At 43.3% G+C, this 69,052-nt stretch overlaps 2 protein-coding genes and 1 non-coding gene across 3 annotated transcripts; 2 read left to right on the plus strand and 1 right to left on the minus strand.

Annotated features, from left to right (window-relative positions):
- The first annotated feature begins 1,442 nt into the window (after positions 1-1,442).
- On the plus strand, positions 1,443-20,632 carry Ces3 (carboxylesterase 3). The gene is given in 14 exon segments (XM_063246676.1): positions 1,443-1,464; positions 1,551-1,646; positions 9,598-9,763; positions 9,765-9,800; positions 9,910-10,048; positions 10,219-10,352; positions 11,117-11,216; positions 11,583-11,723; positions 17,911-17,991; positions 19,206-19,301; positions 19,303-19,354; positions 19,701-19,850; positions 20,012-20,089; positions 20,196-20,632. Coding segments are annotated over 14 exon segments (1,488 nt in total). The 3' UTR covers positions 20,393-20,632.
- A 12,123-nt stretch (positions 20,633-32,755) lies between these two features.
- Positions 32,756-42,686, plus strand: Ces4a (carboxylesterase 4A). Its single transcript, XM_023565994.2, has 12 exons — positions 32,756-33,136; positions 33,207-33,340; positions 33,641-33,794; positions 34,773-34,877; positions 34,955-35,059; positions 35,182-35,220; positions 35,935-36,075; positions 36,551-36,631; positions 36,988-37,141; positions 37,756-37,887; positions 38,067-38,139; positions 40,004-42,686. The coding sequence occupies exons 2-12, from the start codon at positions 33,210-33,212 to the stop codon at positions 40,164-40,166; spliced, it is 1,278 nt and encodes a 425-aa protein (XP_023421762.2). The 5' UTR covers positions 32,756-33,136; positions 33,207-33,209; the 3' UTR covers positions 40,167-42,686.
- Positions 42,687-46,401: 3,715 nt separating this feature from the next.
- LOC111757470 (small nucleolar RNA SNORA12) lies at positions 46,402-46,544 on the minus strand. Its single transcript, XR_002791814.1, has one exon. It is a non-coding gene; the product is annotated as a small nucleolar RNA SNORA12 (small nucleolar RNA).
- Between the last annotated feature and the right edge of the window lie 22,508 nt (positions 46,545-69,052).

The following is a 69,052-nucleotide window of genomic DNA, read 5'->3' on the forward strand; positions in this document are numbered from 1 at the left end:
AACCCCGAGGGAGATTTATTAGCCAATTGTCTCACCTCTGCTATCTTGGGCATATTGGTTAGTTTTCTGGGGTGCCCTAATGACTACCGAGAACAACTGGCAATACCAATCGGGAACCTCCTTACCTCTGGTTGGCCAATTGGGGTGGGACAAAAGGAAAACATGGTTCTGGCATTCCGGTTGCCAGAGGGCAGGCTTTATCTGGATGGCATACTGCTTTTTTGTCCCAGGGTGCCACGTGGCAAGCCATTGTTTTACTGAAATTACATACTTAACAAAAAAGGGCTTTTTTATAGGTAACAAAAGTAATTGTGTCACATAATCTTCCAGATGTTTACAGCATATGCAAGAACTTGTATTTTATCCCTATAATCATCAATCATATTAGGCACAATAGTTATTTTTTTTAATTTAGATCAGCTTTTTCTAGTACAAGACAAATTGTTTCTTTTTTTTGTTTGTTTGTTTTCATCAATCAAAATCTCAACTCTGTGTTTACAATCTATAGCATTTTTGTAAATCTTCCTTCCCTAAACTCACAGTATTGCAAATTATCCTGTTGGGCTCTTTGCTCTTGATAGCCATGCCACAGAAAGCATTTTCTCTTTTACATTTTTACTTTAAGACAAAACCACTTTTTTTTTACTTATTACCAGTCAATTACTTTTTTTTTTTGCTTTTTAGACAACATTAAAACCTTTAACAAAATCCTTGAAGTGACCTTATTTAGTAGTCTAAAACATATTTAATCATTTTATATTTTTTCACCACATTAAAATGCTACATGGGCCAGCAAAGTTGTAAGCCTTGGGAATCCACACCTTGCCTCACTGTCACAGGGATGAACGTGAAGATTTAGAATTTAATGTTTGCCCTGCTGGATTTCAGTCTTGCTTTGGGACAATTACTCCTTTCAACTTACCTATTCCTCTCTTTGGGAATAACAATGTTTACTCTTTCTCTTTTCTACCATTGCATCTTATAAGTGTATACTTAATTTTTATTGTTGTAATTTATTTTTTAACATCTGTCTTTGATAAAATTATTTTATAGAGACTCAAAGCTGAAAGCATTTAGCTTAAGTTTTAGAGAAGACTTTGGACTTGGACTTTTGAAAGACCTGGGAATAAGTTCAGACTTTGGGAATACTGAGGATGAGAATTCACTGTGAGTGCCTGAACCTTGGAACCAGGCATGGAATACTATAGTTTGGATATTGTTTATCTCCACAAAGTTTCATATGTTAAAATCTTGGTCCTTAGAGTGGCATTGGGAGGTGTTGAGCCTTTAAAAGGTGGAGCTTTTAAAAGGAGATCCATAGGTTACTAGGGGTGTGTCCTTTGAAAGAATTGTGAAATACCAATCTCTTTTTTGAAATGTGATCTTTGCCTCCTGTGTGCATTTTCACTACTCACTGTCAGAACTGAGCTGATCCTAGCATCATGCCTTTGGACCTCCAGAATGGTAAGCTAAATAAATCCCTTTTGTTTAAAAAGTTGTCCTGCCTTCAAACACGGCACTCTTTCAACTTTTGCAACTTCTACCCACAGTCGGCTGTGACAAGCAGGGAGCAATGGTGAAATCTGGGTCTGGTGTCCTGGTCTGGGCAGCTTGTCTGCTCTTGGTATTTCCTGCCACAGCTACTGGTAAGACACAGGCACTCTACTTGCAAGGGTGGAAGTTTCTGGGTCAGTTAGAGGATTGTGTGGGCAGAGGTAAGAGAGATAGGGACAGGAAGGGATAAGCAGCTTGCTCATGAAAGAGATCCAGTTAGAAGGAAGGACAAAGATTGCACATCCTCTCTGGACCGTGGCTCTGCCTTTGCTATCTGTATAAGCCCCAGAGCAGCCCTGCTCAGGGACATTATTGCCCTTATTTTTTAGGAAGACCTAGAATTTATATTACTCAGATAGAGTAAAATAAGCAGGTGTGCAAAATACTGCCACAATGAAAGAAGTATACTCACTGTACCCTGGGAACAGGAGGTACCTCATACCCCACAGGGCCACAAAGGGAAAGCCACCAGTGGGAGCAATAGGGAAGTCTGGGCAGGGGTACTTAATATTGTCTCCACAGGTAGGAGTAGGGGAAGCAGGCTAAGCAGGTTTAGGATTGATTGACTTGAATAATAAAAGTGGGCTTTGGACAATGAGGGCTGTACCTAGTTACCTGATTGCTGGCCCTGGGGTGACCAGGACTGCTAGTTAGTGGTTAGGCATGTGAGGTGGGCTGGAATGTGGCCCTCGCTCACCTCACATGTGAGTGCCTTGTTTGACTATTCTTAGGAGGGTCTACCAAGCTCCAGATGTCTAAGAATCAAAACACAGAGGATAAAGATATGGTTAAGACATCTTATATAGCAGAGGAGTCATATGAGGTTCAACTAGGAAGTGCTTGGTCCAAGCCCCCAGGCCCCACAGCAGGCCTAGTTTGGTCGAAGGGGCTGGGGGCTAATGCCAAGGCAGAAGCAAGAAAGTCAGAGGAGTCATGGGGCCCAGCCCACAGGATTTCTGGGGATGTTATCCAGGTGCTGTGTTGAAAGTTTTCAAAAGAGCCTGACAGGGGCTGATCTGGGGTGCCTGCATCGGCCTCTCCGTATGTTTGGAGGACTGTGGATATCTCTGCGAGCAGGGAGGGATCGCAAGTTCCTGAGGCACCGCGGCCTGTGGTGAGTGCTCAGCACACTCTGCCCAAATCTCAGACTGTTCCGGATCCTCCAGGCTTCTTGGTGCAGTGAAGTGGAGTAGTAGGTTTAGGCCTCTACATCTGCCTCTCCATCCTGGCTGCACTTGGAGAACTGCTGAGCTTCCGACGGGTGGGTGGGCCCACACTATCCCCGGAGCCCAGCCTGTTTCAGACTGCCGCACCTAGCCATCGATGTGCAGAGGAGGGGCTGGGCAGATCTGGGGTGCCTGCATCGGCCTCTCCGTATGTTTGGAGGACTGTGGATGTCTCTGCGAGCAGGGAGGGATCGCAAGTTCCTGAGGCACCATGGCCTGTGGTGAGTACTCTAACCTGGCTGCGATTGGAGAGCTGTGGAGCTTCCAAGGGGCAGGTGGGCACACAGTGTCCCTGAGGCCCAGCTTGTCTGGAACTGTGGAGTTCTGAGCAGGCAGAGGAGGGCCATTGGTTCTGCAGGCCCAGTGGCTTGGGGTAGCGTGGTGCCAGAGTCTCAGTAGCTGCAAACATAGAAGGGGATTTTCAACAGATCCTGAGGAAGTTTTCAAATAACACTTGAAACACAGAAATATAGGAAAATGGCAAAATGAAAGACCAAATTACAACCTCAAACCTCCAGCCCATCTCAAGAAACCCTAGGAGCAATGTATATAGAAGAAAATATATGCCATCCGCCTCAAATATCGGACACAATGGCTACTGAAATTGACAAGCAACTTCAGGAAGCTTTAAAGAAATTCAAACTCGAAATAATCTCCCAGATAAAAGAAGAGATGATAAAAGAAATGAAAGAGATTCTGAATATATCTAAAGAAAACACAGATAAAAAATTGGAGGAACTAAACAAAAAGATAGAATCCCTAGACGAGCAATATAGGAAACAAACAGCATACATAATGCAGATGCACAGAGATATACAGGAAATAAAAAACTCCAATGAAAGTTGTAAAAACCGCCTTAATGAAAGTGAAGATAGAATTTCAGACCTTGAAGACAGGATTGCAGCTAGTGAACAGGAAAGGAAAGATCTTTTAAAAATAACAAGGAATCAGGAAACAACAATTCAACAACTGCAAGACGATGCAAAGAAGAATAACATAAGAATGATAGGGATTAATGAAAAAGAAGGAGACAACATAAAGGATGTCAAGAGGATATTTAGAGAAGTAATAGCTGAAAATTTCCCAAGCATGAGATCAGAAACTGATATCAGGATCAGTGAAGCATATAGAACTCCCAATAGTCATAACCAAAAGAAAACTATACCCAGACATATAATAATCACCATCCCAGAAATTCAACACAAGAATAGATTATTAAAAGCTGTCAGAGAGAAAAGACAGATCACTTATAAAGGAAAACCTATCAGAATGACAGCAGACTTCTCAGCACAAACAATAAAGTCAAGAAGAGCATGGAGTGAAGTATTCCAGATCCTAAAGCAAAATGATTTCCAACCTAGACTGATATAACCTGCAAAACTATCATTCAAAATTGATGGTGAAATACAATACTTCCATGACAAAGAACAGCTGAAGAACTTCATGAACACCAAACCAACCCTGCAAAAAAATATTGAAAGACAGTTTAGATACACAAAGGAAAAAACCACTAAGCAAAGCAAATAATTAAACAGAACAGAAAGATAAAGATGTAACAGCAGAGAGATAACATTCCTATAATAAACCAGCATTTAACAGTAATAACCATTAATGTAAATGGTCTCAATGCACCAATCAAAAGAAACAGACTAGCAGAATGGATCAAGAAACAAAATCCAACCATATGCTGTTTACAGGAAACCCATCTAACCCAGAAGGATTCTCACAGACTGAAAGTCAAAGGATGGAAAACAATTCTTCATGCAGCAGGAATCCAAAAAAAGGCAGGAGTAGCCATTCTGTTTGCAGACAACATGAACTTTAAACCAACAATGACCATAAAGGACAAAGAAGGTCACTACATACTCGTAAGGGGAAAACTCCAAGAGGAAGAGATAACTATCTTAAATATATACGCACCAAACTCCAGAGCGCCCAGTTATATAAAACAATTATTAACAGAAATGAAAACTCAAATTATCAGTAACACAATTGTAACAGGAGACCTTAATACGCCATTGACACCAAGGGACAGATCGACCAGACAGAAAATGAGCAAAGAAACAACAGAACTGAATCACACCTGTGAACAAATGGGTTTGATAGACATATACAGAATGTTCCACCCAACAACATCAGAATACACATTCTTCTCAGCAGTACATGGATCATTCTCTAAAATAGACCATATATTAGCTCACAGAACATATTTAAACAAATGCAAAAGAGTTGAAATCATCCCTTGCATGTAATCAGATCATAGCGCTCTGAAATTAGAAATTAATGATAAGGGGCTGGGGATTTAGCTCAGCGGCATAAGCGCCTGCCTTGCAAGCAGCCAGTCGTGAGTTCGATCCCCGGTACCGATAAAAAACGAAAAAGACAAAAAAAAAAAAAAAAAGAAAAAGAAATTAATGATAAAAGATACTGCAAAAATCCCGCAAACACATGGAAACTGAATAACACACTCTTGAGTAATCAGTGGGTCACAGAAGAAATTAAAGAAGAAATTAAACAATACCTAAAAGAAAATGAAAATGCAGATACAACTTACCGGAATCTGTGGGATGCAATGAAAGCCGTCCTGAGAGGAAAATTTATTGCACTGAGTTCCCACATCAGGAAAACAGAACGAATACAAATAAATAACTTGATGCGACACCTCAAACAGCTAGAAAAAGAAGAGCAAGTCAAGCCCAAAGCCAAAAGAAGAGAGGAAATTATAAAAATCAGAGCAGAAATCAATGCAATAGAGACTAAAAAAACAATCCAAAGAATCAACAAATCAAAGAGTTGGTTCTTTGAAAGAATAAATAAAATCAATAAGCCCCTAGCCAACCTTATTTTAAAAAAGGAAGAAAAAGCTCGAATTCATGCAATAAGAAATGAAAAAGGTGAAATCACTGCAGACCCAATAGAAATACAGAAGATCATCAACACCTATTTCGAAAACCTCTACTCTCAAAAGTTTGATAACACAGAAGAAATAGACAGATTCTTAGAAACATATGAAGTATCAAAGCTAGATCAAGAGGATTTAAAACTGTTGAATAACCCAATCTCTGTTAATGCAATTGAAAATGTAATTAAGTCCTTACCCACCTAGAAGAGCCCAGGCCCAGATGGATTCACTGCAGAATTCTACAAGAAATACAAAGAAGACCTAATGCCGACACTCCTCAAACTATTCAATGAAATTGAAAGGGAAGCAATCCTTCCTAAGTCATTCCTGGAAGCAAATATTACTCTAGTACCAAAACCTGAGAAAGACCCAACTAAAAAAGAGAACTATAGACCGATCTCCCTAATGAACACAGATGCAAAAATCCTCAATAAAATATTGGCAAATAGGATCCAGCAAATCATCAAGAAGATTATACACCATGACCAAGTGGGATTCAGCCCAGGAATGTAAGGATGGTTCAACATATGCAAATCAATAAATGTAATCCACCATATCAATAAAGCCAAAAATAAGAATCACATGACCATTTCTATAGATGCAGAAAAAGCCTTCGATAAGGTTCAACATTTATTCATGATAAGAACTTTACAGAAAATTGGAATAGATGGTCTTTACCTCAATATAATAAAGGCCATTTATGACAAACCAACAGCCAGCATCATACTAAATGGCCAAAAATTGAAAGCCTTTACTTTAAAATCAGGCACAAGACAAGGATGTCCTTTATCACCACTCCTATTTAATATAGTACTGGAAGTACTAGCCAGAGCAATTAGGCAAGAAAGAGAAATAAAAGGGGTAAAGATAGGAAAAGAAGAAGTTAAATTATCATTGTTTGCAGATGACATGATACTCTACATAGAAGACCCCCTAAACTCCATTGAAAGACTCTTAGATACAATAAATAAATTCAGTAATGTGGCTGGATACAAAATCAATACTCAGAAATCAATAGCATTCCTATACACGAACAACAAAATCACAGAGAGGGAAATAAGAGAAACTGGACTATTCACATTAGCAAGCAAAAAAATGAAATATTTAGGAATTACTCTTATGAAAGAAGTGAAAGACTTATACAGTAAAAATTATAATACACTGAAAAAGGAAATTGAGGATGATCTCAGAAAATGGAAAGACATCCCTTGCTCATGGATAGGAAGAACAAACATTGTGAAGATGGCCATTCTCCCAAAACTGTTATACAGATTCAATTCAATCCCAATAGAAATACCATCAACACACCTTATAGATCTAGAGAAATCACTCCTAAATTTCATCTGGAACCAGAAGAGACCTAGAATCTCAAAGGCAATTCTAAGCAGCAAAGACAAAGCAGGAGGCATCACAATCCCTGACTTGAAGTTATACTACAAAGCAACAGTAGTAAAATCAACATGGTATTGGAATCAAAACAGAGCCGAAGATCAGTGGAATAGATTAGAAGATACAACCACAACTACAAACACACTCAACCACCTTATCTTTGATAAAGGAGCCAAGCAGGTTCATTGGAAGAACGACAGTCTCTTTAATAAATGGTGCTGGAAAAACTGGCTCTCCATTTGCCGAAAACTAAAGCTAGACCCATGTCTATCACCATGTACTAAATTAAAATCTAAATGGGTCAAAGATCTGAATATTAAAACAGAAACACTAAATCTATTGGAAGACAAATTGGGTAGAAACCTTGGAGACATAGGAGTAGGTAGAGAATTCATGAACAGGACTCAAACCGCACAGGAAATACTTCCCAGAATCAATAACTGGGACCATTTCTTATTAAAAAGTTTCTGCATGTCAAAAGAAATCTCCAGTATAGTGAAAAGAAAACCCACAAACTGGGAAAAGATTTTAGTGAACTCTCTCTCAGACAAGGGACTCTTGTCTAAAACATATAAAGAATTAAAAAAACTCAGACCTCCAAAATTCAAAGATCCAATCCAGAAATGGGCATCTGAGATGAATATGCAATTCTCAGATGAAGAAATGCAAATGGAAAATAAATACATGAAAAAATGTTCATCATCATTGGTCATTAGAGAAATGCAAATTAAAACCACACTGAGATACCGTCTCACTCCTGAAAGAATGGCCAGGATCAAGAAAACCAACAACAACAAATGCTGGAGAGGCTGTGGGGAAAAAGGAACTCTCCTGCACTGTTGGTGGGAGTGTAGGCTGGTACAGCCTTTGTGGAGGTCTGTCTGGAGATTTCTCAAAAAGTTGGGATTGGAAATCCCATTTATTCCAGCTATTCCACTTCTAGGCATATTCCCAGAAGAACTGAAAGCATCATACCACAGTGATATATGTGCACCTATGTTTATAGCAGCACAATTTGTAATCACCAGGTCTTGGAAACAACCCAAGTGTCCATCAACTGAGGAATGGATAAAAAAAGTTGTGGTATTTCTATACAATGGAGTATTATTCAGCTATAAAGAAGGATCACATTGAGATATTTATCAATAAATGGGCACAGCTTGAGACCATATTCATAAGTGAAATAAATCAATCTCACATGTGTGAATACCGAATAGTTTATCTAATGTAAGTAATGATTCAAATATATAAAAATATGTGGTAATCATGATTCCCCATTATGTGGCCTTGAAGCCTTATAAAGTTTTCACTTATTAATTGGAAAGGCTTTATTCTGGGCTTCTTGATATGGAAATATTTGAAGCTATAGTATATGAAGTTTTATCCAAATATTTCAAGGAAAAAGACAGACACTATGGTAACTACTATTAAGTCGGGTTATTTGGTGGTGAAGCACTAGATTGCTGAAACAGTCACGCTTTGACCTGTATTGTTATATTGTTATGTCCTGTTTTATCTCAATCTCTCCCTTATTCTTTAAAAAAATTATTTAGTTATTTCTTATGTTTGTTTTAATTAAGGGGAAAAATTTAAAAAGTTAGCAGGATATATAATAGTAACTCTTTTTGATTTCCTATTAACTTGTTTTGAAGTCCTGTAATACTTCCACGATCTTGTTTTGACTGATTAGACTCTGTTCCATTCTGTATGATAGCATCAAGTTTGAGGGTATAGGCAACTACTTTGAAGGCAATAAGATTCACTAAGATGCCCATTCTGGTTTGACTATTGTCTCCTTTGGAAGTCCTGTAATGTTTACAATGCCTAAGTTTTATTGGTCTTGTTCTCTACTGTTTTGTCCAACTTTATAATATCTAATGAGATAGACAATTCTTTTTAAGGAAACAAGAAACATCATTGATAACCATTGTTGATAACCTTGTACTCTGTTTTACATCATGTGCTATGTCTATCCTTGGTTTTGACTGACAGCTTTGTTTTGCCATATTTGACTTTATTCTCTCCCCCCAAAAAAAGTAATAAGAACTAAGGAGTAATAAAATCCAAAATGTGTAAATTTTGTTGTAAAAAAGAGAGGGGGAAAAAAGAGCTCTAATGGATATAACAGCAAGTGTGTTTAGGGGTGTTAAATAGATGACTATATTAATGTTTTTGGATCATTGAACACAGCTGTTTGCAGTCTCTCTGTTTGAATGTCCACTTTGTATTCTTTGATACTGTGATTTGAGCAACTATTTCTAAGATGATAATATGTAATCTATTAACAGGTGATTTCTTACTGTTTTTTTTTTTTGTAGTTCTGTATTACGTGTACCCTTACACCGCTTTGTTTTGCTTTGTGTTTTTCTCTTTTTCCTTTTAAATAAATTTTTTAAAAAAAAAAAAAGAGCCTGACAGGATAGACACTTGGAAAGCAAATGTTTCCTTCATCTTGAGAGTCTGTCTCCCACCTTTCCCCTCATAGAGGCCAAAAGCTCACCTTATGGTCCTCTGTCCTGCCCTCAGAGCCCCAATCCACTCGGCCTGAAGTGGACACCCTCTTGCGCTTGGTGCAAGGCCGACAGGTGGGCGTGAAGGGTACAGACCGCCTTGTGAATGTCTTCCTGGGTATCTCGTTTGCGCAGCCACCACTGGGGCCTCTCAGGTTCTCTGCCCCACTGCCAGCACAGCCCTGAAAGTGTGCAGGATGCCAGCACTGACCCCCCAATGTGAGTAGCCTGAATGGAGATAGGCAAGCAGCTGGTCTGGGGTCAGGTGGTCTAGCTGCTAGCATAGGTGGGGCTGACCAGCTATCCCTCGGTTCCTTCTTGACTGCAGGTGCATGCAGGACATAGAGAAAATGAACAACAGCAGATTCTCACTTAATGGAAAACAAAAGCTCTTCCCTATTTCTGAGGACTGCCTGATCCTCAACATCTACAGCCCAGCTAAGGCCACTACAAAGGCCAGGAAGCCAGTATGCAGCCCAGAGGGACCTGTTCATCCATTAAGCTCCATCCTGCACTTCTCTCCCTTCCCATTCCTGTCCCCAAACCATTCCAAGGGTCCTGAAAATGCCCTGGGCTGATAGATGAGCAGCTGGGGCCCTGGGGACTGGAAGTCACTGTCCCATGGCTGTCTCTGCAGGTCATGGTGTGGATCCATGGAGGTGTATTGGTAATAGGTTCCGCCACCTCCCAGGATGGATCAGCCCTGGCTGCCTATGATGATGTGGTAGTGGTCACAATTCAGTACCGTCTTGGGATCCTTGGCTTCTTCAGGTGACACAGCTGACCTGGCAGAAGGCTGACTTCCAACTAAAACCTGAGAAGCTAGAGTGAAGGTCCAGAGCCTAAATGGAAGAAAGCCCTGCGCCACTGCTATCTGGAATAGAGGAAGATGCAAGTTGGGCATAATAGCAGGCACCTGTAATCCCAGCACTCTGGGAGGCTGAGACAGAAGGACTATAAATTCAAACTAATTCTGGGCAATTTAATAAATTGGCAACATTGTGCCTCAAACTAAAAAATGAAAGAAAGGGTTCAATGTTTAGCCCAATATGAAGGCCCTGGGTTCAATCCCTAGTACTATAAAATAAAAAGAAAAACATTATTACTCCCCAAAGTTCATCTCAGAGGAGGGCCCCAAATAAAGCCAGAATTATACACTGAAGTTGGCCCTTTGGTCAATGGGTGTTAGCTCTGAAAGGAAGCCAATGTTCTAGCAGGGTATTGAGGCAAAGAGCAACAAACTCTGGAAACCACTTGAGAACCAGCCCAGGTTCACTGCCCTGCTAGGCCTGCCCTTACACAGACTGGAGTAGAAAAAGAAAAAAAAAAGAAAGGAAGGAAGCTTGTTCTCAGAGGGCAGTCACAATTTGGTGTCACTGAGGTACAGAGGATAAGGAAGGTCTCCCATAGGTGGCAGCAGATCCTTGGCTTGCATTTGTGACATCACAGCCCAGTCCTACAGATGCACCCCCTTTCCATGGGAGGGTAGGGTAGGAGGCTGAGAAGCGGTGAGACATTTCTGTCTATCCCCAGAGGCTTGCAGACTCTTTGGGCTGCAGCTCCCACTCGCCAGCTGAGTTGGTACAGTGCTTTCGACAGAAGGAAGCAGAAGAACTGATCCTTACCAAAGAATTGGTATGCCACCTCTTTGGGGATAGTGGCAGGCAGAAACCCAGAGGGCCTTCTGTCCAGCAACCTCAGAGACAGAAATCACCAATCCTAGATGGGTTTGGGGGAATCATCCACAAGAGGAAGGGGCTGAGGGCTGCCCCTGGCCCCTAGGTTTGGCCCTGTCTTCTGGACACTGGATCTGCTTGGAAGCAGCACTTGTTTGGGTCTCCTGTATCCCTCTGGGTCCCTAACTTGTTATCTCCATCCTCTCATTTTCCCTGAAGGCTCAGCCACTCAGCTAGGTGACCCCTATGGCCTCATCCTTTGAGGCATGGTCCTGACAGAGGCACTGAGGTGGGGATGGGTGCCCTGTTTTATTTTCTCCTGCAGAAAATGATAAGCCCTACCTATACCATCGATGGCTCTTTCTTTCCCAAAAGCCCTGAGGAGCTCCTGAAGGAAAGACAGTTCCACCCTGTGCCCTTGCTCATAGGTATCAACAATCACGAGTCTGGATGGCTCATCCCCAAGGTGAGTGTCCTTCAGCATCGCTGCCCTTCAAGGCCCTGACCATCGTTACCACTGCCGTGTGATGAGTGCTCCTGTTTTCTCATTTCGTAGGTGAGAAACATGAAGCCCCTAGAAGTTTGAGAGTCTCCCAGCTAAAGATCATCCAGCTTCATTTTCCCTTTCAGGGATAGCATTTTGCACCAAGAGTTCTTCTGAGAAGCATTAAACCTCAGCAGATTTCTGCTGGTATCTGGTTTACACATCAGACTCTGTGAGACTGGTTAGGGTGATTCTGATCTTGATGCTGACTTGCTGAGACTCAGGGTTCAGATAGCATTAAGTCACTGGGGACCTCACAGGCCAGTCACCTTCCAGTCCATTCCAATGGTACAGAATTCCCCACAACAGTGTCAGTATCATTCTTTCCCTCTAAACATCTTGTATCATTGTCACTTGTCTACTCATGCTCTTAGCAATTACTTTTTAAAATATTTTCAATGCTGGAAATGGAACTCAGGGCCTTGTGCATGCCAGGCAAGTGTTCTACCATTAATCTACTTCCCCATCCAGCAATTGCTTTTAATACCTACAAATCCCACACAAAGGTTTCACTTTGGGTTTTGAACAGGTGCTGATTTTTGCCACTGCAGCTAATAGAACAGGGAATATCTAGTCTTTGTACCCTGACTTATTCCTTTGGAAGCAATTCCCAGAGAGGTATTTGCTTACCATAGGAGAGGCTCATGCAACCTTAACTTTCAAGGATAAAGCTTTGTAATTTCTAGGCTAATGTCACACTTTCTGACAGGCAGCTTTACCCCTGTTCACCTCATCAACTTAGACAGCTGATATAGCTGGTTGCCAAGATCAGCTGCAAAGACCTAGTAGGAAGGATGGTTCTCAGAAATCTGAGACCTGAGGGTTGCTCACCGCATCACTAGGACAAGGGTTTCCTGACTCTTCTTGGTATCCATATGAGCACAAATGAACATTTTTCAGTCAGATCAATGTTAAACCATGAAAAAGAAAGAATGATACCCTTTGTGAAAATATTCCATACACACTTCTCACACATTGCCATAGCACCTTCTAAATTCAACTCAGCCTCCAGGCTGAGTTGCAACCTTAACAGTTTTTACTGACCATCATTCTTTAAATATCTGCTCTAACCAAGTACAGTGTGCACACCTGTAATCCCATCTCCCAGGAAGCTGAGGAAGGAGAATAGCCAAGATTTGAGGCCATCCCGGGCTGCGTAGTGAGTTCAAAGTCAGCCTGGACCACATAACAAGACCGCATCTCAAAAAAAAAAAATACCCTCCCCCAAAATCAGCTTTATTAGAACATAACATATGCACCATAAAACACACCTCTGCAAGCATTGCCTTTAGTGGGTTTGAGTATTCACAAAGTTGTGCAACCTTTGTCAGTATTTTATTCCAGAACATTTGCATCACTCTAGAAAACAGTGCAGATCCCACTAGCAGTCACTCTCTAATCCCCTCCCACTGTCCCTAGCAGCCACTAATCTGTTTGTCTCTAATCTATTTCTGTCAAACCTATTTATGTACCTAAATAGGACATTTCATCAAAAGGGAAATGTAAACTAAATGTCTTCTGGGGTTTGATTTATTTCATGATGTTTTCAAGGTTAACTCCGCTGTACGTGTATCAGGCCTTCATTCCTTTTCATGGCCAGGGCATCAATTGTGCAGATAGATACACCACATTCCATTTGCACAATCATCAGTTGATACACATTGGAATTGTGTCTAAGTTACTTTTTGCTTTGCTGGGACAAAATACGTGACACGAGTTAAAAGAAAAAAAGTTTATTTTAGCTCAGTTTGTAAGAGTTTCGGTTCATAGTCAGGTGACTCCAAGGCAGAGTGGCATGGCAGAGGAGAAATAGTTCATGGTGTGGCAGGCAGAAAGAAGCAGGCAAGCAGCAAGCCTTCCTTCCCTTTTTATTCCATTCAGGATAAAAACATATTGCTTAGTGCCATCCATACCCAGTGTGGGCTTCTGTCTTCAGTAAATTCTTTCAACCACACACAGAATTTTGCTAACCCAGTCAGTAGACTGATCCAGTTATGGCACAACCATAATTCATATTCATATACCTTAGATCAGTATCACATACTGATGATCCAGCCACCTTCCAAAACCTCTATGAGTACATAGACTTTGGAGGGACATCTAGATATAAGCCATAACAGATTGTTTCCACCTTTTTGGCCATTATGGTTACTCTCCTAATAACAGTCCTGTGTACGTTTTTGCGCACATATTAGTTTTCCATTACTATGAAGAAATACATGAGTCAGGGTAATTTGTAAAGAAAAAAGTTTCTTTAGCTCATAATTTTGGAGGCTCTAGTACAAATAACCTTCTAATGATTCTTGTGATGCCCTCCCACTCTGCATTCCCCAGTCTCATTCTATCACTAGATGGAAGGTTGAATCACAATGGCAGAAACATGTTGAGAGAGAGAAACAGACAGACAGAAAGAGACAGAGACAGACAGAGAAAGACATGGAAAGAGAGGTAGAGACAGAGAAAGACATGGAGAGAGAGACAGAGACAGAGAGACAAGAGACAGAAAGAGATCTCCAGGCAGGAAGATTTTATAACAAAATTGGCTCTCAGGAGGACTAAGGAGGAATCCTGGGAGTACTATATTAATCTCCCAATGACTAAACACTTCCCACTAGTCCCCACTCTTAAGAGCAAATCACACCCCATATCCCTATACTGCCACGTAGGTGAACCAATCTCCCTACACATGAACACTTGGAGAACACAGAGTGCTGGGATAACCGGCATGGGCCACCTTGCCCAGCCAAGTTACATATTCTGCATACAAGTTTCTTATCACATATATAGGATTTGAAAATACTTTCTTCCATTTTGCGGGTTGCTTTTTCACTTTCTCAGTATTGTTCATTGCAACAAAAATTTTTCATCCTTATTAAGTGCATTTATTTTTTTCTTCTGTTGCTTTTGCTTTGCCTAATCCAAAATGACAAAGATTTAGTCCTATATTTTCTTCTAAGAATTTTATAATTTTAGCTCTTTACCTTTAGGTCTATGATTCATTGGAAGGTTGGGGTTTTTTTTTCCCAAACACTGAGGATTGAACCCAAGGTCTTTGCACTGAGCTACTTCTCAATCCCATTTTTTATTTCATATTTTGGCACAAGGTCTTGTTAAGTCACCACATTTCCAAGCCTAGGAACTTGCAATCCTTTTATTATAGCTATCTGAAATGATAGTAGTACAGGTATACACTAACATGAGAAGATCTGAAGTTAATTTTTATATATGGTGTTAGAGGTTCTTTTGCATATGATTATCTAGTTGTTTTTAAAAAAACACCACGTTTTTTAAAACATTTCTTTCTTATGAATTGCCTTCATGGTACCTTTATGGAAGATCAGCTGACTGTAAAGGTAAAAGCATAATGTTTGGGCTCTCAATTTTTTTTTTTTGAGACAGGGTCTCACTATGTAGTTCAGGCTGGCCTTGAGCTCACATTGGTAGGCCAGGCTGGTCACAAGCTTGCCAATGTTCTTCATGCCTCAGCCTCCTGAGTTCTGGAATTGTAGGCAAGCACCATCACTCCCAGCTCAAGGCTCTCAAATTTTTCTCAATAATTTCTGTGTCTGTCCTTATGCCACTACCATACTATGTCAATTGCTATGGTTTTGAAGTAAGTTTTCAAATGAGGAAGTGGACATTCTCCATCTTTTTCCTTTTACAGAATTATTATATGAGTTTGATAGGGTTAGCATAACAAAGTACTATCTGGGGTTTCAAACAACAGAAAACTGTCATCTCTGTCAGGTATGGTGGTGCACACCTATAATCTCAGAACTTGGGAGGCTGAGGCAGGAGAATTGCCACAAGTTTGAGGACAGCTTGGGCTACAGTGAATTCAAGGCTAGACTGAACTACATGTTAAGATTCTGTCTCATTTTTAATGAATGAGTGAATGAAAGCTATCATTTCACAGGGTGGCTAGAAATCTGAAACCAGGGGCTGGGGATTTAGCTCAGCGGCATAAGCACCTACCTTGCAAGCAGGCAGTCGTGAGTTCGATCCCCGGTACCAATAAAAAAGAAAAAGACAAAAAAAAAAATCTAAAACCAAACTACTAGCAAGGTTGGATTTTTCTGAGTGCTGTGAGGGACAATCAACCTCTCTCCTGGCTTCTGGTAGCTTCAGGTATTCCTTGGCTTGCAGAATTTCTCCCTTCACAAAATCTTTGCATTGTCTTTCCCCTGTCTCTATTTTGCCCTTATAGGGACACAAATCATACTGGACGAGATCCCACCATTAATGATTACCTTCATAGGCATCTTAATGTAACTGGATTAGCTTCCTAAAGATATGTTCTCAAAATAAGCTCACTTTCTGAGGTACATGTATTGGGTATCCCAGTTACTTTCTCATCACTAAGACACAATATCCAACACCCACAACACAAAGGAGGAAAGTTTTATTTCAGATTACAGTTGGTAAAGGTTTCAACTAGCATAGTGGAGAATAAACAGCTCATGGCATGGCAACAGGAAGAACAGAGAGATCAAGAGAAGAAAGAAGGAGACAGGGGGTGCTAGGCCACGCCCCAGTGACTCACTTCCTCCAACCAGGCTTCACCTCTCAACATCAGCTATGAACTGACCAATAGGCTAATTCACACTGATAAATAACCCACCCCCTGATCTAATCATTTCCTTAAAGCCCTACCTATGAAAGTGTTAGGCTTGGTGGGGAAGTTATGTAGACATAAACCATAACACTGGGAGTTAGGACACTCTTTATTTATCTGTGAATTTTCTGCTCCTGTTCTCACAGATTAATAAAGAGTTAAGGGTGATTGAAATGAACTTTAATAAACAGCTTGGCTGTCCATAATGCTATGGCAAGCCTTTTAATTGCCCATTGCCTTAAGCACCCAGTCACCTCGTAAGGCCTTCCAGGCCTTTTATACACATTAACTCAGTCCTTACAACATTCCTACGAGACAGGTCATTGCCCTTCCTCTTTGACAGGTTAAGAAACTGAGACACAGAGAGTTTACCAGGTCATGTACCTAGTAAGTAGCAGAGCTGGGATTTGAGCTCAGGAAGTCAAGGCTTTTCAAGACCAGGGCTCCTAACACTGTAGCATGTAAAAGCCAACATTTAGCCTTTTTAACTTTTTCTGTGGCTTCTGCAATGACCCTGTAGGGCTATTCTTTTTTTTTTTTTTTTTTTTAATTTTATTTTGAAAGTATACAACAGAACAAGACAAAATAAAGCCAATTAAGATCATACAGTGAAATTGGTACAGAACTTCACAGCAGGTTACCGGGATAACAGTAATAGGTATCACAGTATATTTTGTTATCTTTATAATAGTTGTTCTTTCAATCACGTATATCAGATTGAGATGAAATATAGAACACTATAGAACTTATCAAAACAGAATATTGAATAGAGCAGTACCATTAATCAGAAAAGAGCAAAACAGTAATAAAAATATTTGCCTTCAAAGAGATGGTTGAAGGAAGTCCCCTTTATTTGCTATGGTCAACCTCCCAGGAGACGCTCAGATTTCTGGTTCCCATTTGCTAATGGGCGGTGGAGGGGGGAGGGTAGGGGAAGTGGGATATTTGACTCTAGGCCACGTATCAGTAGGTTCACTATTGCTTACCAGGGAGGCAGGCTGGTTGTTTGGTTTCACAGCGTCCTAAGTTCCAACATGGTGTGGATCTCAGGAGCTGCTGCTGGTTCTCCCCCTGGAGGGCCGCAGTCTGCCACACTGCCACCGATTACCAGGGAGGGGAGGTGCTTGCTCGGCTTCCCAGGGTCCTAAGTTCCAACATGGCACAGATCTCAGGAGCTGCTTCTGGTTTTCCCTCTGGAAAGGCTGCAGTTTCTGTAGGCTATTCTTGATGTTATTCTGCAAAAACGTTGAGTAAATTCTCTCATTTTCCATGGTCCTGCCATCAGCTGTTGCCTGTTATATGCAGTGCTACTGTTCCCAGCCACCACATCCTTTGCCAAATTGAGGTTTCTCTTCTGGGGTCTAAGGACTAATAGGTTTATGTGGCTCCGTAATGAGTTTCCAATCAGAACTCTGAATGTTTTTCCAGCCCGGAACCGGCAGTATATCTGGGGCAACAGTCAGTTGAACTGAACATATGTTGGTGCCCCCAAAGGGCTCTGATCTGCTGGATAAGATGGAGCAGATGAACCGGGAGCACATGCTGGACACCTTGAAGCCTCCTTTGACCAGTATGGTAAGGCAAAAGGCAGAGGGAAGAGGTTGGGGGCATCTAATCCAGGGGTCTCTGCTTCTACCTTCCAGTGCACACAGCTGCCTACTATGACCAAGCACCTTCGTCCAGCTACTGAGTTTTAGCTCCATCCACGAATCTACATGGAGTTAATGTAATTCTCAAAGGAAAAATCACTGCTGCTAGCATCATTGTCACCATGGAAACTGCCCCTTTCTGAGCATGACCTATGTTCCAGGGACTGAGCTGAGCTGAGCAGAACATTACAACAGGCATTCGTCAGCTTCAGTCCTTACTGCGGCTCTGTGAAATAGGATCTTTCATTACCCCCATTCTACAAATGGGGAAACCAAGGCTCAGACCTCCTGATGAATAAGGGGAGTCAGGGGCAGAGTTTGAGCCAGCTCTGCCTGACCCCAGAGCTATTACAATCACACTGTCAGATATGAAACCAGATGGTGCTAGTGTCAAATCCCAGCTTTGGCCACATGGCTGAATCCATTCCTATAAATGAGAATGATACTTTCCACTCACCTGAGTACCTGTAAGAAGGACACTGCATTTGAAAAGTCTACCAGGTGCCAACTATTGTCATGCATGCATGCATGCAATCCCAGCACTCAGAAGGCTGGGGCAGGAGAATCACAAGTTGTAGGCCAGCCTGGAGTACATAAGGATTACCTTCACAATCATCTTAATATAACTGGATTAGCCTCCTAAACACATGTTCTCCAAATGAGCTACTGAATTTTGAGGCTGGTGAGATCCTGCCTCAAAAAGGGAACAGTGCAGTAACCCCAGAGGTAGTCAATCTACGTGTTTCTCTTTCTCGGAAGCCACAGAGCCTCCCCATTCACACAACCTCAGAACTGCTCTTCGGAGCTGTGGGGAGCCCTTGTCATTTATTCTCTCACTTATTTCCAAGTTAACTTCCACTGAGCACCTGTTTCCAGGACAGACTTTGTGCTAGGGACTTCCTATCGGCTGTCAAACAACACTGCCAGGCAGAAACTGACATTCAGAGAGGATGAGCCACCTTTCTGAGGTTAGTGTCAAGGAGTGGCCACCAAACTAGAATTTGACATCACACTTGAGCTTATTCTTCCCAGATACCATCTAGAACTGCCAGGGAAGAAGGCAGGTGGCTGAGCCCCAAGATATAAAGGAAGCTTCTTGGGAGGGCCCTAAACAGACCTAACCATGACTTCTTGTCCTAGAATGTGCCCCCTGAGATGATGTCCTTGGTCTTAGACCAGTATCTAAGCAGTGCCTCGGATGCACAAGCCAGACGTGAAGCCTTCCAGGAACTGGCCTGGTGATATCTTCTTCAACATCCCTATTTTGAATTTCTCAAGAAACCTCCAAGGTAAATCTTTCCCTGGCCACCTGCCCTACCTACCCCCACTTGAGTCCAGGAACTGGGCAACAAGTGTTGACAGGTACAGATTCCACCAGTATCTTCTGACACGTCAGGCAGAAATAATAATAGAATCTAATTCAAAGTTTCTTATGAGGACTGAATAAAGGGCCACACATTTGGCATCCAGAGGTTGCTCAATACTTAGCAAGAGCTCAAAAATGCTTGCTGCTCATAATTGTGCCTTCATTGTTATTGGAATTAAGATTGATGTCATCATGTGCTGGTGTTGCCAAGGCTTCAGGACCGGATCAGGCTGTCAATTCCTGACTCTAATTGTGTCTTCTCTCTGCAGATTCTGAGGTCCCTATTTTTTTCTATGAGTTCCAGCATGTACCCAGTTCTTTTGCAAAGATCAAACCACACTGGGTGAAGGCTGACCATGCAGCTGAGAGAGCATTCGTATTCGGGGGTCCTTTCCTCATGGACAAAAGCACCCTCCTGGGTAAGGACAGGTGGCCAGAAATGCAATCCCAAGGTTTCTGTGCTCCAAAGGGCCATACTGGACTTGTAGGAACAGAAATCTCTATCCAGTCAGCCCCAGAGGACCTAGGATCCCCCTCCAGGCCCCACTTGACTCTAATCTAGATCTGTCACTCCCACCAGCCTTTCCAGAAGCCACAGAGGAGGAGAAGCAGCTGAGCCTCACCATGATGGCCCAGTGGGCCCAGTTTGCCCGAACAGGATGAGTAAGTAAATAAGCATGCTCTGTTTGGGCCTGGTACTACTCACATCTGCCTCCAAGAAGACAGTACAAGAGTCCTTGGTCCTCATTCATTCTTTCTACCCAGGGACCCCAATGGCGAGGGACTTCCTCTTTGGCCCCAATTCAACCAGCTGGAGCAATACTTGGAGATCAGCCTAGTGCCACGCATCAGGCAGAAGCTGAAGGAAGCCCAGATGCAGTTCTGGACAGAAACACTCCCCAGCAAGATCCAACAGTGGCAACAACAGAAGCAAGGCAGGAAGATCCCAGAGGAGCTCTGAGACAAGTCTTGTGTCTCCTTGACTGGGGCCAATCCAAAAGATGGCAGTGTCCCAGCCAGGTGGCCTCCTACTCTTGCTGTAAGGCTTAACCTAAACTAGACTGACATGGGCTTGTGTCCCTTCAAGCATCAGCCACTGCAGAATGGCATGATGCTTTTCTGAAATGTCACCAAGCTTCTTCCCACCTCTGGGCCTTTGTACTTCTCTCTGAAGTGCTCTGCTCCCTTCCTTCTTGTCAAGGCCCGGGTCGCTGATCAAGCCCCCAGGAAGCCTTTTCTGTCTTCTTTGGGTCCCATATCCCTGAGTGTGTCTCCATTACATCACAATTCACCCTAGGCGCACACTGTCTGAATCTTTGTCCCTTACAAAAGAAAGTGTGTGTCAAACTGACTCCACTCTGTCATCTACACCAAGATCAGGATCTGGCAATATCTGGACAGAACAGAATCCCATAGGCCCACACTCACATGGCCTTCACCAGCTAGGGCCCTGGCACTTAGGTCTGGGAGTGCAATCTCCCAGCCCTAGTGGATAGGCTCTTCTGTCCCTTCCTAGCTGCAGAACCTCACCACCCCTGACACAGAGGAAACAGCATGGGCAAAACAGCTGCTCTTCTACCCATTTCCTTTGTTCTGTCACTGGCAAATATGTGACAAAATTCCTATCCATTACCAGGCCAATAACACATTATAAACATGTTATTATACTTTGTAGAATTGCCTTTTAAATCAGTTTTAAGAAAAAAAATTTATATTGTTAATATAGATGGTACAATTGGGACTATGGGGCCACTCCCCTCCTTTTACTTGAAACTGGGTAATGCCAACTTCCAGATCTTTGTCCTAAGCCTTACTACCTAGATAGAGGCAGAGACAAGAAAAGAAAGACCCCTGAGCCTGCCCTGGAAAATTACAAAATTCAAAACCAGGAGGCAAGTACGCCAGCTACTCCAACATGACTGACTATAATCTTTCTTCACAGTTTTTGAAGATTCTTTCAAATGTACTGCATCTCATATCCAGTTATTACAGAGTGACTTATGAGAAAGGATACATGCAACAGACACAGGTAACACTACTTAGCACTGCCGATTGCATTGTCAGCCACATTCTGGAAGCTCCAGGAGAGGCACCATACATCCGGCACAACATTTTTAATCCCTCAACCTTCAGCACTCATGCCATTTTCGTTCTCACTGGCGTGACCCCGTCACTCTAAGCATTAAACTTGCCTAATTAAACTTTGCTGCTTTTCTTTACCATCATGAGGCCCATCCAATTCTTTGTTGATAGCACACAAGAACCTAGGAACCTGTCCAGGACCTCATCACCTGTGGTAATACATACATGACAAGCAACTAAGTCAGTTTAGAGTCCACATCTGTCAGAGCTCAAAATCCATTTCACATTGCTACCTGTGTTCCCTTTGTGCAGCCAAGAAACTTATAGATATTTTCAAGAAAATGCTAGCAAGATACGTAGGGAAAATAAAACATTCTGGCTTCCTAACAGCTGCTTCTGATTCCTAAGATGATAATGCACCAGCACACCTGGCTGACCTGTTGCCTATTCAATGTACCCTGGGCCCGTGTGCACATTGGATGGGGCCACATGTGACCTGGACACCCCATTGAGGTGTCCGCCCAGGCACAATTGCTTAAAATATGGGCCAGATGAAAGGTTTTACTTCTCTAAAGGAGATGGGAGAGGTGGCAAAAGCGGGGGCCACCTGTTGGCAAGACTGACCTATAAGGCCCACACAGAACTGGCCAAGGAATGGCACATCTGGGTAGGGGAGACTTTGTGTAGCTGACACCCAGGACTGGAGGGTGGCTCATGTTATCTGCCTTCTCCACTCCCTTTCCCTACTGGGCCTGCGCTTTTAGATATACTCCAGGGTGTTTGGTGCTAACTTGGTCAGAAGCCTGGGGGCCAGGAGAAAGACACTCTGTCTCCTACAGCCTGAATCCCATACTCCTAGTGATGTGGTCACAACCCACCAGGGAGTTCAGCAGGAGACAGTGAAGATAGAAAAGTGCTCAACACAGGGATATAGATGTGCTGGTAGACCCTGCTCTTTAAATCCCACACTGAGATGGGCATGGTGGCACATGCCTGTAATCCCAGTACTTGGGAGGCTGAAGCAGGAGGATTGCCCTAAGTTCAAGGCTGGCCTGGGCTTTAAGTCCAACCTAGACTACATAGCAAGACCCTGTCTCAAAAAAAATTCCACACTGAAAGCCAAGTGTTGTGGACCATGCTTGTAATCTCAACACTCAGGAGACTGAGACAGAAAGGTCACTGGCAGTTCAGCCTGAACTACACAGCTAGACCCTGTCTCAACTCCATCCCCGAAAAATCCCACACTGACTATAGTCCTCTACCAATGTTCATGAAAGAAAATATGAGCTGGGTGTAGTAGCGCATGCCATGCCTATAAACCCAACATTAAAACTGGGAGATTAAAAGTTCAAACCCAGTCTGAGTACCTTAGGGATTTATCAAGACCCTTGACTGCACAAACAAACCATCTGTGCTACACACATACTTTTTACTTGTTATTCCTGGAACAACACAGCCTAGCCACTATTTACATGTACTAGAAATTATAAGTACTGTAGGGATGAGTTAAAGCATAGTGGAAGATAAATAAATAAAAGTATATTGGAGGATATGTGCAGGTTAGGTGCAGAATTATACCATTTTACGTAAGAGTCTTGAGAATTCTCGATTTTGGTATGGTGGGGTCCTTCTGGAGTGCTTTACTTTCTCTTCCTTTGTTTTTCTTTTTCTTCCTTTTATTTTTCCCCTACCCCATGGTACTTGGAATTGATCCTAGCACTGACCTATATCCCCAACCTCCTTCCCACCCTTTTTATGAGATAGGGCCTTGCTAAATCAGTAAATTGCCTAGGCCAGACTCAACTTTGGCAATCATCCTGCCTCAGCCTCCCAGAGTGCTGAGATTATAGATGTGCCATTATGCCCAGCCTGTTCTACTTTCATTATCTCACTTAACTCTCACCACAATCGTAAGAGATTTGCTCTGTTCTTCTGCTTATTTTGCCAGTGATAAAACAGAGATTGGTAAAATCAATCGATCTGCCCAGGCTCTCACAGCTAGCGCAGAACAGTGCTAGATTCAGATTTAGGGTGCCTGGCTCCAAACCACCACACGAAGCAGCTGCTGCCGCAGAAGCACTACCCACTCCAAATTATTACATCCTGTAGCTCTAACATCTCTTCTTCCTCCATTCCCTCCAGGTGTTTTAGAGTGAAGCAAAACAAAGCATTAGGCACTTATTGCGTAAACAATTTCTTGTTTTGGACAATCGCTCAGACAAATTTCTTGGGCAAAGACTGTAGGCAACGATCTTAGGAGATATCTGCATGACTGCCATCAGATGATGACATCTACCTTGCCAACAGCAAGAGTTTAACAAGGGAGGGAACACAATATGCCATCCTAGGCCCCAGGACACAGTGAACCTGAAATCTCCAACCCAAATCAGCATACAAGGATTTTCTAAAAAAAAAAAATGGCCTGAGAACCATGTCCATAATTCAGATTTTCTTTAATTTGCTTTCCCTGCATCCCCATGCTCCTGAGGCTCCAAATTTCAGGCAGGATCTTTGCCTGGTTGCCTCCTCCTCCTCCTTTAGCTTGAGGATTAGTAAAGAGAAACGTCTCATCACCTGGCCTCGGGCTCACTAGGTGCCGCACCAGACCTGTCACAGTTGCTTCCAGGTGGGCTTCCCAAGTGAGACTGGAAACCCATGAGCCTCACCACTAGTCTGATGTCTTATCCTGAACACTGACCTTCTTCACAGTGATCCTGGTTGAGAGCTGAAATAGAAGAAAAGTCTGTAGAGGGTCTGAGCAAAGCAGAGGGGAGTAAGATGGCCCAAGGCCCCTAGATCCACAGGGAGGAAACCTGGGAGCTAAGGGGCCAAGTGACCCAGAGTGCAGCTGTGTTCTTGGCATCTACTGTATCCTCAGAGCTTGATTCACACCCACCTGCCTAGCTTTGAGCCATTGTTCACATACACGGAAAGTGGGCAGGGGTTGCATCAATCATGACCTGTCAGAAGCCAAAGACAAGAGTGTGGGCTGGTCAGAAGCATAACCTGCTGATAGGGATGGGGGGAAGATAAAAGGGGCAGTCACAGCTATCATCAGCACACTGACATCACCCCAGCCTGTGGCAGAAGCTAACCACAACATGAGATGTATTCTGATCTGGAGTCTCGCCCTCTGCTTGGTGGCACATACAGCCTTAGGTAAGACCTTCAAGCATTCCAGAGAGGGTCAGTCCCAGCTTGGTCTCTTTTGGGACAGCAGAGCAGGGGCAACTTAGACAACACCTGGGCAGATGGAAGGTGCTGGTTCAGGGCACTAAGCCACCCATCAGCTGCAAGTCTGAACAAGACCTTTTGCTTCTCTGAGTACCAGGATGCTCTTTAATTTTAATAAAAGAAAGAAAAAGAAAAACAAAGGAAGAGAAAGAGAGGAGGCGGAGAGTCTTCTAACTCCCAGAACCAGTAAGGAGACACAGGAACATGGCATGTCCTTGTCCCTCCTTCTTTCCCTCCTTTCTTCCTTCTCCTTCACAGTAGTCCTGCTTCTGCCTCTCTCTTCCCTACATAAACGTCTTTACTACCTGCGCACTTCTCCCCAGTGTCTTTTTTTATTATTATTGTAATTTGGACTATGAAAACCACAGAGCACATGAACAAAAATGTATTGAGGTATAAAATCTGTACAACAAGATGCACGGATCTTATTCGCACCATTACATATTATATTAATTGTATTATACATACAAACAAAATATATATACATAGTGTAACTGCCATCAGGATCTAGAATACTCCCAGCATTCCATGTACCCCTTTCTACTCAATATCTTCCAAATGCACTCTGCTGATATCTATTATAAATCATTTTTAATTTGAGGGAAACTTTGTTACAACTACTTTTAGCATTTTGGTGCATGTTCTTTAGTCTTTTTATTGGATGTTTATACAGCTGTAATGTTAACTGTATATGATTTTACATTCTGCTCTTTTTTAACTTAAAATCTTACTGAAAGCAGTTTAAAGTTATATTTACTTTGTTTATTTATTTTCTTTAGTCCCTAAATAAATATGATGTTCTCAGTATTTGCTAGGGTTCAGAACAGTCTTTGCTTAGTGATTCTGACATCAAGGAGAGATGGAAAAATGAAATTACTGAATTAAAACATGTGAATGTTTCATGGCTCTTCATGCATTTATCCAAATTATTTTCCCATGATATCATATGAATGTATTATCCATTGACAGTGTATGCAAATGTCCTTTTCAATGTATCTTCACCAGAATTGGATGATATCATATTTTAGTTTTTCAGGTGTCAGCTATAACTCCAGCTTTTTTTTTTCTTAGTATGTATTTCACTTTTTTGGTGCTGTTTTGTTTGTTTGTTTTGTTTTAGGGTTGTTTGTTGGTTTGTTTTTGAGGCAGGGTCTCACTATGTAATGCAGGCTGGCCTTGATCTTGCTTATGTAACCCAAACTGTCCTCAAACTCATGGCGAGCCTCCTGTCTTCACCTCCTGAGTGCTGGGATTACAGGTGTGTGCCACCACGCCCAGCTTTAGTACATATTTGAAGTATATAGTGATTATATTTACCATGAGAGTTAGTACAAGTACATATCTTTTTTTTTTCAGTCTCAAGTACTTTTTTCTTCCAATCAGATTTACTTGGTATATTGTAAGTATATATAATTATTATACACGTCGTGGGGAATTTGTACCTGTACAGGATATAACTTGTCCGTTTTTTCCCCATTCCCTTACCCTCCCTTCAAGCCCTCCTCCCCTCCCCATTTGCAAAAGTTTTGTTTCCACTTTTTCTTTTCTCTTTTTTTTTTTACTTATCCCTTCTTTTCTTCCCTTCTCCCTCTCCCTTATTCCCCTCACAACTTGAACATTTTTTCATATTTTACAATATCTATTATATGTCGTGGTCCTTATTTACACTTGCAAATTCCCATAACAGAGAAGCAACATGGTATTTATGCATGTGTGTCTGGTTTATTTCACTTAAGAGTACAGTCTCAGAGTGCATCCATTTAGGTAGAAATGTCTCAAGCTTATCGTTTTTTATAGCACAGTAGTACACCCTTGTTTAAAAAATACATCTTTATCCATTCACCAGTTGATGGGCATTTGGGCTGTTTCCAAAATTTGGCTATTACAGACTGTGCCTCTGGATGAAGGTACATATGTCACTGTGGTACGATGCTTTTAGTTCTTTCAGGGAGATACCAGGAAGGAGAATAACTTGGTCAAATGGAACCTTCTAATTTTCTGAGGAATGTCCACACTAATTTCTGCAGTGGTTGCACCAGTCTACACTCTCACCAACAGTGGAGAAGGGTTCTTTTTTCCCTACAGCCCTACCAGCATTGGTTACTGGTTGATTTCTTAATAACAACCATTCTTTCTGTGGTGGATAAAATCTCAGCATTGTTTAATTTGCATTTCTCAAATGACCAGTGAGGTTGATCATTTTTATATATTTATTTACTATTTGTACTTCTTCATCTGAGAAGCATATATTCATCTTATATGCCCATTTTCGAATTGGGTCTTTAAATTTGGGAGGTCTGATTTTTTTTTTTTTTAGTTCTTTACATATTCCTTTGTCTGAAGAACATCTGGAAAAATTTTTTCCACATTGTGAGTTATCTCTTCACTCTGTTAGTGGTTTCTCTTATTGTGAAAAACCTTTTTAATAAGACGAGATCCCAGTTGTTGATTCTTTGTGATTGTTCCTGTGCAATCAGGTTTTTAGTTATAAAGTTTTTCCTTTTACCAATGTCTTCAGGAGTTCTATTGACTCTATCTTCCAGCAGATCTAAGGTTCCTGCTTTAATATTTAGATCTTTGATCCATTTCAATTTTAGTTGAGTGCATGGTGAAAAATTAAGTCTAAGTTTAATCTTTGGCCATATCTTTTTAAAACCCTAATTTACTTGATTTTTTATTATTATTCTTTTGTTTCATTTTTGTTTTTTGAACCAGGGTCTCTGTAGCCCAGGCTGGCCTGGAACTCGTAGCAATATTCTCGCCTCAGCTTCCTGAGGCTGGAATTATAAGCATAAGTCACCATGCCCATACAATAACACATCTTAATTCTTTTACCTCCAGGTTTTAAGCAACACTTTATGACTCCTAATAAGAAGTATTTTAACAAGGCACCTGTGCATAGTGCACTGGGATCAGAGCCATGCCACGGCAGCTCTTGTTCAAGGAAAAAGTGCTCTTTGCCAACTCTGCCCACCACACACCTGAAGCTGGTGCTTAGACAGACAAACACCCATGGCTCAGAGCAGAGCTTGGATAAGGGATATCTCCAAATGATCCCTATTCATTTGAGCTGTTTCCATATCTGTGTAGTACCATTTGCCCTATCCAGTTTCAGGGAAAATGGGGTGAGATAACACAGTGTTGGGCTATAACAAAAGGTCCAGAAATGACAGGTGTTGGCTTTTCTCATCATGAAGTGACCACAGGTTGGTCAGTGGCTTCCTGCTGAGAGACCTCGGGCCTCCTTCTGCTCTCCCAGTGCAAGACAAGAGCTGTACACACAGAGGAAGTATGAGAATGTCCCTTGCCCTGCTAACCTGCCCACAGGCCCAAGCACCAATTATAGTCACTCTTTTGTGTCATGTGTGGCCTATGTAAGACCTGGGGGCATGATCAGGAAGTATTTTGGGCCACTTGCAACTAGGAGCGTGTGAGTATGCTCTGTCACATCAGTGTCAAATGCTGTTCCCAAAGTGACTGCAGCAAAATCTCCTGGAGAACTTTGCAAATCTACTTCCCTGATAAAATTCAGAGATTTTCGTTCAGAGTAGGATAGGGCCTTGGAATCGGTATTTTCATGGTGATCCCCAAATGATTCTGATGCGTAGCCAGGAACAATAATTATCTGGATCACATTTGATTTCTGTCACTTTGTACCATGAACTCTGAGAGACAGGTGTACAGACAGAACAATTCTGTTTGAGAAGGAAGGGGAAAAATCAGATAAGGGTTCTTCAAGGACATGGACATGAGTCCCCACTAACACTTGCCAGTCAGAGTAGGACAAGATGACCACTTAGAATAAAACAAGTATCAGTAGACAGAGGGCTGAATTCAACTTATTTTTGAGCTAGTCTTGTTATATGGTTAGGCTGGCCTTGAATTCACAGTGATCCTCCTACCTCAGCCTCCCAAGCGTGCCAACATGCCTGGCTCTCAACTTGGCCTATTTCATAACTATTTCCAGATCTGACTATGATGTGTGTATGCCTTTACTATGTGTATAATAGGTGAATGTATGCTGTGGACAGACTATACATAAACAGTGTGTGTGTGTGTGTGTGTGTGTGTGTGTGTGTATCCATTCATGTATTTTTACTCTTGTATTTCTGCATCTTTCTTTTTTTGTCTTGTTGGTTTTTGGGTTTTGGGTTCTGGTTTTCTGGAGTTCTGAGACAGGGTGTCACTATGTCACTGGTTTTGAACTCACTGTGTAGCCCAGGCTGGCTGGCCTCGAAACTCTTAACAATCCTCCTGCCTCAGTCCTCCACCCCAGGGATCACAGGTGTGCACCACCACACTTGTTTTCCTTTCTTTACTTTTTCCTTGAGTGTGTGTGTGTGCGTGTGTGTGTGTGCGTGTGTGTGTATGTGTATGTTAGTGGGCAATGGACTCAGGGTCTTAACAATGAGCAATACCAAGCCCTCTCTGCTTTTTTGAAATGGGGTCTGGCTAAATTGCCCAGGCTGAGTTCAAACTTGTGATCCTCCCACCTCAGCTTCCCATAGTTCTAGGTTTACAGGCAAGTGCCAACATATCCAGCTCTGCATGATTCTTTGTAGGTGAGTTGTTGTCATATACTACTTCTTATGTACAAATATGACAAAGTTGTACATATAGATGACTACTGATACAAATGTGTATGCAAGTGAGAATATAGTGGTTGAAGCATACATGTAATTCTAGCATTTGGGAGGCTGAGGCTGGAGGATCACCATGAGCTTGAGGCCATCCTGGGCTATACAATGATTTCAAGGCCAGCATGAATTACGTAGTGAGATACTATCTCAAAAAACAAGTAAGATTGTGTATGTACATGTGATTCCTTCCCAGAAATAAACCAGGCCCAGTATGGTGGTGCACACTTGTTATCCCAGCACTCAGGAGACGGAAACAGAAGGATTGCAAGTTCAAGGCTAACCCAGACTACATAACAAGATTTGTCTCAAAAAACAAAAACAAACCAAAGAAAAAGCTAGTGTTATGTGCTATAAACCCACCATTTTGGAAAGGCAAAGCAGGGGAATTGAGCCCAGCCTGGACAATTTAGGGACTTAATGAGACCCTGTCTCAAAATTTAAAATTAAAAAAGGGCTTGGAATGTCCCTCAGTGTGAGTGGCTTGGGTTCAAGCCCCAATGCCATTAGAAAGGAAAGGAAAAAGAAGAAAAAACAAGAAAACAAAAATGTTAAGAAATAGAGCCATACTAATATCAAACAGAAGTCAAGACCAACGACATATTTATTGATATAAAGTGACAGAAACAGTTCATATAACAGACATGTGCTTTTATCTATTTATTTGTTTTGCATACTGAGAGGATCAAACCCAGGGCCTTCTTATGGCACTGCATTCCCAGTGTTTTGTTTTGTTTTTTGAGACAAGGTCTTGCTATGTAGGTCCAGACTGGCCTAAAATTTACTATGTAGTCCTGACTGGCCTCAGACTCAGTGATCTTCCTGCTTCAGCCTCTTGAGTATATGGATTACAGATTTGCACCATGATAGCCCGCAAGCTTTTTGATTGTTGTGAAAAGCAACAGCAGCTCCTGCAGCGGATCGCCCAGAGACCCATCTGTGGCTCAGAGCCATTGAGTCAGAATGACCATTTTTCCTTCTCTCCCAGGTGCTGTGCATGACCAGGAGCCTCTGGTGGTAACTAAATATGGAAGCCTCCAGGGAAAGCAGGTGCACATGGGGAAAACACTCCTCCATGCCTTCCTAGGAATTCCCTTCTCCAAACCTCCCGTGGGTGCCCTCAGATTTGCTCCACCTGAGCCCCCAGAGCACTGGAAAGGAGTGAGACGTGCCACCACCTACCCCCCTGCGTAAGAGCCAAAAGATTGGGAAGTGGGCAGACCCTGAGGACCAATGCTTACTTCTGGGTAGGGCTTTGAACAATGCACTGAGATAAACATACTGTGTGAACATAGGCAGGCATGAGGTCCTTTGGGCTTCAGTTCCCATACCTGTATAATGAGGTGGTTTGTCCAAATGGTACTGAATTCACTGATACTGATCATGTGACTTTGCACAGGAGAACTCCAGTTAAGGTAGACTGTTCACTAACTGTTCCCTGGGAACTTCTGGGGCACTGGATTTCCTAAATACAGCTGAGAAGCAGCACTCAGTGACTCCCCAGCCCCTTGAGCAGGCCTAGAGTTCTCCCTTGGGGCCCAGACACAGACTCACATGGCATTGCCAGCCCTCCCTCAGAGGGAGCTCCAAGATGGGAACTTACAGGTTCGGTTTCAGTTTTCAAGTCCCAAGGTCTTGCTGCCACCTCCAATCAGACTCCAGTCCCTGATTCACACAGGAAGATTGGGGCAATGACTTTCCTTTGAAACACTGGCCTTGGCAGTTTACCCAGAACAAATGTATTTACTGTTTATTCATATCATTGAGTAATTCACTGCCCAGAACATTCTTTGGCAATCATTAACAATGGCATCAACTGGATTAGAAAAATGTCTATTATGAGAAACTTCAGTGTCAGTGTCAGCCACTATTTAAAAAAAAACCTACAACTCCCAGTTGCCCCAGGAACTCTCTGGGGCAAGAACAAGTTTGGGCAAAACAAGAGTTCATTTAGGGCATGTCAGGTTTGATGCCCTGATAGATTGACATCCATGTGTAGATATGGAGCAGGTGTCTGGATGATGGAGGCCACAGGCAAACTTGTCATCTTCATGAAAATGACAACAGCACATCAATAGGGTGAAACTCAGGGCCTGAAGGAAAACAATTTTTAAAAGTATGTTAAGAAAGGAAAGAGGACTGAGGGTTGAGGAAGACTGAGACAGTATCATGCTTAGGTGGAGTGCTACCAAAGATGTGGCAGGAAAACCAGGGCAGTGGCTCTTCAAGAAGGGAGGGAGTGATGGCACATGCCTGAAATCCCAGCACTTGTAAGGCTGAGGCAGGAGGATCACTGTGAATTTGAAGCCAGCATGAGCTACATAGTGAGTTCAAGGCCAGCCTGAAATACATAGACCCTGTCTCAAATAAAAAAGGAAGAAGAAGGATCAATCACATTTAGGGCTGCCAGGGTTAAGTGAGAAAGCAGCAGGAATCCAGCAGAACAGAGATCACTGGGTACCTGCAACAAGTGACTTTTGTGGTAGAATAAGGACACAAGCCTCAGCTGTTCATTCTTTTTTATTAGTACATATTTGCAGTACATAATTCATCGTGACGAGTTGGTACATATATGTAACACATGTTAACTCATTTTGCATCCCCTTACCTTCTCTCCCCCATTCCTCTGCTTTAGCTGCTCACTCTTGGCCATAAGAGCCCTAGTGAAGGCCCGATGTGGTTTATCAGATAGTACCCTAAGAATAACATAAGTTCCTGCCAAGTGATGAAGCAAGACCAAAGACAATGTTTAGAAATAGAGATACACTGCCTCCTGGAGGCCTTGAAGTGGCCAGGCCAGGGTGGAGGAAAAGAATCCTGGATAAAAACTTGGCCTAGGGGAAGAGAAAGACAGCTGTTGGGGAAGGTGGGTGGAAGCAGAAAGCTTTGGATAAGGCAGGTTGCAGCGCTGTTGAGAAAGGCAGCAGACCGAAATGCCCTGGTGATGTGGCCAGGAAAAGGAAGAGCAGGGAAAGGCAGGCAGGTTTTCTGCACCCAGCCAAATGGGTCCAGCCCCACCTTACAAAAGCTAACTCAGGGGCCAGGCCAGCAGGGGTAAATGGTGAGGTGGCATGCAGCCCATACTCCAAAGATGCCCCAAACATCTACAGGATACAGGGCACTGGGCTGGGTGCCAGGCCTCAAATGAATCCATCGCCACACCTGCTCACAAGTATGCTTTGCCGCTTGAGAAAACAACCAAATAAAATCACTCTAACCAGTACTATGGTAAAGAGTGGACAAAGCCTTGGGGGACATAAAATGGGGACATAAAATGAGGTCATGCCCAGCACAAGGACACCACTCCAGCTAGCCTCAAACAGGACTAGGAGTTTGCTGGGCAAAAGGCGTTTGGCAAAGACAACAAAGGTACAGAGGCTCGGAGGTGGAAAGCAAACAGCCATAGATATCTGAATGGGATGGATTCTAGGGAGGCCCACCTGCCTCTGAATCCTGCACCGCAAAACTAGTGGAGGCCTGTGGAGATGAGGCAAGGGCAAGGACTGCTTGGAGTTTCCTTGGGTTCTATCCCTATTGCGGACTCGGGATTGAAATTATTCTCCCCACTGCCACCGCTGAGCCAGAGTCCAAAGTCACACGGTGCCCACAGGTGCCTTCAGGAGTCCTGGGGGCAGCTAGCTTCCATGTACTTCAACACGCGGAAACTGTACAGCTAGCTGCGCTTCAGCGAGGACTGCCTGTATCTGAACGTGTACGCGCCAGTGCGCGCGCCCGGGGATCCTCTGCTGCCGGTGAGTACTCCGTCTCCCCCTCCCCTTCGTCCAGCTCCGCCCCGCTCAGGCCTCGGCCTTCCTCGCCCAGGTGATGGTCTGGTTCCCGGGAGGCGCCTTCCTCGTGGGCTCCGCCTCCACTTACGAAGGCTCCGAGTTCGCCGCGCGTGAAAAAGTGGTGCTGGTGTTTCTGCAGTACCGGCTCGGCATCCTGGGCTTCCTGAGGTGGGCGGGGCCAGGAGCCAGGGGCGGGGCCTCATCTGCACGGCGGCTGGGGTGGAGGAGACCCGGACTGGTGGCAGTGCAGGAGCCCGGCCTGCAGAAGGCGGTGGCAGAGGCCGGAGGGGATGGGGGGAGGGGGCCCGCTGGGTACTTTCTCAGTGGGTTGCGCCTAACTCCAAAGAAGGTAAGGTTACAGGACTGAGTCTCGGAAGGTCAAGGTAAGGGGGTGCAGGACGGTTTGGGAGCCTTTTGCATCCCGACTCTTGAAGTTTGAGGCCCTAACCTTAAATCCCCGGCACGTAGCACTGGCGACAGTCAGGCCCAGGGGAACTGGGCGCTGCTGGACCAACTGGCAGCTCTGCGCTGGGTGCAGGAAAACATTAAAGCCTTTGGAGGAGATCCGAAGAGCGTGACCCTGTTTGGCCAGTCTGCGGGGGCCATATGCATCTCAGGACTGGTGAGTGTGAGGCCCTGATGGGCCAGCAGACACAGGCCAGCATGTTCCCACAGCGGTATCCTCGTCACTGCACAGATGCTCAGGTTCGAGTGTACAGGAACGTGCTGGCCCACAGACCCGCCCTCATCCTGCCAAGAGCACCACTCTTCACAACCAAAGATGGCTGCTCTGTTCAGGAACAGCATTAGTGACAAAACCAAGGCCCAACGGGGTGATGCTGACACTTGGGATACTCAGTGAACTCCCCGTGTGTTCCCCCACTCTCCACCTAGAGCTCTGTCCCCACCACCAAGCCTGAGAGTTAGGGACCAGTGTTGTAGAACCGGCTTTGGCCTTGATACTCTTGGAGGACTGCTGATGTAGGGTGTACGTGGAGTGTAGATTAAAAGATCCCCAATGTAGGAATAGGGCTGAGAAATGAGCAGGGGTCACATTATACATAGCCTTATAGGCCATAGTAATGATAATACTCCAACACATGCACATTTCCTAGGTGCCAGGCATGCTTTTACATGCGCTTGATGTCTACTCCTTCATTTAATTCGCTCAACAGTCCCACAAAAAGTATTGTTGTTCCCATTGCATAGATGAAGGAACTGAAGCCCACAGACATTGAGCAACTTTATTCAAAGTGCATTGGAGAGCAGGGGCAGCTTTTAAGTAGGAAAGTATTATAATCAGATGTGCATTTAGAGAAGTATTCAGCCTGCGGGGGGACAGGGGTCAAGTTAGAAAGAAGCTGTAACAGATTTGGAGACCAACAGAGAGAATGGTAGGGCCAAGGGAGCAGGAGTTATCCCAGAGGAGGTAATGGCAGCTGGTTTCAAAATAGAGGCAGAACAACAACAAAAATTAAAGACAGATGAGCATAGAGCTGCATGCCTGTAATCCCAGCACTCTAGGAGGCTGAGGCAGAGGGGATAGGCAAAGCAGTCTTACTTATGCATCTCATGGGTGTCTTACTCCCCTCCCCTACAGATGATATCACCCCTAGCCCAGGGTCTCTTCCATAGGGCTATTTCCCAGAGTGGCACTGCATTCTTTAAAAGTTTCATCACTCGTGACCCACTGAAGGTGGCAAAGGTGGGTATCTCTCCTTCCTCAGAACTAAACAAGAGGGAACAAGATGGGAACATCCCTGAACACCCTTCTCTCTACAGAAGGTTGCTTCCCTGGCTGGCTGCAGCCACATGGACACAAGGATCATGGTAAACTGTCTGAGAGGTCTTTCAGGGGCTCAGGTGATGCGTGTGTCTAGGAAAATGGTAAGTAGAACATTCCAGTTGCCTGCAGGGTACTGTTATCCTAGTGTCTTCCCCAAGGAGCCTGTCTGAGGAATATACTAGGGAGACTTCTTTTAATTCTGACCCCCTCCACTCCCCAACAGAAATTTTTTCACTTCAACTTCCAGCAAGACCCTCAAGAGGTAAGCTGGTCACGTTCTGTGATTTGAGCATTGATGGAACCCAACTACGTGCCAGGCACTCAGGATACTTGGGAAATTGTGCAAGCCAAGATAATTTCCCTAGTAGAACTGATATCCCAGTGAGGAGAGACAGTAGCCAGTCAATCAATAATCTCTTCAGAAAGGGATACGTGAATAGCAACAAATGGAGATGATAAGGGGATCAAGTATGATGCAAAGGATGGAATTTTTTTTCTTTCTTTTCTTTTTCTTTTTTAGGAATGGAATTCTAAATAGAATGGATAAATGGGAGGTGATAGCATTCCTAATGATCCTAGTACTCTGCAAAGCTAAAACAGGAGGGTCATTTCAAGCACAGCCTGGGCAACTTTGGGACTCAGAAAGATCCTGTCTCAAAAATTTAAAAAAAAAAAAAAAGTGAAAAGATAGGACAGGCCTCATTGAAGTGACATTTTGCAAAGATTTTTAAGAGATGAAAAAGTGAGCTATATGGATACCTGAAGCAAGCACCACAAATCTGAATACCCTAGTCCTGTCTGTCCTGACCCTTCCAACACCCACTTTCCAAAGGGTCACCATGGCCAATCTCAGTTTTTTTCCCAAAGAGCCTAGATTAGAATAGTCCCTGGGGGATGACCTGCTAAGCTATATACCCTAGGTCATGGTGACCCTGTGTGGATATGTGAAATGACTAGATATGCCCTGGCCTTGCAGATAATATGGTTCCTAAGCCCTGTGGTGGACGGTGTGTTATTCCCGGATGAGCCTGTGGTGCTCCTGATACGGGGGCAGGTTTTGCCTATGCCCTACCTTCTAGGTGTCAACAGTGAAGAGTTCAGTTGGCTCTTGCCTTATGTGAGTAGGAAAGATGTTCATAATAGTGGGGTGGCAAAGGCTGCTTCTTGAGTAGTTCTAGGTACCAAATTAGCTCCCAGAGCCCCTCTGAGGATGCATAAATGCTCGGGAATCTCCTGTATTCCCTGAACAGAAAGAGTTGGCAAGAAATTATAGAAGAGAAGGGGAGGAAGTTGACATCTTGGAGGTTTGGGGGTCTCATTCTCAGATCATAGTTTAGATAGGTTGTAATGTCCATCCCTGGGTCTCCAGGCAATGATAAACTGTGGGGCCCTATTTTGCTCCTCGGTCAGTGTAGGATGGACCCTTCCAGCCCCACTTTAGCTCCAGACCAGGTGACAATGATGAATAGAAAACTGAAGGACTCGACATGGTTATAGACCTTTTTGGGCCATGTTCTCTGCTTGAGAATTTTCTATGCAGATGGTCAAGATCTCAGGCCTAATTCCTACCTGGGTCCTTGTTTCATGAGCAGATCATGAAGATCACACCTTACTCACACTTTATGAGAAAACAAAACCTCACCAAGCTCCTGTGGACCATCAGCACCCTGTTGGTAAGGGGCCCAATGGGCAGGAGTGCTCACTTTGAACACCTCTTTTTTTAACCTAATAGTTGCCTTTTGCAAAGGGCCTTCAATCAGGGATGGACTGTTTCTTGGAGGTTCCCAAAAGAGTTTGGCATAAGATCAGATGGAAGTTGATGGAAAAAGTTCCCAGGCATCCTCAGGGTCAGGGGAGATGGTTCTTATGCAGCTAAAACAGGGATAAGAATCATCCAAGGGAAGTCTTCTCCAGAACCCCTCATTTCTCAAAACTCCTGGAGGACTGAGCCTGGGTCCAAGTCCCTGGTGTTCACCTCTGGTCCAGCTGGTATGGCAGGCCTCAAGGTAAGTGTAGCCTCTCCACCCAGAATATCACCAAGGAGCAGATACCACTTGTGCTCGACAACTACCTGAAAGACATTCAGAAGTGTGATTGGAAGATGGTCTGGAACCGTGTGATTGAGCTAGTTGGAGATGCCATCTTTGTGTATACCACATTGCAAGCTGCTCACTACCACCGGGGTATGGAGGTTGCCCAAGAATGGCCACATTGGCCCTCTCTACCCCATCCCCCAGTTCTGTTGCTTTCCAACTGGGCTTACCAACTGTCTATCCACTCTCTGCATTTCTGAGCTGGTGTGGGGCTCTAAGATGTAGAGAGGAGGCAACCATTGACCTCATGAGAGGAAATGCTGTTTCTCAGGGACAAGAGCAGAACCTCAGCCAGCCCAGATAAGAAAGCTAAGGTTGTAAGACAGGCTTAGGTCTTACAACCTTACATAGTCTTACATAGGTTGGCTGGGGCTTGGAAACCTATGGCTGGAGAAGGTAGATACCAAAGACCCTCAAAGGTCAAGAAAGGAAGATTTAGAGAAGGAAAAGGAAGACTCTTATCATAATCGTGTGAATTAGGTTTTAGTATCCCCACTCTATGGACAAGGAACTCAGAGAGGTTGAGTGACTTTCCTAGGATTAAAAAGCTAAGGAGTAATACAGACAGGATTCAAATCTACTCCCTTGATTCTGAAGCTAAAGCTCTTTTTCTCTGCTTGATGCAAATGGGCAGGATGCATGGGGTGATGGGAGGCCCAGACTGGAACTTTTCCTGCCACTCTCTTCAGTTTCTCTATTTGCAGATGCTGGCTTCCAAGTCTACCTGTACGAGTTTCAGCATCACGCTTCCTCAGGCATAATTATGAAACCTCAGAACAGTGGGGCAGACCACGGAGATGAGATTGGCTTCATCTTGGGGAAACCGTTCTCCAAAGGTGCTAAAACCACACCTGACACCCTCACTGCTTGTCCAACCTGTGAATGCAGACCCATCACTCCACTGGCCGGCCACAGGGAGCAAGCCAGTCCCTAGTGTGGGATGCTGGCATGTGAAAATCTGGAAGGTCAGCACCCCTTTCTGTCTCTTAAACACCACATCTTATTCTGTCCCCAGGCCCATCCACAGTTAAGGAGAAGACACTCAGCCTCCAGATGATGAAATACTGGGCCAACTTTGCCCGCACAGGGTGAGTCTGGTCCCCCAGCACATCTGGGCAGCACTAGACCTGAAGGCCGATACTCTAGGTATCTGCCTCTGCATGTCCACAGGAGCAGCACAGGCAGCCCCACCAGAGTGTACCTTCCCTCATCTCTCCTATTTAGTCACAAGATCCTAAGTGTCTCACTCTGTCCCATCACCCACAGTCTTCATTCACTCAAGTGTTCAAGAGTCACTCACCAAGTGGGGTGTGGCAGCACAGGCTTGTAATCCCAGCACTCAGGAGGCTGAGACAGGAGGACAGCTGCAAGTTCAAGGCCAGCCTGGGCCACATAATGAGTCGAGACCAGCCTGAACTGCATAAGAAAGCCTTATCTCAAAAACACAAAAAAGGGGCTGGGGATTTAGCTCAGCGGCATAAGTGCCTGCCTTGCAAGCAGGCAGTTGTGAGTTCGATCCCCTGTACCGATAAAAAGGAAAAAGACAAAAAAAGACAAAAAAGTTGGGTGCGGGGGTGCATGCTTATAATTCCAGCACTCTGGAGGCTGAGGCAAGGGAATAATTACAAGTTCGAGACCAGCCTGGGCTACAAAGTAAGCTCAAGGGTAGCCTGAACTGCATAGCGAGACCCAGTCTCAAAAAGAAAAAAATATTCACTCATCAATACTCCCTTGTGTGCCAAGTTCCAGCATTGGGAGCTGGAATTTAAAGAGGTCATGGATGTGCACCTCCTCCTCCCACCACTTGACATATTCAAAAAAAAACTCCAATCAGGCCCAGTGAGAGATGGAGCTCTGGGAACTTTATGGGGGTTTTGTTTTATTTTGTTTTTGAGACAGGTTTACTATGACATTTAGGCTGGCTTTGAGCTCACTATGTAGCCCAGACTAGCCTCAAATTTGCAGCAATCGTGCTGCCTCTGCCTCATGAATGCTGGGATTATAAGTGTGTACCTCCATTCCCAGCTAGCACTGAGCATTTTGAAAGCACTGAGGTGGTGTCTGACCCTCCCACGTGGAAAGGAGAATTCGGGCAGAGGTAATATCTGAATTGAACCTTGGCTGCCTCTTGACTATTTTCCATGTCCACTTTCTCTCTTCTATCCTCCTATGATGCTAGAGGGATCTTTCTGAAATATCATTTCATCAAGTCACTCACCTACTTAAAACCTTCTGTGGCTCCCAAGTGCTTCCAGGATAAAGTCTCGGCTCCTCAGTTTGGCATGAAAATTCCTTCAAGATCTCTCCTATGTCCTCCCCTTCACACAAACATCCTCTTCACTCATACTGTTTTCATATGATTCTATACTTGTACTTTCTCCAAAATCCTTATTTTCTATACCTCTAAACTCTGTACGTACATTCCCTCTGCATGGAAGTCCCCCAGCCTTCCTTAAAGAACTGCCTAAAGCCAGATGAGATGGCACAGACCTATAATCCTAGTTCTCTGGAAGACTGAGGCAGGAAGATCACAAGTCCAAACCCACCTCAGGCACCTTATCAGTTTAGCATGACCCTGTCCCAAAAATTTTTTAAGGGCTGGAAATGTAGCTTGGTGTGAAGGCCCCATATCCAATACACAGTACTGCCCCCCAAAACTATCTAAATATCAATATAAACCAGGCATGGTGGTACATACCTATAATCCCAGTACTCAGGAGGCTGAGGCAGGGGAATTGCTGTGAGTTTGATGCCATCCTGGGCTACAAAGTGAGTTCAAGACCAGCCAAAACTGCAGAGCAAGACCCTGTCTCAAAAAGACTAAATAAATAACTATCAATATAATTTCCCTAAAGCCTCTTGTATCCAAACTCCAAAGGCAAAGGAGGGAAGGGTGAGAAGACATAGAGAAAAAAGTGAGAAGAATCCTCTCTCCTTCCTCCTCTGAGCCAGGAACCCCAATGGTGGAGAGTTGCCCTACTGGCCACGCTTTGACAAAGATGAAAAGTATCTACAGCTGGATTTTATCATAAGAGTGGGTATAAAGCTCAAGGAGAAGAAGATGGCCTTCTGGAGGAGTCTCAACCAGCCTCAGATACCCAAAAAGCAGAAATAGTTCTGATCTGGAGAATGGCAAAATGGGAGGGTCTGTCCACCAACCAGACCTGGGAGAAGCTGGCCATGGCTACATCTGGGATAGAGAGTCCTCCTTGCCCAGTCTAGGATCTAAAGAAGCTCCTGACTGTGTCCTGGCCACAACCAGAGCCTTCTTTGCCTGTGGCTGGGGGCTCTGCACCATCTTGTCCGGCCTCATTTCCATGACACCCCTATATTTCATGATCTACATCAGGTTAGGCCAAGCTTGTTAGTTACTACACTGTACTCAAAACCTCCAGGATAACCTTCTCTCCCTTCTCCAAGTCCTCCTACCCTTTAAGATTTACTTACAGCCCCTTCTTATGGGAAGTCCACAGAGACTACTACTGGTTGGCCACTGTTGCCAGCTACCTGTTCAACCTCATGCCTATTCCGGCAGGTTATGTGTGACACAGAATAAGTATTTGGCACCTTGGGATCTTCTCTCCAGAGTCCCTCAAAGCCTACATACATAGTGGTACATAAAGGTCTCAATAAAGGCATGTTGCTTTGAACCATAGTTTCTCCATCTGTAAAATTGGTGGCTAGAGGACGATGTCTCAATTTGAGCCCTAGAAGGAACTGAACATTTCTACCTGACCTTTACTGAGCTATGCTTGGGAAGCCACACTCAGTCAAGGGAAGCTGGCTTCAGCAATACTATCTGGACTGCAAAACACTTGACCTCTTTCTTCAGTGTCTCAAACACACCCACCCCAGGACATCAAGACAGCCACATCCCATGCTCACTATCCATTAATATAGACCTCAGTGTGCACGCCTCACCCTCTGGCCTCTCTTGCAGTCCAACCTGGGAATGTCCTCACTTGGCCCACAGTGTATATGTGTGTGTTTCTCTGAAACGGGGACCTTGCTATATTGCCCAGAATAGACTAGAACTTCTATGCTCAAGCAAACCTCCTGCCTCCACCTCCTGAGTATCTGGGACTATGAGTTCACAGCACCATGCCCAGATTTTTGTGGATTTTTCTTGATGGCAAAATCTATGTGACTTAAACCAGGGATGTTTGTGCATGCCTGTAATCCCAGTACTCAGGGCAAAAGGATTGCAACTTTCAGTCTCACCTGGGACTTAGAAAGACCCTGTCTCAAGAAATAAGAAGGGATGAATATGTAGTCCAATGCAAGGACTCTGGGGTTCAATCCTCAGTAACATCAACATTTATTTATTTATTCAATAATACCAGGGATTGACTCCAGTGGTGCAAACCTATGACACACATGCTGCAGCCAGCTATTTGTTATCACTGAAAGCACTAAAAGTTCACCATCACTGTCCCAGTCCCATTTTAATCATGTTTTAAATGTTCAGCTCAATGGTATTGCATATATCTGTAATGCTGTGTAGCCATCCCCATTATCATCTCCAGAACTTTTTCATCATCCTCAAACTAAAACTCTTTATCCTTCTTCAAACTGAATTTAGGAAAAGAACAATATTCTACTTTCTGTCTCTATGAATTTGACTCTTCCAGGTACCTAATAGAAGTGGCACTGAGCTAGGCATGGTGGTGTACACCTATAATCCCCATACTTTGGGAGGCTAAAGCAGGAGCAAATTCAAACCCAGCAAAGGCAGCTTAGTGAAACCCTGTCTCCAAATTTTAAAAAGATGCCTTGGTTACTTTCCTCATCATACACAATACCAACACCCACAACTTACAGGAGGAGAGATTTATTTTGGCTCACATTTCAGATCATGGTTGACTCATTCCAAAGAGGAAACAGCATGGCAGAGGGACATGGCTAAGGAAAAGCTGCTCACTTCATGATGGACAGGAAGCAGAGTCAAGGGAGGAGGCAGACAGAGAGATAGATCCTTCCAGGCCATGCCCACAGTGACCTGCCTCCACCTAAAAGCAAGTCAGCTAAAGTGCCCCATAATCCAATCACCTTCTAAACACATGAGGCTTTGGGGGGCATCTTAGGTCTAGAATATAAAAGGATCCCAAAAGTGGAATCACACACTTTTCCTTTTGTGTCTAGTTTATTTCAATTCAACATAATTTCTTCAAGATTCACCCATGTTGTTGAATATAACAGAATCTCATTTCTTCTTGAAGACTTCTTAAAGAACATTTCACATAAAATGTATATAGCATTTTAAAGTCCACTTGCTAACTGATGGACATTGTGGTTGTTTCTACCTCTTGGTTGTGAACAATGTAGGTGGAAATATTGTGTAATATCCTACCAGTTTTAAATCCTGAACTACAAGAACATTTCTTGAGACAGGGTCTCAGTTTGTAGTTCAGGCTGGCCTTGAACTTACTATACAGCCCAGCCTGGTCCCCAAATTCATGGTAACCAGCCTTCCAAGTTTTTACCTCAGCCTTCCAAGACCTACACTGCCACACCTGATGTGAGCTTAATTTTGATTCAGCCCTTTACTCCTATAGGTCCCAGAGCCTCTGGGGGCAATCAGAAACTTCAAAGATCTGTGAGATGATATCCAAAACTTCGTACTCTAGCACCAAAACTTGAAAACAAAGGAATGGCTGAAGCAATGTGAAAACCCCTTAAAAGCAAACATTTATGCTCACAATAATCCTGTCATGTGGCTAGTATCCCCATTTTACAGATGAGAAAACTGAGGCACAGCAACTATAAATACTTTTTGCCCAAAGTCATTGCTAGTGGTTGTAGAGCAGGAATTTGATGCCACCAGTCTGACTCACCCTTCATTCCACCTTTATTTTATATCTAGAGCAACCCCCAAGGCAGGGTTGCCCTTAGAGGAGGTGTGGGAGCTCCATTCTCAAGTGAATCCCTCTCCAGCACAGGCTATTTAGGAGGACGTCCTTGTCTGATTCTAAACATACCCAGTCTCTGAGTCAGATGAGACATAGGAATTTTGTCTCTCCAGCAAAACACATATGAAAGCCATGTCCCAGCTTAGTGTTCTGGGTAACAGTCTCCTTCAGGAGGCTAAACCTGAGGCCCTGACTTCTGGGAAAGACCAGAAGGAGACATTTCCTAAGCACAACAGTCAAAGGACCAAAACACATTAAGATTAAGGGAGAATTCCATCCTCCTGGCTCTTTCCTCTCCTAAGTGTTGTTCTCATCATTTATGTGTGTAAAGGAAGGAAATATTTTTCGTATGTGTAAATTGCAGTTGCTGAATGATGAATATAAGTTTTAACCTGTGAGTTTCATAAGGGTGTTTCAGATACAGAGACATGGAAATTTTAGCATGGAATTTGTGTAAAACTTAACCTTGTCTTGCTGCTAAGGAAGATTGCCCGTGAGTAGGTAGACAGCACAAAGGTCTTGAGGACTTCTTTGCCCTATGGCCCATCTATCTCTAGAAGTGATCTCTTTTCCAGGCTAAGAGGTACTCTAACCACTGCCAATTTTCCCTTTGATTTCTTTTTCCTTGATTTCTTTCAAAAATTGGAAAGCAGTAGTTCAGGCCTTACGATTATTGCTTTAATTTTGCTAGCAATGCTTCCTTCTTTAAACATGACTGTTCTAGCTAGAATCAACTGTAGCTTGTGCTTTTGGAAACACATTCTGAAGTCAGGAGTGTGAGTTGCAGGGAAGGCAGGGGGCATGAGTAAGGGTGACTAGTCCAACCCAACCTATCATCTATCTTTTGGTCACTCTCCAAATAGCAGCCACCTTGAACAAAACACAAACTGCACAGGAAATACTTCAAAGAATCAACAACTGGGATTTCATCTTATTAAAAAGTTTTTGCACTTCAAGAGAAATCACTGATAAAGTAAAACAAAAACTCACTGAGTAGGAAAGAATTTTAGCCAGCTGTCCCTCAGACAAAGGATTTATATCCTGAACATATAAAGAACTACAAAACATCAAGGCCCCCAAATTCAAAGACCCTCTCCAAAAATGAGCATCTGAGAGGAACACACATTTTGCACATGAAGATATACAAATAGCAAATAAATACATGGTCATTCAATAAATGCAAATTAAAACATATTGAGATTTTACCTCACTCCGGAAAGAATGGCTGCCATTAAGAAATCAACTGGTAACAAATGTCTAAAGGATATAACTGTATGTGTGTTTTTGTGTAAGGCAGATAACCATACTACTAAGTTTCTGTTAGTTCATCAAACAGGATAGTTTGCACTGTCATTGTTTGACTGTTCACTTTTTATGCTTTGATTTTGTAACTTGAACAACTACTTCTAAGATGACAATATGTAATTTATCAACTAGTGATTTCTTACTTTTTAAAAAAAATTCTGCATTGTACCATTTTTTCTGTTTTGCTTTTTTTCTCTAAAAAAAGAGAATAACGTCCTTCTATCAAACCAGGAACTAGGGATGTATGTTTTATTAATGCCTTTTGTAACTGATCCAAGAAGGCAGAGGGTTCTCATCTTTCTCCTGATGAATAGCTGACAATTTAAAGTAACTAAAGAGCTTACTTCTTGTTTTCCTTAGACCTTCAAGAATACCTGTCTGAAGATGTTTCCTATTTCAGTCTTCTGTCTGGTTGGTAGGAACTGGTTGGGTTCTAGTAGGAACTGGCTGTTCCCCTGATTGCCTCTCCATTTAACTTAACAACATGATATTCATTCCCAAGTGTAATAGTAGGTTGTAATCCTGCTTGTCTCTCATTAGAAACCAATGTTTGATTTCAGAGTAATATCAAATCTTTCCAGTCTAGTTCATAGGGTCTAAGGAAGTCCCTTAATGATCTCAGTGTACTTATCAGGGTCGTCTAAAAACTTCCTTAGATTTTGTTTGATCTATTTGAGGTCACGGAGAAAAAAGGACACATAAACACAGGTATTGTCAAATTTGCCATTTACTTCCTGTAAGGGATACTGTCGTCAAGGGGCTTGAAGATCAGCTAAGGATGATATAGCCCAGAGGGGGCTTCACCCTTAGGATGAAGGGCAAATGGGGGAAACCTCAGGCTTGTTAATAATGGAAGAGGCCTTGATCAAGCCTGCCTTGGAAACCTCATCTTTAGGTTCAGTAATAATAGATAAAGCTTTGATTGAAGTTGCCTTCAAAACCTTGCCCTCAGGTTCCAAAGGACAAGGTGTGGGAGAACCTGAGGTTCAGTGATAGTAGATGCGTCTGATTATGTCTTAAGGGACAGAGGTGCCTGATTTTCCTATGGTGACATTTACATTTTGATCACAAATAAAGATTATCTCTTAATGCAAAGAAAGTCTGAACACAATAGTTCTGACCATTTTTCCTCTTTCTTATAGTATAATTCTAGTTGTGAAATAATATCATAATTAATACTTCCCTCTGCATTCCATTTTGCCTCTAGTGAGCAGGCAGGCCCTGCACAGGAGCAAAAAAATATTAGGAAGTTCTTTCTTAGCATGTGAGGGTTAAACAATTTCCACTGCTTAAGAATATATTCCCAAAACAGTAAGAGAATGTGACAATTCAGTTTCTCATTTGCAATAAGAGAAAAAAATAGATATCCTTTTTAAAATTTTTTATTTTTTTTAAAGGGGGTAAAATTAAACACAACAAAATAGGACATAAGAAAGCAATGTAAGAGATATAAATTTCAAAACTAGATGACCTGAGATCTTTGCTATCTATCATATTGTCTCTTATTTTCTTCTAAATAGTTGTCCATGTCTTCGCATACAGAAAATTCATACAAAACAACATAGTATAAAACTGATCCGAATAGAATGAGGAAGGCATTTTTGGTCTTCAAAACCAGACAATAGGGAAGTCACTAAAGGCTGCTGTAGAATCTCTCCTTCTCTTCAAAATAGCTGTCCATACTTTCATGTATACTGAAGTTCAACAAAACAAAACAGGCTAAAATAACACCATTAATTAGAACAAAGCAAAACAGGGATAAAAGTATTTGCCTTCAAAGAGATGGTAGAAGGAAATTCCCCCTATTTGCTACACTGTGTATGGTCAACCTCTCAAGAGATGTCCAGATCACTGGCTCCCACTTGCTTACGGGGTGTGGCGGGGGGACTGGGGGGGGGCGGGCAGGACGCGATGCTTGATTCTTAGCCCTCGTACTGGCAGGCTCACAGCCGCTCACCGTGGTGGTGGTGGGGTTTGCTTGGTTTCCCAGCCCTCCAGGTCCCAGCATGGCGTGGGTCCTAGTAAACATCGGTGGCTCCCATCCTGGGCCAACAGAGTCTGCCATGTTCACAGTGGCTCCCAGGGGTGGGGGGCACCTCGGTTTCCCAGGGCTCCAAGACTTAAACTTATGAGATAGATTGTGAGAGCCAACATCTGTTACAAAAAAAACTCAGGAGAGATATTTCAGTCTTTAAGCTTTTGTTCGCTCCTAACAATGTATGTGGTAAAGTCAGACCCATCTGAAAACTTAAATGTGCCAGAAAGAAACTACCACAACAATAGGTGTCCTTTTAATCCCTACTTGGTTGCTGTGTCGTCTCCTGAGGTGACCTGCTCCAGAGCTGGTGGCTGCTATGTTTTTTGCTTGTTTGTTTGTTTTTAGAGAAAAAAAGCAAAATAGAAAAAACAGTAGAAATAATACAGAATTTTAAAAAAACATCACTAGCTGATAAATTACAAATTGTTATCTTAGAAGTAGTTGTTCAAGTTACAAAATCAAAGCATAAAAAGTGAACAGTCAAACAATGACAGTGCAAACTATCCTGTTTGATGATCTAACAAAAACTTAGTAGTATGGTTATCCACCTTGCACACTTAAACATACATACAGTTATATACTTAGAGCACTTTCCCTTTCATCTTTATAATATCTGTTATACATTTTGGATCTTAACACTTTCAGTTTTTTATTATTTTATTTATTATTATTTTTATACTAGAGAGATGATATGATATTTACAAATGTGAGTCGGATTTATTTCACTTATGAGAATAGTCTCAAGTTGCCTCCATTTATCTGTAAAAGCCTGAAGATCATCCTTTTGGTAGCTGAGTAATATTCCATTGTATAAAAACACCACCTTTTTTCATCCATTCTGAGGTTAATGGGGATTTTGGTTGTTTCCAAGATTAGCTATTACAAATTGCACTGCTATAACAACGGGTGCACATGTAGCACTGTGACATGACCTTTTCAGTTTTTCTGGGAAAAAAACCCAAAAGGGGAATAGCTAGATTGAATGAAACTTCCAATCCGAGTTTTTTTGAGGAAATGTCCATACTGATTTCCACAGTGGCTGCACCAATCCATATTCCCACCAACAGTGAAGCAGTGTTCCTTTTTCCCCACAGTCTCGCCAACATTACCAGTTGATTTCTTAATGGTAGCAATTCTGCAGCGAGATGAAATCTCAATGCTGTTTTAATTTGCATTTCTTGAATGACCAGTGATAATGAACATTTCTTCATGTATTTATTTGCCATTTGTATATCTTTATCTGAGAAACGTGTGTTCCTCTCAGATGCCCATTTTTGGAGAGGGTCTCAGATAAGTTATTCTTAAAGACAAGTTTGCTACCCAGTCAGCCTCAGATATTAGGAAAAAGCTACAAAAGATGGCTCTTATTCCAAACATCTCATTTGGCACCCAAATAAGAATTTCTTCCTAAGTATTTTATAATCAAGACCAGGAGGAAGCCAAGAGGAGAAAACAAAGAGACCAAGAGAAAGTGGCTGCCATGGTTGTGGCCTTAAAAGGAACAGACCTTAAGTCTGATTCTCAGGGCTCTAAGAGGAGCTCAATGACTAACCTCACCTGTTACCATTGTGGAAAGCCAGGCCACCTTAGCAGGGACCATGATAAGAACTGTGGAATAAAGAGGTTCCCTGAGCCATGCCTTGACTACAAAGTGACCACTGGAAGTCAGACTGCTGCCTGAGGTGAAGGCCCTAGAGATCAGGCCCATCTTACCAGCTGGTCCAGCAAGACTGAAGGGCCCAGGGGCATGCTCTGCTTTCTCCTTCTAGCCAGAGTGTTATTACCACAGAGGAGCCCTGAGTAATGGTGAGTATAGTGCAAACAGATGTATGTCTCTCTGTCCTTTTCAACCCTGCCTTTCTTTCCAGGTGTCATACTTCAGTGAAAGGAGTCACTGAGAGGAAGTAACTCCCTCACAACCCTTAGGCTATAAGTGGGATGGCTTTCTCTTCATTCCTTTTTAATTATGCCTCAAAGTGAAGTTCCTCTCCTGGGGAGAGATATCTTAGCTTGCTTGCATACTGTAATATACATACACTCAAGTCAGGTACGCTGCCTCCCCCTTGTGGAGAGAAATAAATCCTGAAGTACAGGCAGCAAAAGTAAAATAGCAAGAATAATAGCTGCTGTGGTGCAGATATATCTCAAAGATTGTACTATACATTTTGCATCTGAAAGTTTTCACAACCAGGCTTCTCAACTGACTTGGACTGCACTTCCTCAACTGTTCAGAAACAGGCCTCATCTTTTTGGACAAGTGTTTTCCTCCAACAACTTTGCGTGTTTTGAATTTTCCCAAGTCATGGTCTTGCAATATACAGATGATATACTATTATGGGCCCCTCAGAGGAACTCTCAGCCAAGGCACCCATGCTTTACTGAATTTTCTAACTGAAAAAAGTTATATGGTCTCTAGATAAAGAAGTTATATGGTCTCTAGGTCTAAGTGAAAACTTGCAGCTTTGAAGTAAAATTCTTGGGCCTTATCAGATCTAAGGAAACCCAAAGCCTGGGGGAAAAGAGAATTTAACCAATACTTTCCTTCCTGCAACCCAACTAAGGGGATTCCTAGGAATTACAGGCTTTTGTCATCTTTGGATAGCAGGGTATGATAAGATCACATGACTCCTCTATCAGCTCACAAAGGAAGCCCAAAAGGCAGATACCCATATTTTAGCGTTGGAACCTGATTTCCAAACTGCATTACAGAAGCTTAAACAGGAGCTTCTAAATACCCCAGCATTGAACATACCAACAGAACGCCATTTCAATTTGTATGTTGACGAAAGGCAGGACATGACTTTGGGAATTCTTACACGGGACCAAAAACCTGCTCAACAGCCTGAGTTATGAGCTAGATGATGTAGGAAAGGGATAGCCTGCATGCCTCAGAGCTGCGGCTGCCAGCTCTCCTAGTACCAAAGACATCCAAGCTGACTTTAAGCAAGATCTCATTGTATATACATTTCACACTGTGGCGAAAATGGTACAAGAAAGGCAGGGTACACAGTAGTGACTATACATCAGACACTTGAAAGTTTCTCACTTGCCTCTGGGACTAGTATCCAGCTAGCAAAACTTACAGCTCTGACTAGGGCTTTACAACTCAATGAAGAACAAAAAGTCAGTATTTATACTGTTTGAAAGTATGCTTTCTAGTCAGCCCTCTCCTGTGAGTTGGCACCATTTGCAGACTTTGGGGAGGAGAACAAGAAGTCAACAAGAAGCTAAGACCTCTTGGGAATTGGTACCATGCACAGGCTGACTAAGGAAGAGCCAGACGCCAGCCCCTTCGGGCATGCAGGCAGGGAGACAAGAAGACCCAACATTTCCCCTGCCCCTGTAAGTGACCAGCTAATCTAGAGAAACAGTTTGTGATAACAGCTAATATGGTGAAATACAACTTAATGCTTGTAGTGTTTAGTATTTCACTGACTTTGTAGGCCTAAAACCAGTAATCTGATCAGCTATTCAGAGAGTAACAATATGCAATGTAGCATAAATGGGAGATCTCTTTCTGAAGGTGGTAGCCATTTATTCCCTGGTATCTTGTTTAGAAATCCTGTATCATTCCCACTGTTTTGTTTGGTTAGATTTTATTCTGTTTTACCTTGTTTGATTTTGTTGTATCTGATGACAGGGATAGCTATTTCAAAGATAACAAAATGGGGCTGGGGATTTAGCTCAGCGGTATAAGTGCCTGCCTTACAAGCAGGCAGTCGTGAGTTCGATCCCTGGTACTGATAAAAAAGAAAAAGACCAAAAAAAAAAAAAAGAGTGCAAAGATAATAAGATATATTATGGGAACCATTTTGGATTTACTATTATCTTGTTTTGAATTCCTGTATTGGATTCATTGCTTTATTTTTATTGGTTCTATTCTGTTTCTATTTTGTTTGATTTTAGTATGTCTGAAGGTATGGACAACTATTTTGAAAACAACAAGAGTCAACCACTGTTGATTTCCTATTATCTTGTTTTGAAATCCCGTGTCACACTGTCTTGTTTCGATTGGCTTTTTCGTTTTATTTTGCTTGATTTTATTCTCTAAAATAAAATTTTTTTTAAAAAGTATGCCTTCTAGTATTGCATGCCCACACAGCCATGTGGAAAAAAGAAATTATCTAACAGTCAATGGATCTCCCATAAGTATTATCTATCTATATACCCTCCAACGTGGATATTATTCACATAGAGGACACCAAAATGGAGTTGATTAAATATCTCAAGGTAATCAACTGGTTGACACAGCTGCAAAAGAAGCTGCTTAAGGGCTTCTTCTTCAGGCCCCCTGATCTGGGAAGGTTCCCTTGATCTTACTTGACCCAAATATTCTCAGTCAGAAATCCAATGGCTCTCTCTCATTAGAATCCATTCTTTCCATCAGAATTGTTGCAATCAAATGATAATAAATTGCTCCTTCCTGGTGCAGTCAATGGAGTATTACTTTACATCACTTGGGTAGTGACAAATCTACCAGATGGCCTCAAAATTATTCATAGGAAAGGACTTTCTCAGACAATATAACAGATAGTTTAGACATATGAGCTCTGCCAAAAGAAAATTTCTCTTTAACAGATCATAGCCCCTCCCGGTATACAGAGACTTGATAAATACCCTGGAGAAGACTGGAAGTTCAGCTTTACTCATATGTCAAAGGATACAGAGCTCCAGTACTTATTTGTCTAGATAAATACTTTCACAAACTGGGTTAAGATCTTGCCTTATGGAACAGAAAAGGTACAAAAGGTGATAAAGATTTTGGTCTCAGAAATCATCCCCAGATCTGAACTTCCTGGTTACAAAGTGATTACAAGGTGGTTACAAAGTGATAATAGACCTTCTTTTAAATCGACAGTCATACAGAATGTCCCTCAGGCACTGGACATTCTTGATCACCTTCACCGTGCATGGAGGCCACAAGTATCAGGAAAACTAGGGAAAATAAGTGGGGCTCTAAAGAAACATCTTTGCGAAATGGCTCAGGAAACCTGCCTACAGTAGCCTCACTATCATTAGCTCTTATCAAACTAAAAAACACACCCCCAAATCCTAGGCCTCAGTTCATTTGAAATGCTTTATGGATGCTCTTTTTTCACTAATTATTTTCTCTTTAATAGAGAAACAGATGCCTTATTAAGAGATGTCACCTCATTGGCTAAATTCCAACAGCTAACAGAATAGCTAACAGAAGCTCAGTGTAAAGAGAAGGGAAATCCTATATTGCACACCGGAGATTTAGTACTGGTAAAGTCTAAAGCCCTTCATCATCTCCTCCCTTAGGACCAACTTGGGAAGGACCAGACATCATGATGCTATCAGCTCCATCAGCTGTCAAACTGCAGACCTGGACTCACCCAACTCAAACCCTGGGAACCAGAAACCACTGCTCAGTGTGAGCAACTATCTAATATTTCTGTGAACCCATAGAAAACTTAAAATTCTTGTTCAAAAAGAAAGCAGACTTCAGATAACTAACCTAATATGTTACTCTTAGACCTTTTACTAATTAATTTACCACTTACAGGAGAACGAAAATTCTTTTTTAAAGTGGACACAGGAATATGCACAGTCATTACAACAAACACCTTGCTGGATATGTGGCCTGTTTCCCTTGTCAAATACATCAGAGCTCCCTTGGGGGGTGTCCCCACTTCGAGATGACTGGAATAAGCTACACCAGATTGATAAGGCACAAAAAAGTTCAGTGGTTCTTAGTTTAGCCCACCATTACACGGTAACTGGGTGGCTATAAATCACATCTCTAATGATCCTGGACATAATATTTTCTAAGAATGCCACTGAAGCCTCCTTACAGACTCCAGAAAAACCCTTAATAAGTAAGAGCAAGGGTCCTATAATGAAAGCCAAAAATTATAGCTATAAAGATGGATATAGGATGATTATACATGGTTAACTACAACTACAGGACAACTTAGTAGAAAGGCCCTTTCATGTTGGAAACAAAGAAATCACTTCTATTCTCATTGGCTTAACTCTACTAAATACTTAGGATGGATACCCTCAAACACTGTATACACACCATAACTTTACAGGTTGAAAACTGGTTTTCAACAGACTGGTTTAATTGCCCTAGATTAAATGGAAATCCCCCAATGGTACTCACTGGTCCTGTGGAGCTAGTTTGTGCCCCTGGCTACTCCCTGGATGCATAGAGAGATGCACACTGGGACTTGTGTTGTTACAAGGTAGGAGTGTCAAAAATATCAACTAATCAGGGACTGGGGATTTAGCTCAGCAGCATAAGTACCTGCCTTGCAAGCAGGCGATTGTGAGTGGTCGTGAGTTTGATCTCCGGTACCGATAAAAAAAAAAAAAAAATCAACTAATCTGCAAACTTACCCCCACTACAACATTGGTGCTCTAGAAGTGTTTCACTGGTATGATCATTTAGTTTCTATTTTTTATCCCTTACCAAGAATTAGAGGGTGTCATGCAACACATTGAGGCCTTAACTAACTATACTCAATGGGCCTTAAATGACACTTCAACTGATTTCTTTCTCCTAAATGAAAAAGTAAAATTAATGAGGCAAGCCATCCTCCAAAATCAGATGGCACTAGACATTCCAACAGCAGCACAAAGTGGGTACTTGTGCAGTTGTAAAGATGCAGGTGTATGAACATTCCTGACCCTTCTGCTACTGTCTCAATGGCTGTTCAAGATATTAAATGACAGATTAATGCCATTTCAGATTCTGAAATTTCATGAGACTTCTCCTTACTCTCTTTGTGGGAGGCTATTTCTGGCTCTTCCTGATGGAAATGTTTTTTGACTGTATTCATAATAGTCTTGTTGATCCTATTATTTGGCCCATGTATGTTTAACTGTTTCTTTCACGTTGCCTCCTCCAAACTTAAAGCTATATGCCTATCTAAGACAAGAATGCCTGACATCTAAGGGCTTTTAGATAAATCCTCTGTGGAATATCTCTGCCCACCAATCACAACTACAACCCTCTTGGATGAGAAACAACCAGAATGGTCTTTGTCCCTTGCCCCCTCATAGCAGTTGGGGATATCTCTTCAGAGACAGGAACGTTTGTTTGTTTGTTGAGACAGGGTCTTTCTATGTAATTCAGGCTGGCCTCGAACTCACTATATAACCTAGGCTAACCTCAAACTTCTAGTGACCTCCTGCCTCAGCCTCCCCATTGCTGGAATTACAGGCAAGCACCACCACACCTGGCAAGGGGGAATATTGTAGGTAGTAAAATTAGTTAGAAATATAGACAGTCAGATAGGGCTTCGCCCTTTTCTCTCATTTGAGACATACCAGACAACCAAAGTTAAATGCAAAAAGGTTTATTCAGCTGACAATTTGTTAAGGTTTCAGTCCATAATTGGCCTGCTCCAAGGCAGGATGGCACATGACAATAGTGCAACAGTTTATGGCAGCAGAAAATAACAAAAGCAGCAATAGGAAGAGAGAAGACTCTGTCCCTCATATTGTATGCAGGCTACCCACCCTAGGGTGAGTGTAGCACTCACACCCTTAATCCTAGCATTGGACCATGAAACAATCAAAAACTCTAGATCCAGCCATCTCTGAAAAGCCCACCTCCTCATGACTGCATGAGGCTTTGGAAGGACATCTAGACACAAACTGAAATAGCCCTCAAGGGAGTCAGTGCAGAGGATAATACATTATAATGTGGCTAGAGGTGCATCCATTTGAAGCCAGGCCTCAAGATAAAAACAGAATGACCAGGCCTACATGCTTCCTCAAGGGATAAGCAAGGTAATACAACTGGCATCATCTAGTCCAATAAAGACATCAGTCACCTACATGAGTGAATAGGACCTCCTGACTCATCACTTCCAAAAAAAGGTCCTTGCTCTATTCAGGTTCACTTGCTACATGACCTACTTCCCCACTGGATCAACATTGCCTAAGTGGCCAGACTTGTAATCCTATTGGTTGATCATAGTTTTGGCCCATGTTGTACCCACCTTGTGATTTTTGCTCCATAAAACTTCATTTAAGGACTTCCAAGGGGCTGGGGATTTAGCTCAGTGGCATAAGCGCCTGCCTTATAAGCAGGCAGTTGTGAGTTCAATCCCTAATTCCTTAGGCAACCCACTCACCTTCCTGTCTCTCAGAAACTGTCTCTCCCTCAGTAAATTTTCTTTTTTTTTTTTTTTTTTGGTCTTTTTCTTTTTTATCAGTACCAGGAATCGAACTCAGACCACACACTTGCAAGGCAGGTGCTTATGCCGCTGAGCTAAATCCCCAACCCCTAAATTTTCTACTCTTAACATCCATTGTTCCTTAATTTTCATTCTTTGATTTTGGGGAACACAAATTTGGTGTATCACATATCTAGCAGGTCAGGAATTATAACATTTCCCTTATATCATTTAGAGGTTCTATATCAGTTAGAATGTGGCTCAACTCCCTAAAACTCATGCTGAAGTATAATCTATATTGAGAGATACTAAGTGTGTAGAAATTGTATCCAACTGTGGTGTTTAGGAGTGAGGCCTTTGAGAGGTCATTAGGATGGAACCCCCACAACTGAATGCTGGTGGGTTTGTTTTGTTTTTGTTTTTTGTTGTAGTTTTTGCTTTGCATTGTTTTGTTTTTGAGGCTCTCACTATATAATGCAGGCTTGCCTTGGACTCACTTATGTTGCCCAGGCTGGACTCAAATTCAGTTATCCCGCTTCAGCCTCCCTAGTGGAGGGATTACAGGCATGAGCCACCACACCTAGCCTGCCGGTGGTTTTACGAGAATGAGATAGATAGCAGACAGAGAGACAGACAGACAGACAGACACACACACACACACACACACACACACACACACACACACACAATCTTTACCTCCAGATCTGCTGCCTCCAGATTCTGCCAGCAAGAAGACCCCTCAAGCTTGAATCTCCAGAACCATGAACCAAAGTAAATCTCTTTCCTATGTAACTCATCAAGCTGGTGGTATTTTGCTATCAGCAACTGAAAACAGACTAAGAAATCTCCTGACAAAGATTCTGTCATTGACCAAACTACTCAATTCAGGCTCTCTTGAACTTTTCAACTACACCTGACTTCTGAGGTTCTGTGTTGTTTCTGCACTGTTCGATTTTAGCAAGAACTATGTTAAATTGCTTTAACCACACCCCTCATCAATATTTGATTGTTTGCTACATTTAATAAAGTTCTTCATCCTCCACCACCCCCAGGGTGTATCTGAGCACCTAGGCCTGTCTTCAGTTAAGAATCCTGTTATATGGGTTTAGCCAGAACTTCTGGCTCCTTATCCATTGCTACTTCTTAGTAATTTGCTACCCACTGACCCACTCTGCCCTTGCTATATCCATTTACCTATGCGATATGAGCAACTAAGCCTAATTCTCATTCATTCTCATATTCTCATTCTCTCTCTCTCCGCAAAACCCCATTGCAATAGTTTCTATGTATATTTTGGTGGCCTTGGATAAAGTTTGCCTTTGGGGTTTTAGTAAGTATCATGATTGATTTTCCTTAAACATCCTCTGCATCTCCCACACAGGTCTGTGGAAGAGCGCTTACACCCCCAAGTTAGAGTATATCAGGGTCCAGCCTGGATATGGCAGATGTGAAACATTTAAAGGATTCTGGGAAATTTTAGGACCTTCCTTACAACCTGAGCATGGAAGGATTCCAGTGGTCAGCCTAGTGTGGTGGTAGATGGCTGTAAGCCTAGTAGTCTGAGGCAGGAAGATCATCGAGTTTGAGGCCAGCCTGGGCTCCATAGTGAGTTCAAGCCTGACTCGGACTACATAGCTTGTCTCTAAAAAAAAAAAAAAAAAAACCCAAAACCAAACAAATAAACACAGAACACACACACACACACACACACACACACACACACACACACCTCCCATAGGAAGGTTGGATGGGACCCGTGAGGGGAAGGAAAGTGTCCTTTTCCAGCTGGGCTGCACCGATTAAGGAAGGGGGTACAGAAGGCTACTTACCATACAATGTCCACCTTAGCTTCCTGCCCTTACTCCGGTGTGTCCCCCTCCCACGCGCGACGGCCACCCGGAGTCTTTGCTAAAAGCCACACCGCACCGGGAATGGTTCTCAGAAATGACTGGGTCTTGGTGTAGAACCCTGGACACTTCCGTAGGTTCCTGCTCTCCTCGGTTTACCTCTGCCTGCCAGCGCCGCCTGGAGGATGAACGCGCCGAGTGCCAGGCTCTGGCGGCCAAGGAATGCACATCCCTCCCACCGCCCACCTGGGCTGAGCCCGGCTCCCACTCCGGAAGCTGCGTCCCCTCTTCTTCCAGAACATTCCCCACTAACCTCACCCCCACCCCAACTCCAACCCCCAAGCAGCAATTACCCGCCCAGGCGGCGGGGGAAGGGCCAATCAGTGCGGGAGACGCGGCCCCCGCGCCAGCCCGGCTGACCGCATCCCCCGCAGCGAGGCGCTCGCAGCCTCCTAGCGCCCCGGCCCCCACCGCCCGCCAGTCCTGCCGGGCAGACAGCGCCGGCCGCCTGGGAGCCCCGGGGGACGCTCCGCCGGCCTCCTGCCAAATACAGTGATGGATCCCGCCGCCTGGCGCTCGGCCAGCGCCCAGGCGGACGCGAGGGCGCCGGTAGCTGAGAGTCGCCGCCGCTGGCGTTGGGGGCGCGAAGACTGGGCCCCCTTGCGAAGCCCTCTTGAGTGCCGGCCATCTGTCTCCCGACGAGGGGGAGGGCGGCTCCAGGCAGGGGTCAGCTAGCCGTGGGACTTCTTGCCTTCTCACGGCCTCTCTCAAGGCCTGGATGAGCCGCCCCCAGAGCAGTCCCTGCTAGTGGCTATGGCAGGACCTGGCTTTGGCAACCCATGGCTGGCACTGGTTTGGGGCCCACTGCAAAGGTGCAAGAGGGTGAGCGGGCCACAGGCCGCAAAGCAGACAAGTGTAGACTTGGAACTCCTCCCGGATCCCATACAGCACAGCCTGACTCACCCACCAGTGGAGTCTAGTAAACTCAGAGGGATCAGGCCTGCCCTCCAGAAGCCTACACGTTTCGTGGGCAGATACCGCCCCCCCCCCCCCAGTTACTAGTAGTCCTTAGAGGCCTGGAAGAAGGGGCAGTGGGATTTAGTGACCACCACTTTGAGACATCCCCTTCCCCTAAATAACCCCTTCAACCCTTTCCACCTTAAGGTATGCACACTGGGACCTGGAGTGGGGGTCAAAGTAGGCCTATGCCAGAGACATGCTATGGGGAGAGCTGAACATTGAAGAAAAAGAAGTGGAAACCAGGAAGGGGAACACATGAGGTTGGCCAAACAGATTGCCACTGCACAGTTCAGTAGTGCCACCAGCAGTGAGTTAGAGGTGCTAAGGATCCTAGCCAGTCCTAGGTGCAGTGATTTTTTTTTTTTTTTTTTTTTTTTTAAGATAGGCTCTAAGCCTGGAACTTGCCCAGAGTGCTGGGATTACAGGCATGCACCACCACATTCGGATGCAGTTGTCTTTTCTGTGTGCTCTCCCCCTGCCTCCACTCCTCAGGTCTGGCCTGGGTGTGTGAAGGGCTGTGGCCAGTCGTGTACTCTAGAACCTCTCTCAGGGACTGTGGGGTTGGACTTCCTTTAGGAAGAGGATTACTTCTCTAAAGGAGTGAGAAATCCCCTTTTCATGTACAAAGGTCATTAACCGTAGTGAGAGGAGAGCACCTGTGACAAATTGGGTGCTGGAGAGTAAACATGAAAGGGCATAACGTCAGTGATGCCACCTTGTGTACTTCATGGAATGAGATACAATTGCCTGAAATTAAAGAATGAGAAAAGCAATAAAGACAGATGAAAAGTACAGTGGAATGATGGACCAAGAAAGGGAGCGGAGAAAAGAAGCAGAAACTGGTGAACACATTGCTTACAGGCAGATGGACAGAGAATGGTGGCAATGCTGGGGACACCCAGGCAGAGGGAGGACAGTGGCCAGGGATGAGTTTTTTCATCTTCTGTCTCTCCTGACTGCTGAGTGTCCCCACACACACTCTGGTGATAGGATCAGCTGGAAGGCTGTGGGACCATAGAGGAGACACCTGACTTGGACCAGGTTGGGAAGTTGGGGAAGGCTTCCTGGAGGAACACTGCAAAGGACCAGTAGGGAAAAGCAAAGGGACTGGAAGTGAGAGAGGGTAAAGCTATGTCAGCGGAAGGGCACAGCTGGAACAAAGGCCCAGAGGCAGGAATTGGCTTGTTTAGTCCCAGCAGCTTGGTGTTACTGTGGCACATACAGAAAGGCTAAGAAAGGAACAAGGTCCAGAGTTGGAGAGAACACAGACCTTAACCTGAGGCACTGGGGAACCACCACAGAAGCATGTCCCCGTCAGATGTACATTCTAGAGGACCTTTGAGGTTATATGGTACTGAGAAACTGGAGAGTTACAGTGGGAAACCGAGGGGGGCATGGCACAGAACTAGACAGCCTTTCATGGAATAGAGAAGCAAGTTTGTAAAGTAGAGGCCAGAGCATGGGGACAGATGAGGCAAGCGAAAGCAGAAGTTGAGAGACTCTCTGATAACCAGTTTTCCTAGGGACCTCTAGGCCAAAGCAGGAGGTCAGCTCTCACCATACCTCCAAGGCCACTTACTAGACTCCACTGGAGCCAGAGCTCTCGCAGCTAGCCAAGCCTGACCTGGGACCTCAATTCCTACCAACTGTCCAGGAAAAGCCCCCAAAGGAATATAGTCTGGAGACAGGGTGGGGGGACAGACAGGACCTGGTGCTGTGGGGGAAGCTCCTATATCCTGCCCTCTAGAAATCTAGTCAAGATAGCACGCTAACCTCCCACCTCTGGCCCTTTATAATGGTAATGAAGACTCCAAGGGGTTGAGATTAGGGCAGACTTGAATCCTGAAAGAAGTACAAGGCTGAGATCAGGTGACCCACGGGGCAGGGGTCAGCCTGCCTCCCCTAGGCAGATTTTGGGAGCTCTGTGTTTCTGTCTCAGTTGTTCGTCTGTGCATCCTCAGGTGGGCCTCTCAGCTCTCTGGATCTGCTTCTTCTCATTAATATATTGAGAACAGTCCTTGTGGTAGGACAGGACTCAGGTCTCAGCACCCTGTGACCCTGGTCCAGGATCTCTCTACCCCTTCCTAGCCTTCCAGTCATAGGAGCTAAAGGAGGAACACATTGATTCCTTCACTAAAGAGCTTCTGCATGATTATTATGGATCTGCCACTGTTAAGGAGCAAGAACCCTTTGGGGGCAGGGGCTGAAAGTGGAAGAAAAGGCTTTTTAGGAAATTAGCACTAGAAGCAGAAAAATCCATCACCAGCTGGCAGAGGCGCCTGTTGCTGATTCATGTCTCTTACCTAAAGAGCAGCTTTACTGGCCTGGGGGAAGGGTTGGTACAGCCTCCAGGGCCTTCCAGAGAAAAGATTCCAAAACTCTGGCTCCGTTGGTAGGCCTTTCGGCACCTTGAGAACTACTCTTTCCAAGGCCTCAACCGTCCTGGAAGCAGGATCCTTTGAAGGCCAGTCATGGGATGCTAGAGTTCTAAGAAAAGCTGTTGGTGGGAGAGATCTTAGGTATTAATATATTTGTTTCCTTTTTCTGTGTGATCTCGGGGAACTCAGTTGGCTTCCCTGATCCTCCCTGCCAGAAGAAATACTGATCTCTGTGATACCAACACATTCACAAAACGGAACATGTCTGGGTAAAGAATACCTTTCCAAAGAGGAAGGATGCAACAGCACCTAAATAACCATTGATAGCAAGTGCATCTATAAGAGAAGCCATGAGGCAGCCTGGATGTGGAACCATTTTTTCAAGGTTCCATTCACCACCACCACCACACCTAACATCCAGGCATGTCAGACAGGAAAGGTACTGCAGGAAAGGTACACCTCCACGAGACAACACTTACATGGCCTATGGAATAGATGAGGCCTTAGTTGGAACCTGACTCCTTTGGGTTTGTAATTTACATGTGTACTCATACCCAGACACACCTCTCAGAAAGGCTCTGATTGACCACTTGGTCCCCACCTAACACAAAGCCTCCATGTTGGTTAGTGTCTATAGTCACAGTCTTTCAATCCAGCCTATTTACAACTGCCTTCAGCAAACAGACTTATGCCTGCCCCCTAATCAGCCAAAGCATGTGATGCAGAATGAAGCAGGATCCTTTGAAGGGACCTTGGGTGTATCAGGCCCCAGAGCCTCAGGAAGCCCCTTTCAGGACCATATTTTGGCTCTGGCATTGCTACAAAAGGAGGCAGGCCACAGGCAGTTACCCTCTGCTGTGGAGGAACACAGACTCCCCTGCCCTGCTCTGCCAGGCTCCTTTCCAGGCCCCTGCTCATTTTATGGAATTTTGGCTAGACCTTATGTGAACCCAAATTGTTATTCAGTGCTTCCCTTAACTGCCAGTATTTACAGTTGGATTTGTATTGAAATCGAGAGGTGTATAGGTGCTAGAATTTCAGAGTTAGAAAGGAACTTAAAGACTGTCATCGCTACCATTCTTTGAGAGTTTATAACTTCATACTAAACTCCAACCCAGGTACTGTTTCATGTTTTTGCATGCAGGACAATTCCTTTCCCTGTGACATCATCCTGTCCACAGCAATTCCCAGTATCCACAGTTCAGTGATGAGCATGTAACCCAAACTTAGGCCATTAAAGTCAATCCAAAGATTTTTGTGGGAAAATCTGGAAAGAGTACTTCTCAAGTCACTGGTAGAATGGCTACCATATGTGAGTGAGTCAGTGGGTGAATGACGCTAAAACAGAATGAAAGAGAGAGAGAGAAGGAAAGAAATCGATTTCTGATGTTGGTGCTTGAACACCTGAATATAGCCACAAGTCAGTGACACACCTAGACATTCCAGTTAGGTGAGCTAATATATTTCATTTTTGTTTGTTTGCTTTTTGGATTTTTTAAATAGTTACATGTATTTTAACTTTTGCAAACTTACAGGAGTAGCACAGAAAGACAGACAACATTAAAAACACATACTAGCATGAAAGACAACTCAGAAAAGCCTAGGAATTAGGTGGAACCCACTATAATAAAAGTGCTACAAATACCATTTAGTTGCTGTCAATAAGAAATTTGCTTCTTAAAAAAAATCCAAATGCTTGTTTTGTCCAGAAAATTTAACATGCTTATTTGTAATTGTTACAAAGTTGAACTGTTGAAACTGGTTCACTGAAACATTTTGACTTGTATTAAGGCTTTACATCCCCACATTAATATTAAAAATTCACACACAAATGAAAATGGAAGAACTGCCAATACCTGATTTCTATTTCCTATTTTCCACTCACAATCATGTACTTACATACCTTTTGACCCTACGAGGGAAAAAGATATCTAAGATTCAGAACTACCAACAGGTAGAAAAGATCTTTTTTGACAGTGCACTTTTACCATAATGAACTCTTAAGCATGTTCTCCGCTTTGCACCTTGCTATTCAGATACCTTTTGGCATAACTGTTACAGGTTTGGCATGCATGGCACACAGTTTGGTATCTTCAAACAGGCCAACCAGATAGGCTCACTTGCCTCCTACAAAGCACTGATAGCTGCCCTCTGGAAGCGCGGATCTGTTTCTGAAGTCTTTTTTTTTTTTTTTTTTTTTTTTTTTTTTTGGTCTTTTTCATTTTTATCCGTACTGGAGATCGAACTCACGACCGCCTGCTTGCAAGGCAGGTGCTTATGCCGCTGAGCTAAATCTCCAGCCCCTGTTTCTGAAGTCTTAATTTCTCACACCACACAAAACACTGGAAAGGGGGTTTGGGAATCAGAATGCCACAGTCCAGGCCTGCACCGATGAGGTTTCTTCACCCCTCCAGTAGAGGGCGCACTCTTGCGAGCAGTTTTTGTAGCCGATTGTTTGCTGGGCGCTTTATCAACGTGGATTGGCAGCGTGCTCTGCAGGAACCATGGTACAGGGACTACCTTACCCTCTTCTCTTTCTACTAGAGCTGGGGTGAGAGGTGTGTGTGTGGGGGTGTTGGCATTAGAGAGTAAAGGTCATGCAGTAGGGAGATTTGAATACAATTGTGTTTGTTTGTTTTTCAGTGCTAGAGGTGTTTACTTTTGAGATAAGATTTTACGATGTAGTACAGGCTGGTCTTGAACTCATTATGGAGCCCAGACTGATCTCAAACTCAGAGTGACCTGCCTCTATCTCCTCAGTATTGGGATTATAGCTGCGTGCCCTACCCCTGTCCCTCCACATGGTGCTAGGGTTTAAACAGAGGATCCCACACATACTAGACAAGTACTGTACCGCTATATCTTTACCCTCTCTATAAGCTAAGTGTAATTGGGTTTCTGTCACCTTCAACCAAAATAGTACTGATGGGTAGAAACAGGCCTTTGTCCTATTATAAGTGAGAAAACAGGAAACACTTAGCCTAGAGATCTTAGGCAAGTCCCTAAAGTTTCCATCATCATGTTAATGTAAAAAAGAATGAGGGAACTGAATTTCTTCAACTTCAAGACCCTTTCATTCTCTGAGTCTACCTAGCTATGTGTCCAAATCAACTGGTTACTCTTAAGTCTCAATTTCTTTTTTTGTTTGTTTGTTTGTTTTTGCTTTGTTTTATTGTTTTTGTGGTACTAGGATTGAACTCAAAGTCTTGTGATGCTAGGCAAGCATTTTGCATTCCTAGCCAAATCTCAATTTCATCAACAGCAAAATAAGGCAGTAATTCCTCCCCTCTTTACCCTGGAGATACTTGGAAGTGGGATAGTTTGGGGAAATTGCTTTATTTTAAAGCAAATACTGTACCCAAATTTTGCAAATGTGGAATTTCAACTTATATCAGACAGCTATTGTTGTCCCCAGTGGCTATTTATTCCAAAACAATTTTTTAAAGTCTTTTTAAAATAAGACTTAAAAGTTGGGCATGGTGGCACATACCCGTATTTCAGCTATTCAGGGCAGGCAGGGCAACTTAACAAGACCCTGTTCCAAAATAAAATAAGAAAGAGATGTGGCTCCCCTAAACCCACAAGCCCATGAGGCCCTGGGTTCAACTTCAGCATAGCAAAATATAAGTATAACAAAATCTTAAAATGCATTTAAAAGTAAATTCCCCACAGCCTTTTGGAAAGAATCTAGCTCAGGCTAGACTTAAAATAAGGGAGATGGCATTAGATGAAGCTCTCTTGAGGTTAATTCCTTGTTGCTGTTACAGGCTGAGTTCTCTAGGAAGTTACTTGTAGACTTTTTATTAAGGACTACCCTAGAGACCAAAATCTGTTGATGGTAGAGGAAGGATAATGTGATAATGGAAAAGTCAGGCTATATTGCAGGCCCAAGCACCTCAGCTAACTCCATGGAAACTCTGGAGCAAGCCTAGCTTTCACTTCGTACATCATTAGATGTAACTGTTTCAGAAAGAGAAGGACTTGTAGGTAGTTCTCTGCAGCTCAAGGGATCTTGAATGAGGCCGAGCATACTCCTAGCTGCTGGAATTAAAAGTCCTTAGTTGAGAGAATCTCACTTCGTCTGATTCACCAACACTAGTAAGATACAAGGAATGCTAGGAGCTCCCCTTGGGCAGAAGGAAGCAAGATAAAGTTAACAAAAGATAGGGCTAGGGAAGCTACCAAGACTGTGGGGTGCTTTTGAGGATGTCTAGTCTCCAGGGCAGGCAATGGTAAAGGATGCTGTTGGGCCACCATTCTGCTCTGCAGGGTTGAGAAGGCTTCTCAGGAGGTTGGGAGTCTAGTTTAGTGATATATGATTTGTCTAGCATTCATGAGGCCTATATTTGATTCCTAGCACTACAAAAAAGAATGAAAGAAAAATAAAAGCAATGGAAGGAGAAAGATTCTCAGAGGCCTCTGAGCTACACTTAAAGCATACAGGCTGTGAATAATGATGCCTATATCCCAGCACTTGGGAGGCTGAATTAGAAAAATTACTGAAAATCCAAGGCAAGCCTGAGCTACATAGTGAATTCCAGGTCAGCCTGAACTACATATTGAGACCCTCTCTCAAAAAGCAAAAAAATAAAAATAAATAAGCATATGAGTTAGCTTGGCCAATAAAGGGAAGAGAGGCAAGTTAGATAGAAGTTGGCCAGGGCTAGAGCAGGTCAGACTTGAACTCCTTGTCCATTCATTCAGAAATATCCTTTTGAGGAAGACAACTATTACCCGCTTTATTGCTTCTCTTGTAATCCTAGAAAGGAGGGAAGCTGCTGAATAGGATGTGGGCTAGTAGTACTTTCTGCCTATTTACATGGTGATATTATAGCATAATGGGAAACTCTGCTTACCTACGTAGTTTAAAACTTGGGGAAAAATCCAAGAACAAAGCAGAGTGTCAAGGTGTCATCTGCAGGGACACAAAAGGAAAGAAGGTAAAAGAAGATGCATTTGGATTTCAGAGTCAATAATAAGCCAGAAGTGAGTGTTAAATTATTCAACCTCCTTTATTGATCAATTGATCTCTATCTTCAAGTCCTGGTTTATTCTTGCTTGGCATTTCCTGTGTCTGTCTGAGACACTGAGAAGAGAAATGGAAGGGAAGCGAATAGATTTTTAAGATTCAAGAAAAGAGCCAGTGATAACATAAAAGTTGGCAACATCAGGAACCTTACCTTTTGATCCAGTGGTTGTACTTCTGGAAATTAACACAGAAAACACATCCAGAACTTTTAAGGAAAAGCCTATGTACTGTAGTGGCCTTACTTGTAACAATGAGTAACAGGAAACAATCTAAATGTCCAAAAGTAGGGGACTGGACAAACGACAGTGGAACAACAAGATGATATTAGGAGTATGAAGTGATAACATGGTAAGATATTCATGTGATGGAATTAGAGTGATGACCCTAACAGAACATTCACTACTGTACATGTCAGATATCATAAATATATGAAAAAAATATTAATAGAAGGAGGCCAAAAGAATTATACTAAAACAATGATTGATTGATCGATTGATGTTGCTTTTTTGCTTTTGAGACAGTCTCTAGAGTTCAGCTTGGCCTTCATGTATGGGGCTCAAGTGATCCTGCTCATCAGTTTCCTTAGTAGCTAGAACTACGTGTGTGCTCCATCAGATCCAGCTACCACTGATTATTTTAAGATGGTGGGACTCCTTTACTCTTCTCCTATATTTCCTAAATTTCCTGCCAAAGGAATGTGGAAGTATTAAGTAATTTTTTAAAAAAAATCTTGCCAGGTTTAGTGGTGCATGCTTGAAATCCCAGAACTTACAGAAGCTGAGACAGGAGGATCACAAGTTCAAGTCCCACCTGGGCAACTTAGTGAGCCCCTGCCACAAAATGATAGGTAGATAGATAGATAGATAGATAGATAGATAGATAGATAGATAGGGTTGAGGATGTAGCTCAGTGATAAAATGTGCTAGGGTTTGACCCCTGGTACTAGAAAAAAAATCTTAAGGGAGTAGGGAAAAACCTCCATATGAAGGCTACACAGTGCATATAAACACAAATTAGTGGGAAAGCCAAATTCTTACAGAAGCCAAAGTGTTTCTGTGCCACAGGTGGGCTGACCTCTTTCCACATGAAGCGAAATGATAGAATGAGTTGAGTACTAGAGAGGGTGTAGTCATTCTGTGGAGGCTAATCAGAGCCCCCAAACTCATATTTTAGGAAACATGAATTTTTCTAATAGAGAAAAGGGGGGAAATTATGCCCAAAGCATATGGGAAATTCCAGCAGGGTGCCATGGGAAGGCATGGTGGGACATAGGATTGGAACGAAAGTAATGATTGAGGGGTCTCACCAACGCTAGTCTGAGGGCCCTTTGTCTTTCTGCCACAGGCAAACCGGCGGCTTGGAGGCGGGGCTTAAGCAGGAGGGTGGTGCGGTTGGAGCTGGCAGCTGCCTTTCCCTACCCTCCTGTCTAGTCTGTTTCACATCACTCACCAGAAGCTGGGGAAGTAGGGAAGGGTGGGAGGGCATCCCAAGCGGCCCTCTAAAATGGTCACCCAGGCCTCTTGACCCCAGCCTGACCCTCTTCCCACTACACCAGGGTTGCCATCCACAAGCACTCAGACGAACTCCTCCACCCCACCCCACCCCACCCCCATGACAAAGAGGCCCGTTTGGAGCCTGGGCAAGGTTTGCTAACATCAAACTTGTAATTACAAGGATGAAATCATCTGGTTCCTCTTAAGCAAACGGGTTTATTGATCCCAACATTGAAGAAATGCTATTCTGGGGAAACTTGCTTCTCTCTGCTTTCCTCTCCCTATGGCACGGCTAAGCTTGTAAGGGAGGGTATCAGAGAAGCTAAAGAGGGGAGAACACTGTGGGAGGGTGGGGAAATTTTTTATCACCAAAGGGTGAATTTTATGGTATATGAATTTATGAACTGTATCTCAAAAAAAAAAAAAAGAATCTTCAGGGGCCAGGAAACAGTCATACTCAGGCAGACGATACCCTCATCCTGGATTTAGACCCATCTGCTTCCAAAAACTAGAAGCTGAGTGGAGCCAGGCTTTAGGCCTAGGGCCAGCCACTAATTTCCCTTCTCTTCCACCTCCCCTCAAATGGTTCCAGATCCTATTTCAGCTTCAAGATGATATAATATATCCTCAGTAACTGAAGAAAAAGCTATTTCTATTTAAAAAAAAGATGACCAGAGACTCTGAGGCCTGGGAGGACTCTATCCCCTCAAAAGAGGCAGATGTAGGTGGCTGCTGAAATCAGACCTGGATAAAGCCATCCTTTCTTTGGACATGAGAAAGTAGAACATCTAGGCCTTGACCTTCCAAGTAAAAGAACAAACAGTTGGGTTCAGGGAAAGGAATGATCAACACTCAAAGGCAAGAGTCACATCCTACCCCAAGCCCTATCATAGGACTCTTTTTCCCAGAAGAATTGAAAACACCATGCCACAGCAATATACATGCACCCATGTCTATAGCAGCACAATTTGTAATAGCCAACTCTTGGAAATAACCCACACGCCCATGAACTACATAGTGGATAAAAAAGATGTGGTATTTTTCTATAATGGAGTACCACTCAGCTATAAAGAAGGGTAAACTTGAGGCTTTTATAGATAAGTGGATGCAATTTGAGACCATACTCATAAGTGAAATAAATCAGACTCACATGTGTAAAGATCATATTGTCTTCCTAGTGCAAAAAAAAAAAAACTGAAAGGGTAAGTAAGATGCAAAGTGTGCAATAGATATTGTGAAAATGAAAAACAAAGGAAGTGCTCAAAGGGAAAGAACAATTGGGATAGGGAAAAGGAGAAAAGAAAGAAACAAAAAGATTATATATATACAAATATGTGAGCATTAGTTTCCTCATCTATCTGATAGGGTCAATGATGTCAAACTTTTGCAGTGTGGTGGAATCACCTGTAATTCCAGCTAGGGAGGTAAAGGCAGAGAGTCACGGGTTTGAGGCCAGCCTGGGCAGTTTATAATGACCCTGTCTCAAAATAAAATTTAAAAAGCTGTGGAAGTAGATCAATGTCTCCTGGGTTCAACTCTCAGAACTAGAGGGAAAATGTCAAACTGGCAGAGTTGCAGTGAGGAACGAATGAGGGTGATGTACATTAATGTTAGCCATTTTTATTATCTACAGTGCATCAGACCTTGTCACTGTCATACTTACCTTATTTACCTCTTTAGAGTTTCTATTTCTTTATCTGTCTGAAGGGGACAGGAAGACCTAACTAAAGAGGTGATGTGTGCAGTATCTGAGATAAGGGGCAGAAAAGCACCCAGCTCAGGGCTTCATAGTTGGGCTAGAAAGTTGAGAATTCTCCGTACCCTGCTCAGCATTATTGTGCATTCTCTCCCTCACCAACTTAAGATCAACTTGGGGGCTCTGCAAGAGCAGCCACCCACCCAGGAAGGCAGGAATAAGGTTAAAGGGGTTCCAAAGCTGGCTGTATGTTTAAGAAAGATAGCAAAGATTCAGAGGGTTCAGTCTAGTTTGCACAGGTGTAGCACAGGGGGAGGCTACAAAGAGACACCATGGTTTTCTATGTGTAGGCATTCACTGAGCTGGATCTTGGTGAGCTCCTGTACAGGGTCCTATCTGAATCAATCCATACCCAACCAGACAGCTGCCACTGCTGTTAGGCACACAGACATAAATACCTGACATGGGTGAAAATTTCCTTTATAAATTTATTTTAATCCTGTTTTAAAAATAAATGAAAAATTTAAAACCACAACCAAAAACTCAGCATATGGAGGTCAACTAAGGAGAGTTCTTTCAGCCTGTGGCTTATTTCCCGGTAGTCCCTGCCAGACAACACGGAGTGTGGGCTGCCCTGTAGCCTGGGATTGCCAAAGATTGTTTCTGTTTTGGGTCATTTGCAAGTTTTGCTATTCCTTTCCCTTAAGATGTCATTCTCCAACCCATTCAGCTGACACCTAGAGCACCCTAACCTGCGGGTCACTCCCCCCATTCAGGCCCAACTCTCTTAACCTTGATCTTTCCAAAGGTCAGGATATCTATCTGGCCATATAGGCCATGCTAGAGATCCTCCAAGTTTTATTTATTCCACATTCCCATGGCAGAAGCAATTATTACTAGAAACTAACAGCCAAAATCAGCTGCTGGTCTGTAAAGCCCTTCCTGAACCCACTGTGAAGTAGCATTGCTTCCTTGTGGGTCATTTTTTAGAGACAGAAATGGAAAGTTTCACATAAATGTCCACCTAAATAAAATGTGGTGGTGTTAAGCAGTATTCCCTGGGTTACTCCTAGGTTTACTCTTTTTTCCTACCATGAAGGCCAGCAACAAAATCTCCAGCAGTGAGCTCTTCTGGT

The sequence above is a fragment of the Cavia porcellus genome, unplaced genomic scaffold (genome assembly GCF_034190915.1).
Source record: "Cavia porcellus strain 051 isolate PalLab524CR breed Dunkin Hartley unplaced genomic scaffold, mCavPor4.1 scaffold_4, whole genome shotgun sequence".
Taxonomy (NCBI): domain Eukaryota; kingdom Metazoa; phylum Chordata; class Mammalia; order Rodentia; family Caviidae; genus Cavia; species Cavia porcellus.

Excerpts from the sequence above, each read along its gene's own strand:
- Ces4a (XM_023565994.2), top strand. The coding sequence starts at position 33,210 with ATGGTCTGGTTCCCGGGAGGCGCCTTCCTCGTGGGCTCCGCCTCCACT. Across the intron at positions 33,341-33,640 it reads GGCATCCTGGGCTTCCTGAG|CACTGGCGACAGTCAGGCCC; the intron begins GTGGGCGGGGCC and ends CCCGGCACGTAG. Across the intron at positions 37,142-37,755 it reads AGCTGCTCACTACCACCGGG|ATGCTGGCTTCCAAGTCTAC; the intron begins GTATGGAGGTTG and ends CTCTATTTGCAG.